This window comes from Aulonocara stuartgranti, assembly GCF_965226115.1.
Source record: "Aulonocara stuartgranti genome assembly, chromosome: 10".
Taxonomy (NCBI): domain Eukaryota; kingdom Metazoa; phylum Chordata; class Actinopteri; order Cichliformes; family Cichlidae; genus Aulonocara; species Aulonocara stuartgranti.
This window is the reverse complement of record NC_138946.1, coordinates 18,685,262-18,757,350: the sequence shown is the minus strand read 5'-3', so window position 1 is coordinate 18,757,350 and position 72,089 is coordinate 18,685,262. Positions and strand designations below refer to the sequence as shown.

Sequence of the window (72,089 nt, the reverse complement as noted above, 5' to 3'; positions counted from 1 at the left end):
TAGGTCAGGTTTTTATATGGGACGAATCCAAAGACCAGGTCAGCGATTCCAGAACCCAGAGTGTTCCAGTGTTCACTGGATGGCGAGCCAACCCAAGATCCTAGGAGACGATATACATGTACACGCACACTCATTTGCACATTGATGGACTACAATCCTCTACTGTACAAGTAGTACGGTAGAACAGACAATCACACACACACTCCTTGTCAGACGAATTCTATGGGCCCCACCGGTACCATTTGGACTTAAAAAAGACTAATTCTTTTACTTGTGCACAATTTTATTTAATTCTATTTTTTTTTTGCTACTTTGGGGGAAATTTTTATACTTGACATTCTGTTAAAACCTGTTGTAATACTGTGTTGTTTACAAATTTCTTTTACAAGGCTTAACATCACTAAAGTACTTTTAAAGCCACATAACTGTGTTTGTCTGGTTTCTCTGCCATTCGTGTACCAGAGCTCTAAGAGTCGTTCTCAGTCTTCTGACACTAGCCCAAATTGCTTATTACTTTGGTAATTATCCATCGGTACTTTATGTAACTCCACGTAAGTGCTACAAAAGTGGCGAGCCAGCCAGGAGCTCTTTGGTGCATGAATATCAGCAGTGAAACCTCCTTAAAGTGTGTATTGTCATTGAAACATCTTTTGCTATTGCCACAAGATGGATTTTGTATTGAGCTCAGGTATCAAAGTCCCCAATGCAGTAATTGTTAGTGGTACACTCAATTCATCGGATGATGAAGGGGTTCTTGACTTTTTGAAGCAGTATGGTACCTTTAGAGCCGTCCCAGTTGTAGATCCAAACTCAGAATTTTTCAAAAACCTGATCGTCGAGTACCGAAGTGGTAACGCCATTGATGCCTTAACTGATCTTTTGCCATACACATATGAAGTTGAAGGGAAGCCCGGTGTAAAATACCATGTAAGAGCTCTCTCCAGCGTTTACACTGCCAAGGTGGGTGGCAGTGCTACTAAGTCCTACTTAGATGAAATAAAGCAGGTGGCAAAACTGAGTGGCAAAAGTTTTGAAGAGGTACTGAAGTCGATGATGACAGAGATCAGTGAAATCATTGGGAGTTCAGAGACCGATGATGAATGTATGCTCTCCTCCATGCAAGTTGATGATCCAGACAGGGAGAACCAGCTTCACCCCTCTCTTGAAACTTCTGAGATTGCACGCCAGCAGTTTTCTGAAGATCCACCCCAGGTAGGATTGATTCAAGGTGGTGCGGAGCCACACCTACCTGTTGATTTCAAAAAGAGCCCATTTAGTGCGGCAAACAGTTTCAACCCACCTGAAATTCAGAAAGTCATTGTGGAACACATCGTGAAGAAAGATGACTTGATTGCACATTCATATTCTCCAATGAGACTCCGGTCATTCTCTGGCAGGATCCCCAGACCCAGCAGTGAGACAGATTATGACACATGGCGTTCACATGTCGAACTTCTCAGGAAAGACCCTGCCATGTCTGAACTTCAAAAATCTAGAAAGATCTTTGAGAGCTTGTTGTCCCCTGCAGCTGACATTGTCAACAGACTGAGCCCAGAAGCTACACCTGAGACTTACCTTCAGTTGTTGGATGCAGCTTTTGGAACAGTGGAAGATGGAGAGGAGCTTTTCGCCCAATTCATGAACACTCTTCAGGATCCTGGTGAAAAGGCCTCTGCGTACCTCTGCCGTCTTCAGGGCGCATTGAACCTTACTCTGAAGAGGGGAGGAGTCTCTGCTGGGGATGCCGATAAACACATTCTCAAGCAGTTTTGTCGTGGATGTTGGGACCACACCTTGCTCTCAGATCTTAATCTTGAAAACAAGAAAAGCCAACCCCCAACATTCTCAGAACTTCTATTAATGCTCCGGACAGAAGAAGATAGACTGGCAGCTAAAGCTACACGGATGAAGAAACACCTTGGCTCAACCCGGCAGCGGGTTGTGGCGCACTGTCAAAAGACTTGCACCTGTAGTGAGCTACAGGCAGTGACTCAATCTGATTCTGACCCGTTGACAGATCTGAGGAAGCAAGTTGCATCCCTACAGAGTCAGCTTACTAATTTGATGGCAAAGAAACAGAAGAAAAGCTCGAAGCCTAAGGACAAGGCCGAGTGTGATTTACGTGAGATGGCTATGGCAACACCTAGCATCAAGGTCACAAGTGCGAAGCCTGCCAACTTGCGGCAGAGCACCCAGCCAAAACCATGGTACTGCTTCAAGTGTGGTCAGGATGGCCACATCTCAGCAAGTTGCAGTAATGACCCAGACCCCACTCTTGTCGCTGATAAGAGGAAGCAATTGAGAGAGAAGCGTCGCATTTGGGAGATGCAAAACACTCCATCTGCTGACCAGGATTTTTAGACGCAGTCTCAGTTGTGGGGCAAACTGGGACTGAAGCAGGTCAACATCGTCCCGCTAAATCTGGAAGTCAAGCTAAACCAAGAGCACAGGCCACTTTGAGGCAATCCCATGTTGGAGAACAACCTTTCAGACTACCTAAGAGGCTCATAGGCACAAAGAGTACAGGTCAAGTCACGATCAAAGGTAAGGTGTGCAGTTGTCTCCTTGACACAGGTTCTCAAGTGACCACTGTCACCAAGTCCTACTATGACCAGTATTTGTCTGAGCAACAGATAGAGCCACTACATGACCTTCTGGAGGTTGAAGGGGCCAATGGGCAGCTTGTACCTTACCTGGGTTATGTTGAGATTGGAATCACCTTTCCTAAAGACTTTCTTGGTGCTGAACTAGAAGTCAAAACGCTAGCTCTAGTAGTCCCAGACACCGGGACATTAACGAAGTCTTGTGTATTGATAGGAACAAACACTCTTGATGTAGTGTATGAAATGTACAGAGAGGCAAACCCAGAGGGCTACCATCCCATTCCTCATGGGTACAGAACCGTACTCAAAGTACTGGAGTTGCGGCAAAAGCAAGGTTCAGATGAAAACGTTGGATTAGTGAGGATGCGTGGCAAGGATGAAGTGAACGTCCCAGCTGGGAAAACAGTCGTTCTTGAGGGGACAGTATCAATCAAGGAATTTTACACTGAGAGATCTGCCCTGTTGGAATATCCTTCAGTATCTTCCCTGCCTGGGGGGCTTTTGGTGCAAACCTGTCTCCTTGACTTGCCAAATAACCAGTTGTGCCAGCTACCTGTAGTAGTTTCCAATGAGTCAGAGCATGACATTACCATCCCAGCAAAGAGTGTGATTGCAGAACTCAGTGCAATACAGACTGTCCTATCTCACAAACAAATTGTGAGTGAGCCATCAGAGTGTGAACCATCCAGGACCTCTAGTGTGACATTTGACTTTGCCGACTCTCCCATCCCTTCTGACTGGAAAGACCGCATTACTCAAAAGCTGAGCAGTATGCCAGAGGTCTTCGCCCAGACTGATCTGGATTTTGGAAGGTCGGACAAGGTCAAACACCACATTAAGCTATCAGATGAGACACCATTCAAACACAGAGCCCGACCGATTCACCCGCACGACATAGAGGCTGTTCGAAAGCATTTGCAAGAGCTTCTCGCAACTGGAGTAATCCGCGAGAGCGAGTCCCCATTCTCTTCGCCAATTGTTGTGGTCAGGAAGAAGAACGGTCAGGTACGTCTGTGTGTTGACTACCGTAAGTTAAACTTACAAACAGTGAAAGATGCATACGCCCTCCCAAGACTGGATGACACCTTCACCGCACTCTCAGGTTCCAAGTGGTTCAGTACACTCGATCTTAAATCCGGCTATTATCAGATCGAAGTTGCAGAGAGTGACAAGCCCAAGACTGCCTTTGTCTGTCCACTAGGTTTCTGGGAGTTCAACCGTATGCCACAGGGAGTGACAAACGCGCCAAGTACTTTTCAGAGGCTTATGGAGAGATGCATGGGAGACATAAATCTGAAGGAAGTTGTTGTTTTCCTGGATGATCTCATAGTTTTCTCGAAAACCCTTGAGGAGCATGAAGCCAGACTCATGAAAGTCCTGGAACGCTTAAAGGAGTATGGCTTAAAGCTGTCCCCCGAGAAGTGCAAGTTCTTCCAGTCCTCAGTTCGGTACTTGGGGCATGTTGTTTCTCAACACGGAGTAGAAACTGACCCAGAAAAGACAGCCACACTTAAAACTTGGCCAGTCCCTCAGAACCTTAAGGAGCTGAGATCCTTCCTTGGGTTCTGTGGATATTACAGACGGTTTGTTAAAGGCTACTCAAGTATTGTGAAACCGCTGAACGATCTAACGTCCGGTTATCCACCACTGAGGAAGCATTGTAAATCAAAAGGGAGGAGTAATCAGTATCATGATCCAAAGGAGCCGTTTTATGGACGGTGGACCCCTGCATGCCAGAAAGCATTTGAGACTATCATTGACAAGCTAACGTCGCCTCCAGTCCTGGCCTTTGCTGACCCAAAGCTGCCTTACATCCTTCATACGGATGCGAGCACTACGGGCCTTGGAGCAGCCTTATACCAGGAGCAGGAGGGACAGCTGCGGGTTATCGCCTATGCGAGTAGAGGTTTGTCAAGTAGTGAGTCCCGCTATCCAGCACATAAGCTCGAGTTTTTGGCTTTAAAGTGGGCTGTAACAGAGAAGCTGAGTGACTACCTCTATGGCAATCAGTTCACCGTTGTCACAGACTCAAACCCTCTGACCTACATCCTCACCTCAGCAAAACTCGATGCAACCAGTTACAGGTGGTTGGCGTCCCTCTCTACCTTCAATTTCAGACTCCAGTATCGTTCTGGAAAACAAAATGGAGATGCCGATGGACTCTCGCGTCGTCCTCATGGCAGGCTACCTGATGACCTTACATCTCAAAAAGAGAGAGACCGGATATGCCAGTTCGCAAAACAACATCTGTCAGATCCAGACAATATTGACTCAGTCGATCAGGACGTTGTTCATGCTATCTGTGAGAGACAGTTTGTTTATCATTCAACCACCTCGGAAGCTTTGGGTGATGATGCAGGTATAACCCTTGTCGAAAGTCTTGCCATTTCTGGAGATGCTATACCTGACAGCTTTGAGCAGGAAGAAACATTGGGAGGCTTACACATCATTCCCCACCTGTCACCGGCAGATCTCAGAGACAGCCAGAGATCTGATCGGTGCATCAGACATGTTATTACCCAGATGGAGAGTGGGGAGAAACCCCCTCCCACATTGAGGAAAGAACTTCCAGACGTAGTCCTGTTGCTGAGAGAGTTGAACAGGTTCGAGCTGTGCAATGACATTCTCTACAGAACACGAAGAGAAGGCGGTAATAAACATTACCAGTTGGTCTTACCTGAAGACCTGCGAGAGTCTGTGTTGACAAGCCTACATGACAATATGGGTCATATGGGAATAGAGCGCACACTCGATCTGGTCAGAGCCAGGTTCTATTGGCCAAGAATGTCCTCAGATGTGGAGAAAAAGATAAAGACCTGCCACAGGTGTGTGCGCAGGAAAACGTTACCTGAGAAGGCTGCACCTTTGGTGAATATCATGACGACAAGACCCCTCGAGCTAGTCTGCATGGATTTCCTATCCATTGAACCAGACAGCAGTAATGTGAAAGATGTTCTTGTCATCACAGATCATTTTACTAAATATGCAGTCGCTATCCCAACATCGAACCAAAAAGCTCGGACTGTCGCAAAGTGTCTGTGGGACCATTTCATAGTACACTATGGCATTCCTGAAAAATTACACAGCGATCAAGGGCCTGATTTTGAGTCTCAGTTGATCAAGGGGCTGTGTGAAGTAGCAGGCATACAGAAGATTCGGACTACGCCGTACCACCCCAGGGGCAACCCGGTGGAGCGTTTTAACCGAACACTCTTAAGTATGCTTGGAACTCTGGAGAACAAAGACAAGTCACATTGGAAGGATTTTGTAAAGCCTTTAGTTCATGCGTACAACTGTACCAAGAACGAGGTAACTGGATTCACACCGTATGAGCTGATGTTTGGGCGTCAGCCACGGTTGCCTGTCGATTTGGCTTTCGGTTTACCTGTGAGAGAACAACAAAACAAGTCACACTCCCAATATGTTAAGGACCTCAAATCCCATCTTGAGGAGAGCTATAGAATAGCTACATGGAGTGCTGCAAAGGTAGCCGAAAGGAACAAAACCAGATTTGACAAACATGTGACCACATCTACCTTGGAAATCGGGGACCGAGTGCTGGTCAGGAACATACGCATTCGAGGAAAACACAAACTCGCCGATAAATGGGAGCAGACCGTCCATGTGGTGGTGAAACGAGCTGGAGACCTCCCTGTCTACACCGTTAAACCAGAGGGCGGGGATGGCCCCATACGCACCCTACACAGAGACCTCTTACTCCCTTGTGGGTTCCTCTCTGCAGCCAAGGAAGTGAAACCTGAACAACCAGAACCCAAGAAAAGGCCCAGAACGCGACGGACCACTCAGAAAGACAATGAAAGAGCAGATCACCCCTCGGACGAGGATGATATTGTTTCAGTCCACTGGTTTGCAGATAGATCAGTGCCAAATGACTCGGCGTACATTGTCAAGCGAGATCTTCTGCTGACCCATAAATCAAGTCTTGGTCAAGATGATGTGACTGCAGATCAAGACAAGTTGGCTGGTAATGCTCCAGCTTGTGCAGACACCATCTCCGATGTTGTTCCAGCCAGTCATGCTGACCATAACCAACCTTATGACAATCAGATTGCGAGTTATGGAGAAGCCTTGTATGGGGAAGACTTACCCGGAAATGACGAACCTGAAAAGGAAAGAGACTTACCCGGAAATGACGAACCTGAAAAGGAAAGAGACTTACCCGGAAATGACGAACCTGAAAAGGAAAGAGACTTACCCGGAAATGACGAACCTGAAAAGGAAAGAGACTTACCTTCTACGGATCGCCCTGACATGAGGGATGAACAAATCCTACTTCTTTCGGACATGTTAGGGAGTGATGAGGAAGGAGAGGACTTGATATTTGACAGGGAAACAGTAAACAAAGAGAGAGATGAACAAACAAGCAAAGAAATTCCTGTTCGAAGATCAGAAAGAAGTCGCCAGCCACCAAAAAGGCTAGACTATGCTGAATTGGGAAATCCCCTTGTCACTGTGGTCAAATCATTATTTCAGGGTTTAACCACAGCTTTCATTGACTCTTTAAATTCTAAAGCTGAATTATTGTTCTTAGATGATGCAGTTCACAGTAGACATGCAAAGGGACTTGCATGAATTCAAGAGGGGAGGGTGTAACCCAGTTCCTAAAATCATCTCAAACAGAAAGAGAAGAAAAATTAAAACATTTAATGTTCATTGTTCTGTTCTTACTGTCCCGGTTAATGAAAGTGAAATGAGATCAAAATAATTATTTAAACATAGAAGGGATGCAGATTATATATGATATGCTCTGGTCAAACAAGGGTTAAGTTTCTCAGAGGGTTGATGAGCTCTGATGAGAGCCTATTGTTTTACTCCACTCCTCACATGTCAGCCAATCGGTGAAGCTCTAGGCAGCTCTTGTCCCTCCTTAGTACCAGCTCCCAAGTTTTCAGTCTCTTGCTTCTACAGCCGAACAGAGCAGACGGACTAAAACTTTTGTTATCGAGCGAAACCGGAGGGTTTACTGAGCTGTGGCTCCATGTAAATGCTGAGCATCCACTCGACGGCGGTAAGCTAAATGTGGCTAATCAGACACGTGATGTGCGGAGTGTGGGTACAGTTGTTCGATGTCTCTGAAACGCTGTTGTTATGCTAGTTAGATCGTTAACTAAGTCATTAACATGTGAAAAGCTGTAAATGGTTAAAGCAGCTAAAAATAACTTTATGAGAGATAATTGTAATCAGACTTTATCCTGCTTCCTGTTTAAATTTTGATGTCAATCAGTTGTTTTACAATACTCAGTATTGAACACTTGGAGGTAATTTTTAGTGTATTTCCACTTGTACTGGTAGGCCTATGGTACAAGCGGGATTAAGCACGTCTATTTTAATACTCCTATTTGTGGACTGAGTCCTTGTGTTTACGTGTTATTGAAATTGATTATTTGCACTTTGTTCAATTTCTGATAAGCATTTGCATATTATTCCATTTCTTAAAAGGGGTAATATACTTATTTATTTGTGATTAGATATATATGTACAGTGAGTTATTTTGATCGATGTAATTAATGTTTACAATGAAAGTGAATTATATGGTGACTATAATTCCTGAATGTTTAAAACCTTGTAGATAATCTTTAATGTTACTGCAGGTTACAAATAATTGAACCTTGATACTGTGAAATTTTGGATATTGATACTTTGACCTTTGAAACTTGATATTTTAATGTTGTACAACATGACTGAACTGATGATGATTGAATTGATGATAGCTGATCTGAATAGTAGTTACTGCACTGTGACACTACTTTAGTTTAATTTGTGAGAGTTATCCTTAAAGGGCACGTGACATATATTTGGCCATTGTTTATAGGTCAGGTTTTTATATGGGACGAATCCAAAGACCAGGTCAGCGATTCCAGAACCCAGAGTGTTCCAGTGTTCACTGGATGGCGAGCCAACCCAAGATCCTAGGAGACGATATACATGTACACGCACACTCATTTGCACATTGATGGACTACAATCCTCTACTGTACAAGTAGTACGGTAGAACAGACAATCACACACACACTCCTTGTCAGACGAATTCTATGGGCCCCACCGGTACCATTTGGACTTAAAAAAGACTAATTCTTTTACTTGTGCACAATTTTATTTAATTCTATTTTTTTTTTGCTACTTTGGGGGAAATTTTTATACTTGACATTCTGTTAAAACCTGTTGTAATACTGTGTTGTTTACAAATTTCTTTTACAAGGCTTAACATCACTAAAGTACTTTTAAAGCCACATAACTGTGTTTGTCTGGTTTCTCTGCCATTCGTGTACCAGAGCTCTAAGAGTCGTTCTCAGTCTTCTGACACTAGCCCAAATTGCTTATTACTTTGGTAATTATCCATCGGTACTTTATGTAACTCCACGTAAGTGCTACACACGCACGCACATGCAGTGAAGAGGCTGTTGAAATGGTCGAGGTGAAAGAGAGACATGATGATTATATTCATATAATATAATATAGGAGCTTTAAAAGGGAAGGACAGTCTTGACTTATGGTTACTGGATTGCTGTTATCATACAGTCTTGGCCTCTGAAGTATTGTTCAAGAGCAGACCTCTTATTCTCATAATTAGGCTAAGAAATTCAAGATAGGTACTCTAAACACACGTACACAAACCTCTGCAATCACACGTGCATCCCCACCTCTTCATGGTCACCCAAATAGAGAGCAATACTGACAGACGCATGTTGCGCAAAGAAACTGAGTCACCCTACTGCCCTGATAAATATTTATTAACCCCTTCTGCCTCACTAGAATTCATTTACACACCTCAAAGAAGGTGATATTTTCTTCTGCTTCTCCATCATGCCTCTTGCAGTTTGTGATGGTACACAGGAGGTAAGCACATTTGTGAATGCTGTTTGTTGCACAAGTAGCGGAGGGGCGGTCTTGAGGGATGCATGCATTTATGTTCGGTATAAATAGGAGCATTTGTAAAATGTGAAATTCACATGGATTTTTGTTCTTCTTGAACTCCAGTGATTTGCAAATGTTTTCATGTTGTGATTCAGCGGCTTGGTAGACCATGAACCACATGTTTGGTCAGGCTCAGTACTTTAATGTTAAAGACCAGACAGAATAATATGATGGGTGCATGTTGATAATTTGCATGCTGTGTTGTCAAACACAGCATGCAAATTGTCAAACACAGCTTTCTGCAGGAGAGATTTATACTTTTGCTGTGAGTTGTACTAATGATCACTGTACTAATGTTTTTATTTGTAGTACGTAAGACAAGACGCGAGATACTCTAAGTGTATGCACAAGTTTTACTTTAAAATTAGGATTGTGGAAAAATACTAAGTCTTTCGGTTCAGCCAGTGGATAAAGTTTTTTTGACCAAAACGGTTAATAACCCATCATCAGTGTCTGAAGTAGCTTTTTAATCAAGCCAGTGATGACTGCGACAGTTCACAACACAAAATCACATGTTTTTCCAGTACTGCATTGACAGCACACATGTCGCAACATTTATTTCTGTCCAGATTTGCATAGATTTTTTTGTCAAGCTCTAGTACTGGTGATAGGAGAGGCATAGGACTATGTAAAATCTTTTCCAGCACATTCTAAAGGTTCTCTGTGGAGTTAAGGTCTGGCCTCTGTGCTGGCCAATCCATGTTTGAAAATGATGTCTCATGCTCCCTGAAACACTCTGATGAATCTTTGGATTGTAATTGAAGAATATGCCCGTGCCATCATGGAAGAAAAGAATGTGCCTTTCATTTAATTCACATATTCAGCTGTCCTTCTTTTCGGGTACATAACACTGCTGAACCAAAGCCTAACCCAGCAACATAACACTAATCCACAGGCTTGTACAGTAGGCACTAAGCATGAAAAATGCATTACTCTATTCAAGTTTCTTCTTACTCTGATGTGCCCAACACTTTGGGACGGGATAAATCTGGACTCATCTGTCCAAATGACATTTTTTATTGGTCCAGAATCCAGTATTTATTATTCTTTGCAAACTGAAGCCTTCTCTTGAGATTCTCCTCCCCAATGATTCTTAAGGCTGTGAGGTGTTTTATGTCAATCCCTTGAGTTGAGTTCATATTGTTTCACTATTAAGCAGTTTTTATGATGTGATTGCAGAAAATATTTAACTGATCTCCGATTACAATCACTCAACATTTCTTTTTTCTGACCACATCACATTTCTTCTGTGAAGATAATGGCACACAACTACACTTTCAGGTTTTAAATATCTGTTGGACAGTTCTTAATCCAGTTTATTAGCTACTGCAATCTGATACTGTTTTGTTTCCTGGGTGCAGCCCAGTAATTGACCCTTCTGAAATGGAGTAGCATCTTTTCCATTAGCTCAAGATATGTCTTTTGACATGCATGTTCAAAACATTTGAAGTGATTCACTGCATAGGGTTAAGTAACCAGTTGTCAACCAAAGTACATTAATCACATTAATCACACAGCTTACAGTAGTAACTGAATCATGTGTTTCCTGACAGTAAGCAGAATGGGAAACTGTAAAAGACACTAAAAGTTGTCAACCTATTAACCAATATCTTCTGAAGTGAAAAAAACACCAGCTAATAGAACATATCAAAGTTAAGAAAGCTAGTAAAGTTTGGGGCTATTTCTAAATAAATGTGTAGTTTCTTAGTTATTTGTATGCTGGAGTGCAAAAAATGTCTGTAAAACCTTAAGTTACCTGTTTTGGGAGAATGTTTGCAGACATTCATCAAACCAACTATGCTTTGACTTCATGGGACAGATATCTCATCAATATAAACATCAGCAGTTATTAAATGTTGGTTGTGTGAACACTGAAAAACCTGCAAAGAATATGCAAAAAGATTAGGCAGCCGTGTTTCCTCAGCTGTCGTCTTTTTTGTTGTCTGTGTGTCAGAGCTGCAGGTCTGTACTTCTGTTTGAGCTACAATACACAAACAGAATAAAGCCTGTGCTTTGGGTAAATTCACACAAAATCCAATTATGCACTGGGGTCCTGCAAGTTCGTGTGGAGGTCTTACCAGGTATTGGTTTGATTCAGTTTACTTGACCACCACTGCACTCTTGCTTTTTCTCTCACTCAGTGGTGTAATTGGACATGAGGACCACATTTGAATGTGTTTTACAGAACACCTGTGGTAAACCTTAAAGTAAGCCAACAGATATTTAGGAGCTTTTACTCTGAGGTGGCCAAGAGGGACTGACTGAATGTTTAGACACTTGTCCAGTCAGAAATGTTAAGTGCTGTGAGCTCCAACTCCAACTTGGAGCTTGAAGCATGTACTGCTTCTTGTGCACTGAACATTCAGTGCATACTGCCCCTTGTGCAGGAGCTCTGAGTCCAGTTTAGTGCCTGGGAAAAAAGTTAAAGTTTGGTGCAGCAGAAAAAGCACCTATAAAAAAAACACCTTTAAACAGACATGCACAGCGATGATTTTAGACTCTGTTGGGGCCCTAGGCAGATATTCACAGGGACCTCTTCAACCAACATTCATCAGCATTATTTTATAAATAACCTGACACCAAGACCAACAACAGTTCTATAAAATGACAGCCATCTTCAAATACTTTTTCACCGCACTGTACACTCAAAAAAATGAAACGTTGACTTTAATTAAAATTATTTTGTCAACAGGTTCCACGAAATTGAATTATGTTAGTTTAAAGCAAAAATCTTTAGTTCATCTAATTTAAAAAAACTACTTAAGATTAACAAGACATATTTAAGACTAACTAAATCAAGTTATGTTGTATGAACAAAGATGATATATTTTCAGGTTAGATAGTTTAGATTAGTTACTTCAACACATTTCTTATTTGTGGCAGTAAAATGTTAAATTTAAGTTAGATTAATTCAAATATTATATTTTCAGCCACCTTGTGCTTTATTAATTAGTTTTACATAAATCTATTTTGTCAACAGGTTCCACACAAATGAATTAAGTACATCCAACTTATTTTTTAAAATTTCTTTTATTGCCAACACATTCAGTGAGCATTTGTGTAAACCCAGTCCAAAATAAAACACAACAGCTCATTAGGGTTAGTAATTAACAGTATGTAGACAGATGCAACATCAAGACTTTAAATTAAATGTCTGTATCTACCAGAAATAGAAGAGAGAAAAAAAAACGCATTGAAGATCACATAACACATTGATAAGATGACACTTGAGTTATGCACATGTGATGCTAGTAAGGTCTGTGAGTGTTTTTTTCTTTTAGTGTCTAAAATGGATAGCAAAGTTGCTATTTGCAATGATTGCTTAGGGTCAGTCCAGTAACACAATGCCAATGAAGTGCTTTCCTTTAACAATGCAAAGTGAAGTGTCCACCTCAACAGCCACAATTTAAAAAAAATTTATGTAACAACAACAACAACAACAATAATAATAATCATAATAATAATAATAATAATAAATAGTCCACTGATATTAGCAATCAAAGAAAATTACATCACCATCCCAAATAAAACTTTAACAAAACATGTCAACATTATGGTCTAACAATAAAACAGCTTGTCAGCGTTCAGTTCTTTTGCAACAGCACAGCAGTAACCATTTAACACTTGCCACTGTCAACATTTATTTTACTAGTGTTTGGGCAAAAAACTTCAGATGTAAACATTTTAACATGGAAACAATTGTTCGTCTTTAAAAGTCTGCAAAATATACATTCATCCTGCATTCCCAACTTGGATGATCTGATATCCTCGTGTTGGTGTTGTTCCCAGACCATCATGAAAATGTTGTCACATTGTTGTGACGTTATTCTTTTGCGCGCCAAGCCATTCGTGCATTTATGAAATTCCAATGTTGCAAGGACAATATCAATTCTGCTTACTGTTTATTAAAGGGTTACGGTTAGGGTTAGGGTCAGTTGATCGGCGGACAGAGGCGGTTTCACGCAGCTTAAGTACAGTTTTTTGTTTTACGCCGGTTTTTCCCAAAGTCGCAAAAGTATGACGTCACAACATTCTGATTGGTCACTTGCAATGTTGATCCTGGAACAACATTTAGTATGATGATCTGGGAACAACACCAACACGAGGATATCAGATCAACCTCCTAACTTACCCTTATTTTTAGTATGTATTGCAATTACCTTTACAATGCACACAATGTAACACAAACTGAATATGAACATATTTCCACCTCATAACAATATGCCTTGAACGCTAATATACACACCACCCTTCAACATTTCTGGTGCAGTATCATCTCTCAATTAAATCCTTTAAATCTCAATACTTTTGATTGTCTCTTACTAGCCCCCCACAACAGTAAAATCTCTCAAATTGTAGTAGTTTACAAACTTTTCAAAATGTTCTAAATTTCTCTTAAATGTAATTTTCCCGTTATCTGTCATTTACAAATTACCATTTTATTCCCATTCAGCCTCCGAAAAACTTCTGTCCATCTGACAGAACATTCATCATCCAAATTAAAGGTTGGCTTATTCATTCAGTGTATTCTTGAGCAACTGTACCTTGGTCAAGAGTATGCTGACATACAGATGAAGGAAGAGCTTCTGAAGTACTTCAAAGAAAGCTTTCAGTCTTGAGGTTAACTGAGATTCAGTGCATATATCCCACCCATTAAGAGTGCACATGCAGAGGCCAGGTCTTCCAGGTCATGCAGGACACACTAGATGGTTATACCCACATCGGCTGGAGGAGTGCTGGCATCAGCTCTTTCGATGGTAAAGATAGCAAGGGTAATTTGTTCCAGCTCCCTCTGAACAGCTGTAGCTTAGACACAAAAACATAGAAAAATGGCATCCAGTTTTAAAAAAAGAAAGAAAAAGGGCCAAAGCTACCCTTTAATGACGTAAACACAATATTAGGAACATGCACCCCAGTGTGCCACTATTTCAGACTACAGATTCAACGATAAATAGAAATAGTTTGGGTATACAAGAAGATTTCCCAAAACATTTAAACAGGTTCCATGCAAATTACAACAACAACAACATGCAACAACATTAGTTATTCAAAATTTGGTTTAATACAGATAAAAAACTAAACTAAAATTACCAACCAATTATTCTTTGAAGAGGATGCTTGGGTCTTCATTCAGGTAAAAAGGTAGTGCCCTGAGGACACACTCCCTCCCCTTTTCAATACTTTCCTTCTGTAGAGAGTGGCAGAGATACAGGAAGAGAAAACAGAAGTACTTTAGGATGACAGAAACTCACATTATACGCAAAATGAATGACATATCCACTGCACAGATAGACATGTACACAAGACCAACTAATCATCACATGGACATGAATAGTTAACCTGTTGGGCAGGGTTTCCACCACATTATATATGTCCATAATGGAGGTAAAGACAAACTAATACATCATCTTTTTTGCATTCAAAACATAACATAAAAACATTCACTTCTGGTTTAACCTAAATCAAGGGATCAGATTTTACATATGTTTAGGTAATTTAAATTTTCCAACGTTTTGAGTACCAAACTTTGTCTTGCTTAATATAAATGTAAGTGCACTGTGCAGCTACCATACACTAGCTGTTTAAATTTGAAAATGATCTTATTAGCCATAATATTTTGCTACCAACAGAATAACGCACCTGTGTGGCTGGGGCCAAAGTTTGTCTAATTTTCTTCCCTGCAACGCCTCCTTTTTTCTTGAAGACTTTTATGAGCTGGTCAGTGTATTGGTCAAGTTGTGTAAAAAGCCTTGGAACATGTGCAGCAGTAGTAATCCTCACATATTCTGCTTCCACCTGAAAATATGTCAACAAACACAACATACTGTACTGTAAATATACATACTATATGTACACATATACAAACTAAAACTAATGTAGTAAGACCTCATTAAAGCTATAATTTTAACACAAACATTTACACAAAATGCTAATGGAGCCATTACAGCTTTTATTGTTATTTATCAAGTTCCAAAAAATATTGATCACAGCTGATCTGAAAAGAATTTCATGCCTCAGGCCCTTGAACTGCAACCATGGTTCAGATGTGGAGAAGAAATAACAGGGGCATGGGATGGGTCACAAAAGAAAACTTAACTTATAAAACAGTTTTGTTTTTAAAAGTATAACAGTTCACATACCACATACAAGCTCAGCAATACCACATACACCACATCAGTATAGGAGGGAGCAGGTAAAGGCAGGATCTGAGATTTATAAAGTAAAACAAGAAATTCATTACTTAATTTCAAGAAGCAAATTATTGTTTGAATTACAACTAAATAAAATACTACTCAGAAGAAAAGCAAGAGATTGACACTGCCATGTGCTAACTTTCTATAGAAGCAATTATCACCAGGTCTGTCGACCTCCATTGTCTGTCCACTCATATGTCTTGAATAATTTTATTAAAAAAATTAAGTGTGTACTTTCACAAACTGTAATTTATAACTACATTGATATGTATAACTCCGCTAGGAAACATGCTGTATTTACAGACCATTTTTACATAATACAGATTACTGATAGAGCAGAACAATGGTGTCACAGTGGCTTTCGCCCTTGACTTTTTGGATTTTAAATGTCACTTTATGCTATCCTTGCTATCCTATTCGATATTTCCGACTCTCGGATTACAGAAAAGGAATCCCAAGAAAGCAAATGGAAAAATAACCCCTTGAAAGAATAACCCCATGAACCCCTGTAGCTAATCCCTTAATAAAACAAAAAACAATAAAAATGTTTCTTACACAGTCCACAAAATAAGCATGTCCAGGACCCAGTAAAACTAATGTAAAACAAGCGCACGCAAACGATATAACATGTCTTGTAAGACAAACGCAAAATATAACCATGCTGGACATATAGATACTACACAACATAGTCAAAGAAAAAAAGTGGTCTTACCTCTCAAAGAAACAGTAGCTTGGCGCCAAAACAGCCTTTTTCAGTTAAATTTGAAGTCTTGCGCATGAGCAGGCACAAGCCGTGAAACCTTCTTGTTCTGCGCGGTTTCATTACAACTGTTTTTGCATTACTGCCACCTTGTGGATATACAAGGTATATCGATCCTAATTGACTTAACTTAAATGTTATGCGATCAAGTAACACATTAGTATTATGTACGTTGAATAATAGACACAATTACGTAGACTTGATTAGAAAAACATATGTTAACTTAACAAAAACATATATTTTAAGTAAAATGAAAATAAATAATTAATATACACTGAACAATCCACCTCATTCATTTTTTTGAGTGTAGCTTCTTATCAGAAGCAGTCAGACAACTAAAAGCCTGACATGAGGAATTTGTATGTGATATTGAATTTGTGAATCATGCAAGAAGTCCTCTTCTTCACAAGGTGACTTCAAAATGCGAACACTAGGTAGTCACCTAGTGTTGACAAAAATGGCATTATCCAGGTCAAACATAGCCTACAGAATGTCTCCTGTTTTTAATTTTGACCTTCATTAGAAAACACAGAAGAAAGAGGAGACAAAATAGCAGAGAGGGAGAGAGAGGGAGGTCACACAGCAAATAGGCCTGAGATCACAGTTGAACCCAGGCTGCTACATGCCACAGGTGGGCCCCTGCTCAACCTGTAAGCTAGCACCAAAAATGTTTTCAAACACTGAAATGTTCCCAAGGTGTTCAACTGTAATGCCCAGGTAGGCCCAAATTGACTGTGACCAATAAGGAAAAGAACCTGGGTGCAATGAGGTGAAAAACAAGACTGTGATGTTATGATGCCATGCAATGCTCACTCATTGCTTTTTACAGTAGTTAGAAAAAAACTGATAAACTGACTCACAATTCAAGAACATAAAAAAGTCATTTGTTTGATTATGTTGGACTAAAGTTATAGGGTTGTCATCAACAGTGGTTGATGTCGCACGTTCCAAAATAATTACTCAATTAATTTTTCAGTAACATAGTGAGATGCTACTATGTAATCATGTTTTACTTGCATTAAGAAGGTTCTGAAGTTATCTTAATAACATATGGATAGAAAGAAAAAAAAACATCAGCTGGACATGCTTTTTCTTAATTAGGAAGGAGGAAAACTAATGATCTATAGCTTTAGGGGAGTGGAGGTACTGTATGGACATTACTTTTATTTGTGTTGCACAGAAAACATGGAAATAAATGCAAATAGATAGAAACATCTGCATTATACTGCTAACACAACTTTTGCATGGTGCAAACATCTGTACAGACACAGAGGTCGACCAGTCTTGCAGCCTCAATAGCTTCAATTTCTACCTGTCCTTGTTTTCACAGTAGAATAACTGGGATGATTCAGGTAAAGTTAATAAATAACAATTAACTTTAAATAAGAAACACACTGTATTACTTTTAGGAAAAGTAATTAGTCATGTGTAATATATTACTTTTTGATCAATGACCCCAGCACTGTTTGACAATATATTCCTCTCTCTTTTAAAAACCTAGAGAAGTGAAAATCATGAAAATTTATAAATTGTAAAAAAGAACAAATACCAAAAAAAAACAAACATACACACTGAAAAATCCAGTCTAGTTTTCCACACATGTGTAATCAGCACATTCAGAAGGTTTCTGTATTGTTTCCTATTCTTTAAACAATCTGAAAAAACATAGATGAGCAACTCCAATCAGCTGATTATTGATTGAATATTATTTTATAGTGGTGACTGTTTGAGAGACTTTGCACAAACAACAGTTGTAGGACAAATCTGTGTTACCTGCAGAACTGTCTTAGTTACTAAGAGGGTGACATTTGTGAAAGAAAAACAAATGATAAAACTTTAAGACTGGAAATAAGAAAACTTGAAGCATTTCAGAGATGGTGTCACCACAACCACAGGGAACTGACCTCATGCTGTGTGCATCTCCTAACTTACCAGTTTTCTTTGTGAAGTATTATTTTCAAGAGTGTTGTCAAGCTAAAGTTATTTGTCTCCTTTTTTCTTTATAAAGAAAAAAAAACTGAGTTATAGTGTATAAAACTAAATCACGTTAAAAATTGTGTAAGTGTGCCAGGAAGAAGGCACAATGTCTGAGACTTTTTCAATAATCCTCTTAGGTCATGTCAGTATATATAACTTAAGGGGCACCTTAATGTTCTTTTCTCTTTTCACTTCCAAGTTTCAGTCTTGTAAAATATCTAGTATCCCTTAAACTATATATATATATATATATATATATACACACACACATCTGGTTTGTAGTCTCACATATAATCTGTGATTGTATGTGATTAGATAGACTTCTATATTTTCCTAATTAAAGTTTTCCCTGTGTACAAACTGTGACATTTTTCAGTATTGGTCAAACTCAAACATACCCATGAATTGTGATTGATCGCAAGTTGAACAAACTACTACATTATTTAAGATAAGATAAGATAAGATAAGATAACCCTTATTAGTCCCACACGTGGGAAATTTGTTTTGTCACAGCAGGAAGTGGACAGTGCAAAAGTTATGAGGCAAAAATTAGAATACAATAAGAATAAATACAGTACACATATTCTGGCTTAGTTCCATTCTCTGTTACACACCAAAATTGTGTGCTTTTTGAGTTTGTTATTGCTCTTGTTTATTTATTTTTACTCATCACTGGTTTCCCACCTAGTTTACCTGTTCTTCCCACCTTTATAATTAGCATTTGGTTTCAAGCAAAAAACCCAAACACATATTCCCAATGTGTGTTTTGAAATGAGATGTAGACAAAGGTAGGTACAAGGTGATAATTGCACCTTTAGCAAAACATCATCAGGTAATTCCCCTTAGAAGATGGTGGATGTTGAAAAAAGAACTGCACCAAGGTGAGCACTGCCTTGGCTTCACATATTATCTGCTGTCAACAGCTGTCGCCACAAGCCAATGACTGGTGAGCCACCAGCCCAACTGCCTCCTCATTTTTCTTTGCATACACACACACGTACGCACACACACACGCGCACACACACACCTGTCACATGTATTCAGTCACTTGCTGAAGGAGTAAACAGGTCAGAGTTGGAACACACAAAGCAATAACACAATAAGAAAATGCAAATGATAACTATCTCACCGAATCGGTGTTCAGAAAAATTTAATAAGAAAACCAGAAACATTTTTTTGGTCTAACGTGACAGACTTTGCTATGTGTGAATGTGTCCTGTGTGGCAGCATTAACTGCAAGAACAGGTGTGACAGATTGTTTCAACACAACAATTGCATGATAAACACCAGCAACTAATCAGTGTCAACTATTTGCAGCCTTTTTCAGCTGAGTACATGCTTAGGCAACTTTTTGAACCATGTGTGTTCAATTACAAGCCAGAATCTTGGTTGTAGAATTTAATATGAACCTGATCTCAATTCACTGAACTCAATCAGAATGAAATTTGAGTGACACATGTGTGACACCAAGGAAAGAAATAATAAATCAGATCAGACGGTTGTTTTTTTTGTTGCTGTTGTTTTTACCTAACCCATTAGGCCCTATCTTTGAGTTCAGGAAAAAAAAACTTACTAAGTTATGTAAAAATTCAAGGGTTTGAGTTACTAACTTGAAATTTTTAGCCCTCCAAGTTGGAGCAATTTTTTTTATGTCAAACAATAGAAATCCTTAAAGTTAACATGAATCCATACTGTATACATCCATGTTTTATCCAGTTGAAGTCCTTGATTTGGAATCAAATATGGTTTCCTGTTTTTAAGTAATCCTTGCATCAATATTTATATCTTCTGACATATTTCTTTCGATTTTGTAAAATGCTTAAGTCATAAAAAGTTTAAAAAAACATTACTCGTGTGCCCTGACAAGGTACAGGAGATTTCTGGAGACAGACTAACTTTACTTCTTCATTATGGTCTGTATAATTTTAGTTTGACCTGAAAGAAACATTAGAAAAAAACAGACAACCCAAAGTGAAAAAGCTTACTATCAACAAACAAGCTATTAAATATTGTAATAAAAAATAACTATGAATTTTGTCATTTTAAGGTAAACTTGATGAACAGATCTGCTCTACTACAACCCAGATTGGCTAAGCCGTAGCCTTTGGATGTTTGAGCTTCAACGTGTATTTTTATGGATGGCACAGCAAACTGTTTTCTGATGCTTTGACATCACAGATTTCCATGACAGTGTTTTGCCTGATTTTAATGCAGTGGCACCTGAGGGTGCCTAAAGATCACAGACATCAAGTATTGACTGTTGGCTTTGTCCCTTGTGTGTTGAGATCTCATAATTGTTTGACAATAGTATGAACAGTATTTGGTGTAATATTCAAAGTCTCCACAATTTTAATGTTGAGGAACACTATTCTGAAATTGTTTTTTGCAGACGTGAGAACCTCTGTCATCTTTACTTTAATCTAATTAATTAAAAATGTTCCTCCAGCTTTTTGAGTGCCACTTACTTTTTCATCTTTTTATAGCGCCCTTTTCAACTTTTTCAAGACATTTTTGTTCATTTAGTCATTTTTTGCTTTTATAAAGTTAAAAAAGAGCAAATATTTTTCTTAAATATGTCAAGTATATTATATATACCTTATATATCTCTCAGTTTAAGCATGTGATAAGTTTAAAAAAAAATATAGATTTAGAAGATTATTTTTTATTTACATTTCATACAGAATCCCAACTCGTTCTGAATTGAGGTGTTGTTGTTGTTTTTCGGGGGGGAAATAACACATAGCTTTTCCACATCTCAGTTCAAACAGAATATGACAAACCACCAAGTCACCAAAGATGCACATTCACAGCTCAAAGTGACTGTTTAGAGCAGTGGCTAAAGGATTTTCCATGGGAACTTTTGTCTTAGGGAGTGTGCAGACACCTGACGGGAAAAGCAAAAGAACATTGTTGAATGTGGAGTGTGAAAGACATCCAACCGAAATGACACAAAGGTGAGGAAGCGTCCTGCAGAGCAAGAAGGTAACAGCCAAGAATGTCAACTCCTGTTTTCACTCCTATTGAAATCAGTGCACTTCACAGAAACTAAAAGAACACAAAGGTGTACATGCTTTCATATTTCTGTGCTTCTGGCATACCTGTGCTTTTTTCACACATAAGCTTTCACATCCGTGTGACTTTTACTGCCCTTGACCCTGTCTTGCTGCATGAATAATATCCCATTAAATCTGCGGTGACAGTTGAACTAAATCATGGCCTGGCTTTAAAAAAGCCATTGACAGGGAAGAAAGCTAAGTCCTTACAATTTTCTGGGAGCAGATGGGGGCTGATGGAGTGTGAAGCACTTAAGAAGCTAAACATGGTACCCTTTTACCTTGTACTACAGTAATTCTAAGTGGTCTGTCTTAGAGACTTTCACACGTATTCCTCCATTCTATCACTGGTTGCTGGATATGTCTGAAAAAGACTATAATGTCTGCAGAATTTAAGCAGGCAAATCCTTAATAATGTCATTCCCTTGGTTGGTCAGTTTAGAGTAAAACTAATAAGGGTGTGAAGCAGGTTACATCATTGACTTGCAGGACCATGGAATTTTGAAATTTTACAGCATGAAACAAATTTGGAGGATGTATTCATCCCTCAACACACACACATAGAAATCACATGTTTAAAAAAACATATGTAAGGCAATGTAGACAATATATATTTTAAATTCACCAATCTTTAGGTCTGAAACTTCATACAAACACACAAAGAGCTCTGTGTTTAAGATTGTAGTTTCATTCTTGTAAATGTAATATTTCAACAACACAAACCATTTACACAGTAGGTATACTACTTACTGAGTAGATTAGATTTTGGAGTATCTAGCTGCATAAATTTGCATTTCCACGAGGAGAAATTGTGTGACATTTGGCAGCTCAAGTACCTCTTGTTTGGAGTAGCTGTTGCATGTTATGCAAGATTTTGAAAAATATTATTCTCAGTTTTGTTGCTATTGTGAGTTGGAAAACTGATATTTAATGCTTTTTAATTGAATTCTTTTTTCAATAGCCAACAAAATTAATAATTAAGAAACTTTAATTGAAAAGCCATGATTAAGACCTTTTCGCAAAGTCTATTTTTGCTAAATGAATTTAATGTAGATCTTATCATAGACTGTCTAACTGCCAGATCGTGTCTGGTCCTATCTTATCAGTGATGGCAAACTTCTGCTCCAAAGGAGGTCAAGTTAATTAATTTGAACTGAAGTTACATTAAAATCAAAATATTTTAAAGCTGAACGTCAAATATTAAACTATACTGGACCTCCTGAGAGTTGGTAAATTCAATCATTTAATGTGTCCTCTGTCTCTCACATTTTTATCCCATATCATTTTTTTTTATCTCAAAGACTGTGACAAATCAGGTATTTAAACAGCTTTAAGACCAATTGATATTTAAATTTTCCTGATGTGATCTTATTTTGGGTTTAACAGGCCCAAAGTCAAAAAACAAAATGCTGATTATTGAAGAGACCATGACCCGACTGTATTAATTATTTCACAAGTCATTAAAATCCCAAGCAACGAGGTCATGTTTCACATGCAGTTTCTGTAAAAGAAATAAATCATGTATTTCAGAAACCCCAGCATGATATTTTTTAAATCTAAAAGCAAATATTCCTCTCATATGGGAATCATTTTGATTGAGGTAAATTAATGATAATGTGGCTTGTAATTGGGGTTAGACAAAGGTTTTGACATGGATGCTCTTGTCACAGCCTTAATATCTTCATGTCATGGGTGATTATTTATAGCTGGTGGTAATTTAGACCTGACCACATATCTCCAGGTTCTATTTCACCACTTTGATTCAGATTATATGTTAACAACCGCCTCTGGTTTTTGTGCTCGTAAACGAGGTTTTATGATGTGAGCATACAGTTATAAGCGTATTCAAAGTCGCTCCTTAGTGGTGACGTTTTTATTGCACTTAGATTTGAGAATTTTTCTGGTTGTGCATGTATCTACATGCCTACATCTATGGTAAGCTTATTTCTTCAGGCTGTTACAATGTGAAAAAAATGTCCCTCTCTATATAGCTTGTGAGCAATGACTGTTCAGTCTTAGGCTAGGATGCAACATTAGTGAAACAAATATTTTGGATATGGTCCCTTCTTTGGCTTTTGTCCTATTGCTACCACTTGCTAGACATCATAGGACACTGTGCCCTGGACACTGGCAAAAAATCATTAAATCAAAAAAATCATAAAATTGTTGTCTTGACATTTTAACAAATTTGAATGTGTCAGTGTTACCTAGCTTAATAGCACCCCCTATGGCAATTGTCAATGACCATGTTTTTGAACTTCACTGCAAATGGTGCATGAAATATGACCTATCCAGACATCTTTCTTCTTTCCTTTGTGACATTCCTTGATATGACTTATGACATAGACTGGGCATTTTGCGTGTGTTTCAGAATGAGAGGAGAGGAAGAAAGAGAGGTTCAGTGAAACTGTGGGAACATGTGAACACGTATGTTATTTCAAGCTTGTTAAGAGCCAGGAACTGTCACCTTAGTCCACCTTATTCTGTGATAGCAAGAGAGAGCGAGAGAAAGTGTGTGTGTGAGCAAGGTTGTGTATTTTAGTCCTACATTGTCAGCACAAGTCTACCCTACCTGCCATTGGGGAGCTGATGCTGTGCTTTTCTTCAGCATTACACCAACATGGTCCCTCATGAATGTGAAATTTATGTATTTCTAACTTTTAAAGAAAGTTCTCTACAGTTAAGCAAGTCAATACAGCTACTCGATGTCACATAAACTATTAAAAATAATGGAATATACATTTTTGTACTGTCAAGCTCATTTAAACCAAATCCTTTTATGCTGCCTCAGGTTACGTTTTCATGCTTTTCTTTTCTTTCTTTCGCTCTTAGTTTGTGTCTGCATGTGCGTATTTGTCACGGCACAGTGGCCCGCGGAAATGAGATGGACTCAAGTGCAGATGCAAAACCGGAGGCTTGAAGTGCGGTGCAACAAAAGAATCTATATTCACAACGCTTGTTAGCAACTGAAAACTCAGACTATTATTAAGAAGAAACATAAACTAGATGTCTGAGGTAGAGGAGACCAGGACTATAACTAAATTAAGACAAAATCACTGTGACGACCGGGTGCAGAGACTGGGCTGGGGAAAACTATGGCTGGCCAGGGTACTGAAACAGAAGAGAGGACAGTCAGAGGGATCCAAAAGAGAGTTGCGAGTTTATCCGAGAACAATTTCATTGAGCAGCCTTACGTGCTTGCAGGTGGAGATTGCTTGGAGGGAGGAGGCATGAGGGAGGCAGGCAGGAGAGACTGACAGTTTGGAAAGGAAGTTACCGGCAGCTTCAACCAGGATCTAGGAGAGGTTATACTGGTGAGGCTTGGTAGGGGGGCTCCAGATGCCCACTAGAAGACAGAGGAATGAGGTAAGCAACTATAACACACTAAGGAAAAGACGTGAGGCCGATAACTGACTAAGGTTAGTAGATAATCTGGCGAGGACTAGTTGTGTGCACTGGTCATAAATACTGCTGGTGTGATTACCATCAGGTGAAGAACAACAAGGACTCCACCCAGAGGAGGGGAGCCAATGCAGTGGAAAAGTACTCAGGCCATGACAGTAATAGGAGAAATTAGAATAGATGTTATATTTTACGCCACAACCACAAAATCGATTTGTTGACACTGAGTATGTTATGTGACTACATAACATATGCCAGACATGCATAAGTGTTTGATCTTTGTCCTCACTTTCTTCTAATTCTTATTTGATAGAGACATTACTCATATACCAGAAAAAAACAGTGTTTGGACACACAATCTTAATCTCTGAATGAGGGTGTTATCAGTATTGTTGCCACTGACCTATTTTACAACTGGCCATGCAGTATGCCTTGGCAAACATTTGTGAAAGAATAGGTGAATTCACTGATTATACTGCAAATTCCACTGTTGCAAATTATTACTGAGTGCTGAGGTACATGAGGTATTAACATCAGCACAAAGGCTGTGCTCTGGGAGCTTCTTGGCATCGGTTTCCATGGCTGGGCAGCTCCTGTAGGTGTAATGTGTAGTTTATTATTCATTTGTGGCAATACATTTTGCCAACCCAGCAACCTTGTCAAGAAATCTTAGCAACATGCCAATCCTTATTCCAAAAGGTATTTTATGGGACATAACTCATTGTCAGGTTTTCTAAATACCTTTTAGATATTGGTCTGTTTAATATTTAAAAACAGATTGAAATATTTTAAATAAAATTAAATCTTCTCTTGTACAAAAGGAAGAATTCACCACAAGTGTATGCCTCTATATTAAGTTCTGAAAGCTCCCTTCATCCCAAATGGGTCTGACAAGAAGCTTTGTGCAGCAGAATGCCAAGCAGAAAACCATATGAAGGTAAATAGCAGAACAGTGCGGGGCAAGTTTTTGCTCCTCTTGCATACAGACTGCCACAGCGTGGGATGGTGCTGAATGAATGCAGAAGCAGTCACTCCCTAACTCTGTGATCACTCTTCTTTCACCTCTACCCCACAGCAGCCTTATATTAAATTCAGCCTCCACCTATTTCCTGAATCCATTATCAGTTTAACTCTATTCATCTTCCACACACCCTGTGGTTGGGGGATGAACCACAGTTCCTGTGACAAACTCTGGTGGGTGCTCTGAAACCTTGGATCTTGCAGCTTAAAGGTTGGCCCCATCTAACCACACCAATCCTCAAATTTGTAATCATTCTGAGCACCTGATGTGAGTGAATGCACCAAGCAAGTGTATATTTATGCAGCTGTGAATTTTATAATTGGATGTTTTGAGTTATGTTATGTGTTTTATGTGTGTGTGTGTGTGTGTGTGTGTGTGTGTGTGTGTGTGTGTGTGTGTGTGTGTGTGTGTGTGTGTGTGTGTGTCACCATCTGTGTTCACTATCACATGGCACATATTGGCAGTAAATAAAGGTGGTTCTGAAGTGCACATGTTGCTGGATTAGGTCAGTTTTTGACATCCTTCCTTCGCAGTATGAAACCTACATTTTAGTCCAAGCACATTTTGAAAAACATGAATGTGAAAAATTGGAATATAACAAGTCTTAATTCATGTTGTACAATTTTAAAATGAAAGTTAGGGGAATAGGAAGGTAGGTAGTTGGGTAATGAAAGATACAAAAATAAGTGCACCACTAAAAATGTGCACACAAAAAAATTTAAAAAACAAAAATGAAGAATGAATTTACAACAGGCTTGCTTCATCTCACAGAAGCTCTTTAGTATTCATGTCCTCAGTCTGTGTTCTTGATAAGGTACATTGCCCTTTAGGGGTCCTGTCCCAGGGGCTTGTTTGAACACACAACTTTAATGGGTTGGAAGGGAAAAAAAACAACGTAATGATATTTAGAATATGAATTTGAATAAGATGGAACAAGCCAATTAAAGATGTGGTGTGTCTCAGTAGGAAAGCGTAAGTGGTTCTGACAGAATTAAAAAGGAAATTAAAAAAGACATTGTGAATAAGTTTTCTTCTTCAGTTTTGATTTAAAGCTCAAAACACTGCCCAACTGTCGCACGCGCGTGTGTGTGTGTGTGTGTGTGTGTGTGTGTGTGTGTGTGGCTACTTTGGCTCCTAATCTGCAGATTGCTGGGTTTGTGAGAGCTACTTTTTGTACGTAGTTTTGACATGTACTGAATAGCAACAGAATTTCAAACACAACTTGATCACAGTAAGTATTAGATAAAAAACTTTGCATTTGTGAGAGAGAAAAGATAAATGGAAACAAACGTGCACGCAGTTCTTGTGTCAACAACAAGCAGATGTGTGGGGTTTTTTTCTGCAGCTACAGCAGATGCACTAAAACACTACAATGATTGGTACTAAAGAGGGAAATATGAACTAAATGGAGTGATGCTGAATGTTTGTGTAAGTGTAATTAAATGCATCAATGCTGCTGAGAGGATACTTTTTCTACTTAATATCCTTTCCTGACAGATAGTGTTTAGAGTCCAAATGAATGTATTTCATTCTAGAATAAAGCCAGTAAAGCCAAACTATTATAATAATCTAAGTTGTCAAACTGATAATTATACTTGTGCATTAAGTGACAAGCTAGTCACCACTCCAGCTTAAAAACGGCTAGCTACTAGTAAAAGTAAAAGGCAGAAAAACATTCTTGTGCTTTTTAGAGCAGCTCAAACAGTAGAAGATAACCAAAGTTAGGCGCATCATTGTGTAGTGAATGACCTTTTCTGTTTCCACAGATGCTGAAAGTAACTGATATTTCGTGTCTTCTATTTGGCATGCTAATCAAACAGTGAAAGTAGCAAAATTCATTAGCCTTTTAGAAAATTGTTACTGTTTTTACACTCTTTGTATGTTTCCTGTATGTAATTCAAATTATGTCGTGTCATTTCTTAACAACGTTGTTATTGTGAAACATTCTAGAAACGTATAGAAAAAACTTTATGTTTTGAGAAAGGATGGCACATAAGGAAATGTGTGATATTCATTCAAGACATTTTTTTATGTGATGCTTGGAAGTGGTCTCAGGTTAATGAGAGCGGAGCAGGTGCAGGTAGATGGATGTGTAGAAAAAACTCTGAGGCTAGTAACAGCGCAGGGATAAATGACAAGGAATGCTTGTAGAGAAAAACACGATGAAGGTAGGAATAACAAGAAGAGGTAGGATATCCACACCTGATCTTGGCTTTTCTCCTTTGCCTGCCCCTCCTGCTCAACCCTAGGCCCATTAAATTCACTTTAACGTTTGCTACATCTGTAATGTGGCATCTCAGCACCCCTTCCACCCTCCCCTGGGACACTGGGATAATCTCTGCTAAGCCTTCAGGAGAGAGGGATTTTATCCCTACATTGACAGATAGCGAGAGACAGAAAGAAGGAGAAGGGAAAAGAGCTGGCTACTGGAGGATAACAACATAGATAATGAGTTAGCTGTCGAAAAAAAAAATCTTTTCCATCCTCTTGTCCTTGTTTCTCAACTTGCCTGTCTGCTTAATCACTGAAGAGCTGCTTTTGCACTCCCTTAATAAAAATTGACTGCACTATATAAAAACTATACAGTAATAATGAATCTCTCTGTGTGATTTTACAAAAAAAAAAAACCCACACACATACTTAATACATGCATATTATTTCATTCTTTTCATGTGTTCACATACATATCCCTTTGGAGGGATGCTGTTGTTATTATTGTATGTTCTTGATGAAATGTTCTTATTAAGGCCTAAGAAGCAATTATACAAGCAAGTATAACCTAAGAAGTCATTTTCTTTTTTTAGAACACATAATCCTAGAACATAATAGGAATACGGCTTAGTTTATGCCACTGTTCTCCTTAAAAATAAATTTGGAAGCAATTGGATGCCGCTCTGTTGGTACAGGATGATGGATGAGAACATCAGATGTGAATCAGACCTTTGAAACCCTGTTTGTGATCATGTTGCAAGACTATAGTTTTATATTTAATATACTATGCTGTTCACCTAATTATTGATAAGAAAACAAATAAATACTGTTCTCAATATCCCTTTAAAGGGATTTATACATTACCTGATGTCAGGAATCTATATTTCATAGTATACTCAGTGCTCAGTCCCCTGTTCTGCCAGCTTTGTTGATAAAAGTGGCAACAACTCTGCGTTGGTCAGTCAGGGTTAGGGTTGCTTGTAAGCCAGACAAGGGGAACTGTTGCATTTTTCATATGGCTTCGTGTAAGGTGAAACATTCATAACTGGTTATCAAATTTAGGGTGGGAGCTCATCTAAGGGTACACTGTGTATGTGCTGAATGTCTATCGCAATTAAGAGCATAGAGAGCACACTGTGTTCTGTTGATCTTATGTGCTGCACAATAATGTTTAACATTTAGTATTTACTGTCATATTCCCATATATCATTGTGATGTTGTTTATTCTATTACTCTTGTTCTCTTCTGCTTGCTTTCTTTTTTCTTTCTCAGCAGGTGATCCAGGTGATTGATATATGCATTTTTTTTCTCTGCCCGTTCTGTTGGTTTTTGTCTTTTGCCCTTCTCCCCCGTCCCTCTTCTCAGCTGTTTCTCTTTCCCTCTTTCTTTCTCCCCTTCTTTCCCCCAGTCAAGTCTGTCCCGTATTCAGTAAGTGAAAATAAAATAAACAATAAAAGGTGAATCAAATGGACCATTACGGCAAGGCTGGGATGGTCAGTTTGGTAAAGTAAATCTGTTGGGCATCTTTCTTTGCCTTTAGACAACAATTCTGATGGCAAAAGAGCCAAACGGGACAGGCCAAAAAAAAAAAAAAAAAAAAAAAGAGAAGGTTTTAAAATCTCAGGGTAAAAAAAAAAGATTTTGTATGTGTAATAATAATAATTGCTTTTTTAAACCAACCTCAGAGGGGTTTTCCTTGTTTATTTTTTAAACTACATTTTAGCAGAACTTAACAGAGTAATTGTAGTACTGAGAAGAATAAATTGAAAGTTTTTGCAATACCTTAGCTTAATATCAATTTTGACATTTTAAACAAGATGTATGTTTATATTAATGCATTTACATTTAAATTAAGCCACTTATAATGAGATTCATAAATATCTTATAGCTGATCTAAATTTTGCACGATCATACTGTCCAGGTAACTTCACCTTGCCTTTTTTAAAACTAGTATTGCAGTTGATGAAAAGATGATAAATTTGTCACCTGTACTTACATCAACTCATTTTTTTAAAGGACAATATAGTCATAACAGTGTGGCATCATGGCTGTCTTCTTCCAGCTGCGGTTTGTGTCACTACAGGAAGTTAAGATATCAAATGTATTAGGTTAAAGAAAACCTTATAACTAATCTAAAAGATGCTTAAAGCCATTTCATGATCACTAACTTTAGATTTCCAGGGTTTACTATATCTGTATTCTTACCTAAAGGCATTTTCTTATACTTTCAACTACTACTAGCTACTATAAAATAAACACCATGCTAGCTGGGACAAATCAGTCTTTAAGTCTGTTTGTCCTGCATGCTGTTGTAAATATTCTGGATTCCACTGAGTAGTCACAAATTTCTGTGGAGGACTCAAATGGAGGATAATTAAAGCTTTTTATTTTTTTTAGAGCATTTCTTGTGGCTGTCTTCAACCCCAAAGTAAACAAAGTTCAAAAGGTATAAAAAGAGTTATCCAAAAAGGTGGAGTACAAAGAGGTACAAGAAACAAGAGGAAACCGTGGGAGCACAACAGTCATTCTGACAAAGGACACAGGGCTGATTAAGGAATGACAAACACATGTACAGTAAGTAATTACACACTGGTGAAGACAATCACAAAAAAGGAAGTAAAACTGTCACAAAGCATGAAAGAAAACCAACCTTCAAAGTAAAACAAAAAATAAAATACAAATATTAAACACAGACACAAAAAGACTCAGTTGACAACAGAGACAGTGGAACAGACAGGAAAAACAGCAGGAACTAGAGCTACTGCTAATAAAAATCAAGCCTTGAATCAAAACAATGGAAGCAAAACTGAAACTCATCCTTACAAAAAAAACATAACATGAAATCAAGAATCACAGGGTCAAAATGAACTGGGATTGTCAATATACTAGAATGAATCAAAGCTGGAATTCAAGGGTTTCACCGAAACACAGAAATCAAAACTACAACTCCAGTGAGACAGTGAAACAGAAACCTAAACTAAAGAATACAAAATCCTAGGACCATACCATGAAAAATATATGAAGAAAGAAAAGGATTTGAGAAAATAGAGAAGAAAATAAAAAATAACAAGAGCACTTAAAGTGCACATTTGTTTGAAAAGCATACTATACCTGGGTCATTGCAAGGGCTACTCAATAGCTGTTTCATATTGACAGGCTCACAAAGACATAACTTGCACTAACACTGAGCAGCGTCATAGGTAACACCCAGGAGGCACCTTCAGTGCTAGCAAGACAGACATACTGGGGGAAAAGCCCTACCACATATGACCAAACACAGACTGACAGGAGAAAGTGGACAATACTACCAGCAACAGTAGGAGTCAGTATGACAGGTGGGCGCGTAAAGAGTCCAATTATAAGAAACTGTTCAGGGAGCAACAGGTAGGGGAACACACACATTTTGCACATCCCCTATCTCTTGCTTTATGGGAATTGTCAGATAAAGATCAGAAAAAGGCCAGACAGAAATAACAGAAAACAGACTTTTGGTCTTTCAGAAATGTGCTGCAAAGTACATGTCTCCACCAGGGACTTTGGTAGGGGAAGATATAGTCCCAAAAAGGGATCTGTTGCTATAGAATACAGAAGACCATATGAGATATGACTGCATCTATTTTACCACTTATAGATGGGTTTTCTGATCTTATCGCTAAACTGGGTTGCCATGGGTGCACATATGTGTGCATATCACTGAGAGGGAAAAGTATTTGTTGTATTTTTAGTTTTTGCATACATTTAATTCAAAACAGTGTTCAGATGTTCAAATGTAGGCTGCATCAAAGTAACAGTAACAGAGTGAACATAAATTATAACAAAGGTATGATAAATTCTAAAAGATGGGTGTGGCCTAGGGGGACTAAGCTGTCAAAACAGAGGGGGTGGAGCAAAGGGGCGCTTTTGATAAAGCTACTGTAAAATTAAACATGGCTCTACATAAGTTTAAAAAAACAGCACTGTAAACTATTACATTAAAAGTAAGCATGTGAATGTATAAAAAAAGTACTTTAGTACTCACTGCAGGAAACCTGCTCCTGTTAGTCCCTTATTATCATATTAATTTTACTCATTTATCATCATTGCTATGTGTTAGGAAACTACTGTAAGCAAACACATCCATTTGAGTTCCTTTTCTTCGCTAATTACTTATATTTGACACCACATATGTCACTCCTATAACCTTAGTGTTTAACCTTGTGTTTTCTTATGTTATGTGGGTTAAAAATGTGAAATGTGAAAAAGCAGATGTGTGTAAACTGTTACTATGACTGAGGAAACAGTCAGATACAGTTTTAAACAATCTTTGATTGGTGCTTACATTTATCATTTCAATTATTTTTATTTCAATTATTAAAATAGGATCCCATCCAAAAAGGCCAAGTCCCAAACCACAACCCAATGTGATGAGTACTATATGTATGCAAACATGAAAACTTGTGAATACACTGTTATCAGTTATAATAAAGTTTTAAAGTTTGGAGCGCCTGATTCTTATTCTTCTTTCACACTTCACTTTTTTTCACAACATGAACAACTGACAAGCCTTGTCTGGCTTACAAGGTTAATTGGTATTCTCTTCTTGGAACAAAACAAAGTCAGTATTGTAAGAATTCTCGCCTATAGGAGATGAAAACTTTATTAGAATTCACGACGACCAGCGTGTGTAAGATAGAATTCCTCCGACCTCATTTGGGAGCAGGGTTTTCCATTAGTCAAGTGTTGTTGCTGCTTGCTTAACCAAGGGGAAAATGGGTTTTTAAAACTGCCACTCGTGAATATGTTCACTGTGTGTGTGCGTATGTGTGTGTATGAGTAAGTATGTGTGATTATCTTCACATTTATGCGCGTACGCACATCTCTGACGTGTCTTGAGAATGATTTTGTGCGGCCAACAGTAGATGTCATGCTGACAGTGGGATTCAGCAGAAGGAGTTAACATTCGTCACATTATCTGCTGGTGTTACTTCTGATTAGAAAATATAAATTACTATAAACGAATCATTCTTAGCCTGGTAACAGACTGAGCCTGTAGTAGTTTACTAGGTTGATTCAACAGGCGATATGCAATATTTTTATTCAAGCCCTCAAATTAAATCCAAAAGTGTGCAGTTTAGTCCCCAATTCTTATGAACATAAACTTGTGTCTGTATGCAAAACGTACGGATCTATAGATCCAGTGGCGTCGTTAGGCCTATTTTAGGGGTGCTGAAGCCTCCCTAAAATATTCTTAAGCCCCCCTAAATAATTTGGTGGGGTTTTTTTTTTTTGTTTTTTTTGTTTTTTTTTTAACTTATTCGATTTTTTTTTTTTTTACAGAACTTGCAGACAAATTCAATATAAAGATGCAGGAATATGAGTTTAAAGAAATAATAATATAAACCTGTCGCTATTCACACAAATATGATCATAACTCGGTTGGTCCCTTTCGCTTTACATTGTTAAGGTAGCGTCAGTGCTTCGTTATCCAATCCCTTCCAGTTGTTCACAGGGGACATCCACATGACTGAAAATCCAGTCCTCGTTTTCACTGCTACTTTACACTCCGCTCGTATACACCTGCAGAAACACTAGCGTGCATGTGGCAAACGGCAAGAAATCATGGATATACGCAAGTTTTTCAAGAAAGTAAGTCTTCATCACTGGCTGGTAGTAACAATTAGTTAGCTCCAGCTAACAGCAGAGAGTCCCATGTAAATAATGAACCAGGTGCTCCCCATTTTGTAAATAAAAACCTGGCTAGCGCACTAAGTTAAATTGTTAGCATAATGTTAATTTCTGTCACTCGTTTTAGCTCTGAAAAATCCAGCTGAGCTCATTCAGGTATGGTTATCATCAGTGGAAATAATAATAATCACTCCATCCCCATTAACCTGTAGGAGTCAGGGCAGAGGAGCACAGAGAGGCAGAGGGGAGAGACGTCTGCTGGAGAGGTGAGTCAAAGGATGGAGTCATTTGTGATGGAGACAGTCTGATTAGAATTTTATGGGACTCAATATGGATATGAAATATGAAACATTTCAGTCACGGTACAACATATAAGACCTGTTTAACTTGAGCTTTTATTTAGGAGAGTCAAGGTTAGAAAGTGGAGAGAGCAAAGAGAGAGAGATATATATAAGTCAAATTAGCCTGACTCACATATTTTTGAGGGTTCTATTTTAATATTACTTCAATTCAAATAATTTAGTAATATTTTTCAGGGCTTTAAATTGCAACCATTTTAGTCACATGCGTGCTCAAAATATAATGTTTGTAACTTCAAAATATTTGGGAGCAACAAATTACTGTGGAGCGGGAGCAGAAGTCATGATATTAGCAATTTACATTACAATTCAGTATGTTTTAATGTATCTTGAAGGGTGAGGCAGAAGGAGTGGCTGAGGGAGAAAAAGGTCAACAGGCAAGTTCAAGTCAGAGAGAGCAAGGAGAGACAGAGGAGCTGCAGCAAATGGATCGAGAGGCAGAGGAAGATCAAGTTATTACAGAGAGAGGAGAGCAAACAGGCCAAGAGAGGGAAAATGATGAAGCAGCTGCAGCAACTCATTCTACTACAGGGTTTGATTTAGGTGACAAAGACACAGGGCCCAGACAGGTGAAGCTGAAGAGCTATCCACATGATACTTTTGGTACACAGAAGCGAGCATTTAACCACAGCTGGTTTGAAAAGCACAACTGGTTAGAATATTCAGTCAACCAGAATGCAGCTTTCTGCTTCCCATGTAGAGTGTTTGGCAAAAACATCAAACATGATAGTTTGGTCAGTAACGGTTGCAAGAACTGGAAGAAAGCTTTAGTCATCTTTGGCAAGCATGAGATGGCACAAACACATAAGGACAGTGTTGTTACATGGAAAAGCTACCAGGGAACTAGCAAACAGGGAAACGTTGCACAGATGATAGCAACTGCAAATGTGAGTGAGATAGTCGAAAGAAGAGAGTATCTCAGACGAATTGTTGCAGTCACCTCTATGTTAGGGAGACAGGGACTCCCTTTTCGTGGTCATGATGAAGGTGAAGACAGCCCAAACAGAGGGGATTTTCTTGCGTGCATGGAGCTTTTGAAGGAGTTTGATCCTTTTCTTCAAAAACATAATCCCCCATCAAATGCACAGTATATCTCACCAACATCCCAGAATGACATGATTGACTGTTGTGCCCAGGAAGTTACTAGTGTCATTGTATCTGAAATGACAAAGTCTAAAGTCTATTCCATCATGGTGGATGAGGCAAGGGATAAAAAGGCAGAGCAGTTAGCTGTTTGTGTCAGGTACGTGTCAGAGGGGGCAGTGAAGGAGCGTTTCCTTGCACTTGCAGAGATAAAATCATTTGATGCCCAGTCCATTGCAAATGAGATTCAGCAGCAGATCCAAAACTATGGTCTTGCAGAGCTTAAGTGTGTAGCACAAACATATGATGGTGCAGCCGTTATGAGTGGCTCCACTGGAGGTGTACAAGCACATTTTAGAAGGCTCCATCCTGAGGCTATCTATGTGCATTGTTATGCTCATCAACTCAACCTGGTTTTGTGCAATACTTGCAAGGCTGTCCCAGAGGCCGTGGAGCTTTTCAGCTTGTTGGAGTGTGTGTATTCTTTCTTCAGCACCTCCCTAGTCAATCATCATAAGTTCATGGAGACTCAGGCAAAGCTTGGATTGACAAAAACTGAGCTTGTGCAACTTTCAAACACTCGCTGGGCATGTCAGTTGCGATCAATCAGTGCAGTTCTTGAGACATTGCCTGCCATTTTGGAGTGCCTATCTGCAATTGGATCCCCCATAGCTGTTGGTCTCAGAGCAAAGCTCTACAAGTTCTCAGCAGTCTATGCACTACTGATGTTTCAGTCGATTCTGTCTGTAACCGAAGGACTCCACAAATTCCTGCAGAAAGAGACTTTAGACCTGGCAGAAGCTTTTATCTGCAAACAAGCTGTGTGTGACACACTTAAGGGCAAACACTCAGATGCATTTGCTACAGAGCTGTATGAGAAAACCAAGGCCCTGTGTAACACCCACAGTATCCCTGAACCAGGTGTCAAGACAAGGCACAAACAGAGGAAAATGGAGGATTTTGTCCTGGAGGCAACTGTGGGTTCACGCACTGAATTGAACAACTCAGACACATTGAAAAGAGAGTTACTTTTCCCTTGTGTGGATCGGATGGTTGGCGAGCTTGATCAAAGATTTTGCAGTGTAGATGCAGGGCTGCTAAAAGGCATCCAGGCATGCAGTCCTAAATCTGAGAACTTCTTGAGTGAACCACACTTGAATGAACTTGCAAAGCACTACAGACTTGACCTGAAAAAAGAGGAGGTTCTGGTGGCCAGAAACTTTCTTACCCGGAAAACAGAGGCTGGATGTCCACCCAAAAATATGTTGTCTGTGTACAACCTCCTTGATTCAGACATGTTTCCCTCTCTGAAGGCAACCATCCAAGTTGCCCTAACAGTGCCTGTCAGCAGCTGCTCGTGCGAACGGTCCTTTAGTGCACTGCGTCGGCTGCACTCCTGGCTGCGTCAAACAATGGGTCAGAAAAGACTTCACAGTCTTGCAGTCATGTCTATTGAAAAAGACACGCTTCAGCATCTGAGTCACAACAGAGTGATTGACCGATTTGCCACTCTTAAAAACAGACGTCATTCTTTGATGCTTCCACCCACCAAGTAACTGGTGATTGCAGCCAGAAAAATGTACTTTTTTATTTTCAGTTTTTTTCTTGTTATTGATGCAGCAAACACATTTCCTCTGTTTTTTTGTTGTACTGTATTATAAAGCAGACTGAAATAAAACAATAGATCTATTGGTGGCCTAGGATGTTTAATCTGTCCAAAAAAGTAGGAAAACAATTTCTCAGTCTTTGTTTTCTGTTTGTGAAATTTTGTGCTCATTCACTACGTTCGTTCATGTCGTGTGCATCTCTTGGGGGCTAAGCCCCCCCTGTCCTTAAAACCTAGTGACACCCCTGTATAGATCTATAGTCACAGTGAGGTTTTTGCTTGTTATACATGCACTATCACTACTGTTACAAACATTTGTAGCAGGTCATTAGTAAGCTAAAAAGTTTGAAAACAAGGAGGAGCTCATTGGATAAGAGAGAATATAACATATTTTTCCCGTCACAGTCAGCGAGATTATTTTTCACTAAGGCGTCAATAACCATTCTCTCGACTAAGTCAGCATGTCATCTTTTCAAGGCAATACTCATCCCCATTACCAGTGACTATCTGACAAATACCTGACAGCCAGTCAAGATGTGTATTCTGGCAAGGGAAAAACACATAATGAGACGCATATGCACACATGCAGCACACTATAGCAGTTGCCAGATATGCATATTAGTCTAGTCTGAAGTAAACTGTAATAAAGGATCACTACAAGAATGAGACAAGCAAATGGCTGTCAAGGGGGGCCAACCCACTAACATGGAATCACACACCCTTCAAGATGAGTATCATTTTGAGCCTCAGTCTCACTGGAACAATTAGAGTGTAAAGGAAGGCTAGGCTCCTGTCAGCACATGTTCAGTGAAGATTAATTAATTCTGCTATAGTCTTTAAGGATTGTAGCAAGCATTAGGAGGGGTGCAAATTGCAAGTTTATCACAACTTTCAAGCAACTTTTGACCAACATGCTCACAGAGAGCAGTTTGACTCAAATATGTTGCTATGACTCAACCACTGATCCATTTAACATATTCTGATGCAAAATGCAAAAGCTTCCATATTGTTTACTATCAGTCAAATAGATTTAATGAAACAATTCACTGTTCAGTGTTGTGATATTTTAAAACGATTTCTATACTTCTTTTGTTGTTGCACTTTTTATGAACTTTAGTTTGATGTGCAACTTTAAAAAGCTGGGATGCTGTGTACATGTAAATAATGACAGAATGCAATGATTTGTAAATCTCATAAACTGATATTTTACAAAAGATTTTCTAGAAAATGACAGTGATTATGTCATGTACTGCAGCTGATTAGAAAAATAATGTTCCTTTAGATTTAAATTCATGTTGGGAAACATTATTCCGAACTTGTTTCACAGTTTCTAGAGTCAGTTTTATTGCAGATTGATGAACCTCTGCCTCTGCCCATCTTTATTTCTAACAAGCTCTATCTCTTTCAGATTTCTATACCCACTCATATTACTATCTGTTACCAGTAAACATAATCATTTGTAAACTGTCCCCACAACTGTTTTTTCTTAGTAGTCCTTCCTTTTTCCTGATGTGCCCAGCTTTTTTGAGATGTCTTCCAGCCTTATAATTCAAATTGAGCTATTATTTTTCATGAAATAGTAAAACACTTTATCAGTTTAAAGATTTGACAATTTGCAGTGTTCTTTTGTGAATAAAATGCATGTTTATGCGATTTGCAAATCATTACATTCTGTTTTTGTCTACAGCTTCCCAACTTTATTGAAATTGGAGATGTTAATTGGCAAAGAAAAAGTATCTTACATTATTTTAAATAAGTGTAGTTTTTGGGGCATATTATTGCTCTTCGTGGCCTGAGAGTTTCATCATTATATCGTGTGCCACCCTGCTTGTCCTTTTCACCACTCCAGAGTTACTTATGTAAGTAAAGAATGACTTCGCAACACCTTAGTTATCCCCAGCACAAATCATCCTCTTTCCCGCAGCAATGTCTTATTTTTTTTAGCCCCATACTCCAGGGAAGAGTATAAGGAGAGCCTCAATGCTTACTGAGACAGATGGAGATTTGTAGTTGAAAGGTGAAGCTACACTCAGGGGATAGCTCATGTGTTCGTAAAATCCTGAGTGGCTCAAAGCTACAGAAAGAAAACACAAAAGAGGGACATGTTAGCGTTTTTCACTTGGTGAGACAGATGAAGGTCTTTGAACCTGAGCTGATTATCTCACTGATGATTATCAGCCAATACCAACCTCACCATGAAATGCTTGCAGCAATTCATGAATTTTCCAACAGATGCATGTTTTTTCAAAAAGCACTTGCACTGTACAGATAAATTGATATTTTATTTGGTTCTGCCAGAAAAATGTACTTTTTAGTATATCCTCATGTGAAAAGTTCACTTGCTGTAGCTTATGTAGTGGAGTTTTTATTTCTTTTCTCTCTTTTTTTTTTCTTTTTTTGCCTTAGGCTTTTAGCAAAGTTTGCCCAACTTTTTTTCTTCTGTCGCTCCCTTTGTATCAGAAATAAAAGCATGCGCGGACTTGAGTTTTCTCAAAGTACCATGGGATTGTATGTGCAAGTCTTTTGTACTTTCCAAGCACCCTCCGCCATCTCCATGTTTCCCCTCCAACACCACCCTCCCCCTGTGTTCAGACCTCGGTACATGTGTGTGCCTCTGCCAGTGTGGAGTATGTGCTTTTCATTAAGTACATCTCTTTCAGTACAGATAATTATTCCTGTCAGTTAGAAGTGCAAACACTCATTAACAGAAAGCAACATAGACACACTCCCAGTATATCCTTTCTCTTTGTGGCAGTATGTTTTATCAGCTTCAGTGCTGTTATTATTATTGTTTTTGTAAAATACATATCACAGTATGTTGCTGCAGTATTTTCAAAACCTGTTTACTTTTTATCCAATTTCCTTTCATTTTAATTTTATCAGAACCACATATGGTTCCCATTTGCTCTGGAATTTCATTATTAGTAATGTCTTTAATGTTATAATGTCTTTTTCCAAATACAATTTGGTATGGCCTGCTCAGCTAAATACAGTCTGGAGTTGAATTTAGTCATAGCACTATCGCACCGACACAATCCTGCTTGTAAGAGATTATTTAAAATCATGTGAAACTCTCCACCATTTGACCTTAGAACTGAAGAAGCTTCTCGGATGAGAGGTGAAACATCTTCAAGCAACTTAAAGAAGTCCAGACGCTTTTCTTTCCAAGCTCCTTTGACTACGATGACCTGGATGACTGAGAACCTTCACAGACATGTGAAACAATGTTTCACAAATAGCAAAAAATACAAATTTGTAATAATATCGATTAATGATGTCATGTTGATGTACTCAGTCACCTGGAATAAAGCATTAAGGTCCAAGACTAACAACTTGTTTGGCCATCACATTTCAGCACCTCAAAAATAATAAAACCTAAAAAAAGAATCTTTTTTTATTGTTTTTTCTCCAGACTTTTGAATCTTTTTTTTCTTTTAGATGGACACTGACATACATCATAACCAAAAGAAGAAGATGTTATAGGATAAATTCATTTTGATAGCTCATTTTCCTCTACATTCCTTTGTCCCTCTACGTGTAAACTTAAGCAAGTGTTGTTGCTGTAGAGGCACACAGATGTGAACAGTGACCAACTTCTTAAACTCAATGATGGACAAGCTTTTACACATGTATAAATGTATGTTCACATACCGGACTGTGAAAAATCAACTCAAATGCATATCCACCCATTTGGGGACAGTTTATAAAGCAGTTATAACTTAATATGCTAAACTTAAATGTATTGGTGTCAGCAATTTATTTCTGCCAAAAAAAAAAAAAAAGAAAAACATATTTGCCTTCTAAGCATATTTTTCTTAAAAGTATTTATTGTAGTTCACAGTAAAAGGCTACCTTAGCCATAACTAATGTGTCTTTCTGCACTTGTGCGTATAGTAAACAGCTCCGCTAATTATAAGAAGCACTGCCGTCTCCAGAATCTAAAAATGATTTCATATAGGTCACACACAGGTACACTATGAATTTATGAACAGCAAAAGCAACAAGCTACTGAAGTAATATTACACATATTTTGCCTTAGAGAGTAAGAATGTAAGGGCACTGTATAAAATAAACTCCAAGAACTTAAGTTACAAGTTACAAAGTTATATACAAAACAAAGTCTAACGCTTGGAGAATGAAACAGAAATTAATGGATTATTGTTTCCAAAGTAAAAGGCAAAGATTTGGTGTTCATAAAGAAGGTCAGGAGCACCAAATTATGGGCTGGATTTTAGGGCAGTGACAAAATAATGGAAACAGAGAAAAGAGGGGAATGGACAAGAGAAGAAACTTGATTTTGGGAGCTTGGCTTGATGAAGTAGGGTGTCAGAAGGTCAAAGGTGGAAAGATGTGCTTTAGAAATGATGGACTGAAATGATGTTGCGACTGAAGCTCGCAACCTGCAGTGCAGTAAATTATAATATGTTATGGGTGATCAAAAAGATCTGGCCATCAATCCTGATCTGATGTTTTTTTTTCAAGATCATCTTCTTGTGAACCTCTAGACTGAAAACTATAAGCTGAAAAATCACCGTTTTGACATCCTGTCCAACTATGCCACCTTATAGAGGTACAAGTGCAAGAGGACATAATGGGACATTCAGGAAGATAGCTAAGTATAGTGTAGCACTGTTGACACTCTTGTAATGGATGGAAGCTAAATCTTGACTAGAAAAACTGGCAATTTTACATCACACAAGGTTTTTAATTTAACTCTGAAATAGCTTTAAGTTAATTAAATTTAATTTAACTAAGTTTTCACAGTTTGACAGTTAATATAAAAGTTGTTTGATCAGCTAAGTTAACATACCATGTAAAAAAAGAAGAGACGTGTTGTTTTTATCAGTTATTGAAAAAAAACCCAAACTATGTTTTAAATAGAAAGAAAGGGACAAATACACATTTTCTGCCCTGTGCTCACACTATACGTTAATTACTATGTGCACATCTGTTTTAATGGGACCTAAAACTAGGGAATAACACAAGTTCTGCTTCAAGGTGGACTTCTTTAATTTTTAATTGATTTGATCAACACCAAAGCTTTACTTTGCTACAGCATTTCTCAGCTCCTCCCTTGAGAACAAAGAAATCCCCTGCTTGAGATGAGAGAAAGAAGGGTGATACATAAAGTGTCTGACTGTCAGATGCACAGACAGCTTCAACGCTGTGTCTGCGTGTGTGTTTGTGTGTATGCATGTTTGTGTGTTTAACACTAAGTGTTGTCAGGTTGATGCCCCGGGCAAGTTATTAAGCAGCAATCCTTGTGCCCCAGGCCACTGTAAGACCTTAACTGTCTCCTGATGCAGCTAGGGGATTGTTTGGTTGTGTTTGTGTAGATCTTTGTACTTGTGAGCAGTGGCAACTGTGTGCCATTTCATTTGTGTGTATGTGTGGTACTCTGAGGAATGCTTCAAAAATACATCTCACCATATGCAAGGGGAAAGAAAGAAGAATGGAGGAAGCAGTGGATGAAAAAAAATGTTTTTGTGGTTATATGAAGTATCCTCTGGAGATAGCCATGTCTTTGCTCTGAGGGCGTGTTTGTCCTTATCAGGTGGGAAAAAGGACTTTTTTTTTCTTGCTTCACTTCACAGTTTAGATTCACGAATCATTTCAGAAAAGTAGAGATATGTCTTTCTATCACAATCTTTCAGCAATGTGCCCATTGCCTGATTGCTGCTGGCACATCAAATCTATTCCGGGGCCCTGAAGGTATGTTAACAAGTTTAACTTAAAGTAACTCAAAATGCGGATGTATGTATGTGTTTGCCTCCATTGAAGGGCAAGGACATTTATGTCTGTGCGTGTGTGTGTGAGTGTGGATGGGTTTTCCACTGGCCTGCAGTTAAAGCTGTGAAATTGTTCAGGTCAGAACTATTTATTGGACTGCTGTAAATGTGTGTGTGTGCCCTCCACACACCGTTTCATAGCTAAATGTTATTGCTTGAGTTGGAGATTACACTCTTTATTTCCCCATTACCAGCTGCTCTCTCACTTTCTCTCTCACTGCCTTTTCCTCCACCTCATATTCATTTCCATCTCTCCATCTACCTTCCCCTTTTACAACGTATAACTCTGCCATTTTAATCCTCTGCTTCTCTTGGGAAGCACCGGAGTCAAAGACGGGCTTAAACATTGGAGTAAACGGCCTGATATTGCATTTTGACACGCCTCATATTATTTCCCCTTCAATTTAACTGCTCGCCGAGAAATGTGGGACTTTCTTTCACCCCGCATCCCCTCTTCTCACCCTTTTTCCATATCTTTCTGTCATAATGTGTTTCAGGTGGGAGGGTATAGCGGCTGGACATATTGCACTATGCCTTCCAATTCACTCAATTTTTATTCATTTATCGACTGTCCTTTGTACAACAAAAATGAGCTGCAGAGGAAAAAAGGAGAAGAAAAGAAGACAGAGCGAGATTAATCATGACAAACTGATGTTGTACTGCATGGCCAGGGTCAAGCAATCTCATTTTCCAAGTTAAACTTTAGCTTGCTCTTCCCTTGGCCCCAGCTTCAAATGAATTTACTAGCTATTGATCATTTAGTTTCCACCAGACTGGGAAGTGCATGGAGTTTCTGCAATTACTGTGGAATTTCAAAGGTCTTCTAAGTCGGGATTTAAAACGTATTTTTCTTTTTGCAGTGTTTTTCTGGGATTTTTAAATGTCTTCTGCTTTACATATAATATGTACTATTAAAGGCAGGATAGGCAATCTGTTTTTGGTGTAAACTGACAAAAATTTCAAACTTAACTTTCACTGTATTGCAGTTCAGCTTATATATAACCCAGTTGTCTGTTAAGAAGGGCTTAAAAAGAGAGGGGAGAGGTGCATGATGAGGGCTGAGTTTTTCTCTCTTTTTTGTGCCTTCTGCAGCTTTAAATATTGGACCGAAACTCCAAACTGGTGCATGATTTAATAGCATAGAAATTCATTTTAAAAATGAATCAGAATTGACCGTTTCAACTGACAACTTCCATAATCAGTCGTTTTTGGGTTTTTTTTATTGTAAATTGAATATGTATTTATAATCCTGCCCAATCTTAACAATTGAACAGGTTTTGTCACTCAGCTTTTATGCTCCTGATTAACACAATATCACGAACGGACACTTGGTCAGGAGCCCTTGGCATCATTTCTTTAATGCACGCGCTACGCTGTAACCACCGTTTTCTGACGCACAGGGTAGCATCTGGCCTGATGAGGAACTATACACAAGACATAAATCCATGTCATGTGGGGTGAAAGTGGCATAAACCACAGGATTTCCATTCCACAGACAGGGTTATGAATGTTTGACAATATTTCACATTGTTAACTACATGTTAGAAGGCAAAACTTCTCCCATCTGCAGTAAGCTTCTCCTTCATTTTCTTCCTCCATGGCGATAAGCTCCGTGACAGTGATGACACCGGCAGAGAACATTTGGCTACGGTTTCAGTGGAGTGAGACAGCCCTTGCCTGACCTCCTACTCCTGTCTCATTAACCACCTAACAGTAAGTAAAGCTGACTGTTTTCTGTGCTAGACTCCATGCATTTATTATGATTATTATTATTAATAAACAAAATATTTTCAACATGTCAACAAGTGGGTATAATCCAGTTGTAAACGCTGGATTCTTCTTATTTATTACAACATAATCTCCTCCATCAGGATCAGTCTTGCTATGCCTGCTGCAGCTTCTGAAGTGAATTTCCAGTTGGCCGCCTCGTAAAAAAATTTCGCTCAGACAACATTATTATGGATCTAAATATTCAATCATATCGCATATATGCAGAGAGTTGCTGTTTCCATGAAGTCTCTTCAACCCAACAGTGTTAGTGTGTAAGCGGGGTGAACACAAGCTATTTCGTGTTTGTTTGTTTATTTATTTAATGACGCCTCGCAGTTATCTCTGAGACAATCATAAATGTATATCATTGATTTCCGGCCAAACAGTCTTAATAAACTGAGAAGATCCTGTACTGTTTATGAGGGCATATATTACCTTGATAAAAACACTACATCACAGATTTATAGGGTACACAAGCAGCCTTATATGGAATATAATATAACAATACTGCATGTAAATCACTCTTTGCTCCATAGCCCCTGCAGCATCTTCTAGCAAAGGGAACCCTAAAATTATGAGTCATAGTGATAATTCAATCTCAGATGTATGACAACTAGCAACTCAGGCGAAAAATATTTGAAGCTTTTATTTTTTAACCACATACGCTCGCCAGACTGCTGTCCTCTTACTGCTGTTCAGTCTACCTGACTCCCTTGACTGTCTGACAGGCAGATGTTTGGACTGTGAGGTGAGGAGGTGACTCCACTGGGAGTCCTCTCCCCAGTAATTGGCTGTCACACACAGCTTCCCAAAGTTGGCAAATCGGATTTGTGGCGTTTGTGAGGATGGGGGGCAAGGCCAGGGATAATATGGCAGGGTGAAGGCTTTAACTGCAGGTGTAAGTGTGTGTGCTTAACCTCTTACTAGCACTCTCTGTCCCCTTCTCACTTATCTACCTCTTCACCTGTCTTACTTTCACTCTGACTCTCTACCCTGCTCCTGATCTGGTACTTCGGTACTGTCTTGCTATGTACACAACGTGTTGTTGGGTTTGTTTTTCTTCCAGTGGTCACTTCATAGCTGCAGACTGGCAGCTTACATATTCCCTCCCTGCATGTTTGGCCATACTTATGCATTTTAATGTAAATAAATTATTGTATGAGACAAACTTTTTAAACACTTTGATTATAAGTATGATAACTGCATTACTGCAAGCAGAGATTTAAGAAAAAAATAAGTCTCAAAAGCAAAACATGCTATAAGGTTACTTTAATGATAACATAGTGGCAGTAATAGACTTTACATGTATCCTGTTACCCAAACTTCAAATGTTTTTATTTAAAATTCAATACCTAAATAACACAATTACATTTTTTTTGACAAAAACAACTCATTTAGCACTTTTTTTGTTGCATGCCACACGTATAACTAAACTATGATAAGTTTCACCCACAATGAACTTTCAGCAATGATATATTGTTGCTATGTGCACAGTACCTCAATTCCCACTGAATCTTTCTTGGAACAGTATTAAGTTGTTTACAGAATTGACCAGTGCTGCTCTGCAACCACAGATTTTGATGTCATTCGTCGCTTCCTGCGTGTTAGTGAGTCAAAAGTTTCGAAATAAACTTTTGTGCTGATGATAAACATTGACGTTTACCCCATCAAAAACAAAGGCTAGTGCATTTTACAGCTATATTCCTACTGGTTGCATCAGGGTGCCTTAGAGATCCCTTGTAGATCCAAAAGAGTTCTGGGACTTTCACAGACAACAAGACGCCAGCTGTCGTTAGATTTGATTGGATTTCATGCAGCTCGGCTCATTCTGTTGTGTTGAATTTTCTCGAAAAAAAAAAAAGCCTGCCTACTTCACCACACCTTGGTGTCCAGACAGGATAACAGAAAAATCTCTTTTTCTCACAGCTCATGTGTCCATACTAGCAGGCTATCTGCTGCTTTAGGGCAGTAGGAATAAGGTTTCATGGCTAAAGACTAAAGATGATTAAAGACTCTGTCAAAGGGATGTGTGACAGAAGTCTAAAATAGTGTGAAATGTGTCTCAGTAGCTTTCACTTCATACACTCATCACATTGTAAGGGCAAGTGTAATAGGATTTTATTTTTAAATCTAAGCCTTATTTTGTTGGCTAGGAAATGTAATGTGATCTCTTTTTCATGGGTGACTTGACTAATACAGAAACACATTAAAGGCACACCTGGCATACTATAGTAAGTAACATACATTTAAAAAATGTGATAAACTCAAGAGGTTAATAAATAATAATCCCTCCTGTATTTAAAAACAAATCTATCACTGTTGGAGAGTAAGACATTCTGTCTCCTAATGCCAGAACAAACACTACTAAAACTCGAGATAGTAAATAATCCATCTGGTGCAGATAGAATGAATTGGCAGCTTTCCCTATCTAGTCTCTGTAGAGGAGTTTCACATATTACACCTTGATAACATCTTGATGGTTTATCTCCTCTTTCCTTGGCAAAGGTGACTCTTTAAGCACTTCTGAGGACCATCTGGGGTTAAGAGTATATTTTGTATTTTAAGACTGATCTACAGTTGTCACAGATTTTATATGATAAAGTACAGGTAGGGTTTCTATTAACTAAAAGTCTTATAAGGTGTGATAATTTAAGCTTAGTATGTTCGTGTTGTTATGTAAAGTCCAGCTACTAGCTTATATAATGTCCATTTTCATGTTTCCATCTATCTCCTGTAATTACATCTGTAGTCGGGCTGATATATTTGCTGCTTTTTAAAATTCTGCCTCATTTAATTTTTGTCCGAGGATGTGCTACATTCTTTACTTAGCACCACAGCAAGAGCTTCTTTGTGTGATCAAGTGAAGAGTCTTTATAAGGCAAGATGAAAGGAAGAAATCTGAACTAGTTTGATAACACCAAAGGAGCCAGCAGTAGACCTGTCAATATGGGAATCCCTCAGCCCCGGGCGATTCTGGAAACATGAATGCACCCATATGCACATTGTAGCACAGTGTTCAAGTGTGAGATAACCTGATGCAACTTAGCCCACTACACTCTTTGCTCTGCCTCAGGTACCCACGTGTTTTCAGAGTGTCCGATTTTACATTTCCCAGAAATTAGTGCGGTGCATTGTGTCACTGAGTATGCAAATCATGTTAACTACTTGCAAGGACACCAAGCAAACCGTGACAGGAGAGTGAGAAGTAGGAATGAGGAACTTGTGACTCAGGGTGCTTTTGTACATGCCTGTAAAGTCTAACATACACTCATGCAAAAAAGAAAGTTTTCCTGCAGTCCTGTGGAAGGCTTACACCCTCACTATTTCCATAGGAATTAAGAGGGTACATTGCTGTGAAAAAGTATTAGCCCCTTCCTCGTTTCTCATTTCTTTGCTTGTTTGTCACACTTTGTAATTCAATTTGATTAATTAATTTTAATTAGGAAAAAAAGTTCTTCAATCGATATGAAAAACATAATTGCTCTCTGGACTGACCATAATAGAAAAGCCCTCCAGTGGGACTGAATTGAAAGAAATTCTGAACATCTTATTCTGTCAGAAAGCTTGTCCCATATTGGGTTGTTGAAAAGAAAAGAATCAAGGTGTCGTTATGGCAAAGTCCAGACCTTAACTATATCCTTAGCCAAAATTCCTCCACAATGATATGAGACACTGATGAAGTCATTTTTATTTAAGTGTTATTGCTGCTAAAGGCGATGAAGGCTGTCTCAATTCAAAGGCTGCTCCAAACGCGGCCAACAAATGCATCCTTCATTTCCCCGAATTTGAAGGATGGGTCGGGTGTGTCCTTCATGGTAAAGTTTATCAAGACATCACATATTTGCAAAAGTGCTCCGACGTTTTCGGCGAGAACAGCGGATTCTCAGCACATCGTTTTCAGACCTCCTGCAGTCTTTCGCTACTCAGGTTAAACATGATAAACATGAACATAAACATGATATAAGTCACTTAGATAACTTAAAAATGTTATTGTTTGTCTTTTTTCAGTGTTTTATTTGTTCCTGAGTAAATTGGTGTGGCTGAGATTAAAGTTATTAGATTAGATTAAATAAAACTTTATTAATCCCTCGGATGGGTTCCTCCGGGGTTTTCACACAGCTGAATAAACGTCAAACAGAAAACTGATTAAACAGAATTTACGCCAGTGTCCTGTTATATTTTAGATAGCAAGGAGCAGACGGCTGAGTTTATTAAACTCCACAGAGACAGCGATAACACAAATCTGAAGGCCAGACCGTCCCATTTCACAGCCTCTCACTTCCAGCCTTCTCGGTCTTCGAAGGACCCGTAGACCACGAAGGATGCGGCCTAGGTTTTAGGACATAGCTCGAGATACATCGACGTAGGACATGGACTATCAAAATAAAACAGGAAATATGACACATATGCACAGACACGGACTTAGAGACACAAGCTTAACACAACGACATAAATGACATGGTAACAGAGGGAACATAGAGACAAGACTGACTAGACAAGGGATCAGGACAGACACAGAGAAAATATGGGGACAGAAACTGAACACAGAACAGGGAACATCAAAATAAAACAGAAGGCATACAACAGGTACAGAGACACGGACTTGATACTGAACATAAGGAAGATGGAATATAGGGACAGGAGTGACATGAGACACGACTGACTGGGGAACAAGAGAATTAAACAGAAGGGGGAAACTAAACCGAAGAACTAAAAATCACAAACCCAGAGGAACTGGAGAGCTAGAATCACAAGACAGCAACCAAAACACTAGTAGTCATAAACTGAGATAAACCGACTCAGGGCCATGACAAATGGAGCAGATGTCAAATGGACTGCAAAACTAAAAGATCGCACAGATAACATGTTCTGCTGAACCCAATTCAATATTTCATAACATTAAGGACAGTTATCGACAGCTACAGCAAAATGTAATGGCTTCTTTCTTTCCACCAACTTTTGTTTGTGCACAATCTTGCCAACAATCAGAGAGACAAACAAAAGACTTTGGTAAAATGCCCATGCCTTGGCTCTACACTTGGCAGATGAACAATAATAAAAAACACAACAAATAAAATGCTGCTTTGTGTGATGTCACAACCCGTTGCACTTAAATCATCCTCTAATACTCTATATATATATTTATACTCTGCTTAGTTTATCACCTACCAAATTTGATTGAATTTCACATGCATTTCATTCACCTGTGTTCTGTTACATCGTCTGTATATCCTTATAAATGACAGTAAATATAAAATAAGTGCTACAAGAATAAGCTGCCATGAACCGCAGCTCTTCAAACTCTTTCAGCAGTCACCTCAGCTCTTACGGAATTGAAAGGTTTCTTAATGGCAGCAGAGGGAGTAAGGAGGAACATAGAAAGCGCACAGGAAAGCATAATAAAAAAGCACCCCCAGAAAGAAACAGAGCAGCAGAGAAGAAGGTAACACAGTGGTAGAGTGAGTAGGAAATGCTGTGGCATTTGACAGGTATGGTGAGAGTGTTTGGTCCCTTGATGTTTCTTGGTATAATTGGATGTGAATGCGCATGTCTTGTATAATGGCTAAGTGAGAACGCACACGTTCGCACACAGGCACATAACAGTCTTAGTCTGAAAACAGAATTAATAAATAAATGAATTGCCTGCGCACAATTTTGATGTGTACATTTGTGCGTAGTGTAGGTTATACTGTACATCGTCTACCCATGTAACTTGGATTTTATACTGTAACGAGGAGTGCTGGAAAACATGCAAACTACCTGCAATGTGGAACTGCAAGTTCACAAGCAGCAAGGCTCTAAGGAACTGTGCTTCTACCAGAGACGGATACAAACTCTTCTTTCTCTATCATCTCTCAGCAAAAGAACATCATCCACGGCACTTGTGAATATAGGCTGTTTGGAGACCTGTTCTCAACCCCAGGAGAAAATTAAATTCTACGGTATGCTATACAGCATGCTGTTGCAGAGAAAAACAAGATAAGCGTTGGATTTCAGTTTGACGTGAACAATATTTATAGCTGGTCCAGTTTTGATGAAAAATTCTTCCTAATTCTTCCTCCTCTTTTTCGGATTTGCCCATTCGTGAATTCATCTCAAGTGAAAGGAAACTGAAAAGACAGAAAAAAAGAAGTTTAACATTATGTAAATCCACATGGAACATAAGTGAAGATCTTTCAGTAATAAAGCGGCTGATAAAAAAAAAAATCAGTGTTCAGTCTGTCTGCTAGTAATGAGCTACAATGAAAAACATTACGTGTAACTAGATTCTGATCCATGGTGCAAGATGACTTCCCTGAGCGGCTGTGATTTGAGTATCCACCGATCAGTCAGGTGTGAACTGAACTCCACTCCACTTTGCTTGTCTTGCTATAAATATCTCTGTGTGAATGAATATCAGATCGTGACATGTCACATATATGTGTTACATGATTATGGACAACACCTGCTAGCTGCTGTAAAAATGACTGTTGTAATTATTGACAATGATAATGAATGATTGAATTAATTTGTAAGAAATAATGATAATTAAAACTGTCAGGTTTTGGCAAAAAAAAGGAAAAACAAAGAGTGTAAACAATTTGGTTAGGATTTAAAAAATAGTTATAGTTTATATTAAAATATAATGGTTTCCATGGTTTTTCAGAGCATCGTTAGGTTCCTATCTAAAGAGTCTCAAGACCATAGGTGCTGCACCATGCTGAAATAAAAAAATATTAGTTTTAAAGTTGTAGTCACACGAAAGAAAAATCCGGACAATTCACACAGGGCGAGATTGCTGTGTAAGGAAGCCTAAACTACATCAGTCTATGCCGGGAAATATTACACAATTCCATAACAACCTTTCTTAGTGTAGCCTTGTTACACTGGTAGTAATTTCTGGTCTCATACACGCTTGTACGTGTTTGGCTATGCAATGCCTAGTTGCACGAATTATATAAGTAATTATTTCATTTATTCACCAGTTATTAACACTTATAAATCTATGTGCAAAATATATGTTATTATTCACCACATCTTGTGAAAGCTAATTTTAGTTACAAAACATCCACTGTCCCAAACAACTTTTGTAAAGTTAGGGAAAAAGTTATTTTTATGTTTAAATCTAACCAAATGTGACAACACAGAACATCATATAAGTAAAGAAACTGACTTGAGTTGACCATCTTACTATCCTGACATTTAGTGGCTAATTCATTCATGTATTGAATTTTGAAAACCAATATATTCAGTTTATACTGGTTTTTATAGGCGAACCTTCTCTCCGTAGTGATTGACTGCAGCCAGCACATGCTGAAGGCGTTCGTGAAAACAATGTCTTCATCGCTCATCAGATTAGTCCCACTGGATTTTCAGCATTGTACCAGAGGGGAAAATCACCCTGTTGCATCACCCAAAGTAGCAAAATCAGCTAACTACTCTCCTCTTGGTCAAGTATTAAGCCTGTCTGCAAAGAAGTCGTGTGAAAATCTCAACAATGCACGATTCCAAATGGTTTCCCATCACCTCCTCTGCTTTTGGCTTGCACGCTTCGATTTGTCTTATGCTGTTGTCAAAAGAATGAAAGTAAAAAGAAGGAGGAAACTCCATTTGTCTGCCCAGCCAGTTTTCATTTGATGGCTTTTCTATTCCAGATTGCATCAGGAGTCTCAGAGGATAAGGCCTCCATCAATATCGCTATAACAGTAACAGGGCCATTTGTTCTTCTTCAAGTGTCTTACACTTCGGGTATATTAAAAGTACACGGGTCGTGATTAGACTTAATTGAGAAAATAAGACATATTTTTACTGTATAATATGCCTGCTTTTCAACAGTCCTCCACAGTCCTGATGGTACCTTGAATAAAAACAGTGAGTTACACTGAAAGTCTCCCTTGTGCCAATATTTTGTGAATTTTAGTTTTTACTGTGACATATATCTTCATCTCTATACACATTAACTTTGAAAATGGCCTAATAGAAGCTCTAACTAAATTGTACAGTCATTTACCAATGAGCCAGATCTGTAGAAGTGATTACTTAAGTTTTAAAATAATTATTAATTAAATAAATTGAAACTAAAATGGAAAGGGTAATTCTAGCTTTGTTGTTTATATCCCCCAATTAAAAATTTGTCACAGCACTGAATAACAGGAGAGAGTTCTTTTTGTTTGTTTTCCTTTTAATAATTCTTAGTGTTTTATTTTATTGTGTTGTATACTTTTAGTTGTGTACTTTAAGCAATTAGTCTGCAACAGCTGTAGAAGAGAATTACACTGTGAAATATGTAACAAATAATAGCTGCCATACATCACTGGGAATCTAAAGGTGAAAACTTAATAATGGATATTTTTAATCTTGTATCCTGTTTTCAACAATCGTAGTTTTTCTTTTTTCTTTGGAGCAAAAAGACACCTGGTTTCACTGTTTCTCGGCCACTGATAACCCTGTTATCTGTGCTTCCCTGCTATGCCAGGGGCCCATTCTCTTTAATACTTTGCCCGGCCTATTAAACAGACAGCACCCTCAGAGTTAGCCAGGAACTCAGAGAGCCATGCTGAGGGGACATGGTGACTGTCACTTCAAATCATCAAGTGAATAGAAAAATGCAATTTCTTTTATAATGGAAGCCTTCAGTAAGAAATGATGAATGATTCTCATGCTTCTTTAAAAATTCTTCAGCAGGTTCCAGCTGGGGCAAATTCAGTGAGCTAATATTCAAAGGCACCAGGCAAGACTGCGAATTTCTGGCATTTGCAGCTAGAAACAATTTAAATTTTTTGATTAAAGTAAGTAAACGTTGGTGACTGTAAGTCCCTGTAATGTTTCATCAATGCATGATCAGAAAAATGTAGACGAATGAAAACACACTTCACTGCTCTGGTGAATTCCCCCTTTTTTATTTATGTATTTAACCTTTTTCAAACCTATGGTGATGCTACAATAAACAGCGAAACCTGTCAAGTACATGTAAGTACTTTTCTGCTGTAAAATCTTTTCGCTCAGTTTTTTTTTTCCATCAAAACATTTTACTTCTTGCACATCACAAGTGAATCTGTATTTCTGCTTTGATGGTTTTGACAGAAGTATTTCTCTGATCTTTTGTCCTGATCTCAGAGGATAATAATGTCAGTGCTGACCAGAGTGGGTGATCTGAATCTCTCTCGTCACTCTGATTGCTGAGACAAATAGAAGATTTGGGGGGATGCCTGTGTTATTGCTTCTAAAACATTACTCCCCCCAAAAAATGACTGAATTATTGGCTTAGGCTTAGATCTTCTGTAAAAGCCGCCTGAGTTGCTTTGTCTCCCTCTCCACGTTGACCAGACAGAAAAGCTGCTCTGTTTCCCTAACAAAGCCAAATATGTTAACAAGGCAGCAGACTCCAACTCTCTGGGACCACCTCCAAACTGTTCTTGGCACCAATTCAATGTTTGACTGCATATGTACTGTACAGATGTTAGACCTCTGACTATAAAAATAACTCAGCTATATTACCTTGTAATCGGAAGGTTGCCAGTTCGAGCCCCGGCTTGGACAGTCTCAGTCGTTGTGTCCTTGGGCAAGACACTTCACCCGTTGCCTACTGGTGGTGGTCAGAGGGCCCGGTGGCGCCAGTGTCCGGCAGCCTCGCCTCTGTCAGTGCGCCCCAGGGTGGCTGTGGCTACAATGTAGCTTGCCATCACCAGTGTGTGAATGTGTGTGTGAATGGGTGGATGACTGGATATGTAAAGCGCTTTGGGGTCCTTAGGGACTAGTAAAGCACTATATAAATACAGGCCATTTACCATTTACCTATACTGTTAACTATCATAACAAGGTATTCTCCACTTCAACTATCTTCTCTCCACACAGACATATCCCAGTGTTTCACTCAAAGGCAACTGTGTGGGCATAGACAGACAGACTTGACTCACCATGTCTGACAAAAATTGCAGAATAATTAGACATAAAGATTATTTCTGGATTTGTCCTGGAAAATTGACACAGAATTGTTTCACTACAGGTCATATGTATTTTTCAGGTGCTAATCATCATTATCATTTTGATAATAGTGGTTGGTTTTGTTAAAAATGAAACTACATTATTTGTTTGCTTAGGAATTTAATATTCTCAAAGGCAAAGCTTTTGACGCTTTATGTGAAAAGCAAACATATGGAAGACATCAAAGGCTCCGAAACAAGATTTAAGCAGATAGATAGATAGATAGATAGATAGATAGATAGATAGATAGATAGATAGATAGATAGATAGATAGATAGATAGATAGATAGATAGATAGATAGATAGATAGATAGATACATACTGTGGATGGTTACTTTCTTTCATTTCCCCTTCTTAAGTTATTTTGAGGTTTCTTTCACTAACTTCAACTTTTTCCCCTCAAGCTCCTCTTTTTTTATCCTCCAGCAAACCTCACTGTCTCCCTTGCGCCTAATTTGCTCCACACTGTAACCTAACTTCACCCCTGCTTTACATTCTTTTTCCTCTAGCTACATAATACATTCTTGTCTCGCTGTTTTCTCTCCTGTCTGACTGATGATGTTGTTCAAATGATGCAAGATTGCTGCAGGTGTGCAACACACTGTCTTTAGGGGGCTGATCAACTTTGTTGTTGTTCGGCTTAGTAGGCCTACAACAGTTTCGTTTTCCATCTCTGCACTTCTGTTTATGTCTGCCTCTCTGCAAATGCTGAGTCATAAGTTCAGAATGTTTAAGAGCCTCTCCTACCCCCACTCTCCAAAGATTTCTATCTTTTTTTTTTACTATCTTCTTTCCACATCCAACTTTCTTAAACTGTAAGCACATTCATCTAACTTATCTTTCCTGAAAACTTCATGAGGCCCACATTGGCGTAGCCTCTCCTAAGGCAAAGATTGCCACCTACAAGAACTTCACCATCAATGTCTCTCCACGCATTAAGCATGTGGGTGAGCTGTCTCTGCATATATTGAATGTAGGTGGAAAGCACAGATTATTCTTAAGGCATCTGTTCTGCATTGAAGAGAATAAAATTACGAATGGCACAAAAGGCACAGGCTCGCCGTGCCACATTTGCTTCTTACACTTAGAGAATAAGTAAACAGTTTGGGGGATTATTATCATACATGGAGGCAACAGACCTGCTGGTCAGCTGCTGCCTTTCTGTGAGGAATTTTCGTTTCCTCCTTGTGCCTGTGTGGGTTTGTTTTTAGGTGCTTGGATTTAATACACAGCGCAAAGCCATGCATGCCAGGCTAATTCTAAATTGGCCATTGGTGTGGATGTGAATGTTAATGATGGTCTGCTTCTTTATGTTAACCCTGACATGGATTTTACTCAAGCAACCCTTACTGGATACCCAGAGAACAAAATAATAATGATACACAAATTCAACAGCGAACAACAGATAATTGTTTTTATGTCGTTGTGAAAACATCATGAGGGGTCACTGGCAGTAGATCTAGCAATGTTCTTTAATTGATTTTTCCTGTAAACCGATCCACAAAGGAAAACTGCATCCTGCAAAAACAAAGCTCCTGAGAGCTGTGCAAGCAATTACAACACTAAAACTGCTGACACCATATCTATACATCTCTGGGCAGGTAGGTATGAGATTCAAATGCACTGAAGAAAAAACACTGTATGTACAATGGCTTACACTGGCTTCTTTTCCCTTAAGGCCTGTCTCTACTAAAGGTTTCAAATTGAGGTGATTTTACAAGTTTTCAGACAGAAGAGAAGTTGGATGCATTAGAATATATGTGAATTCGTAGGGTTTTTTTTCTAGTTTTTCTGTTATGCATTGTGCAAAAGTCATTTATTTTTGTGAAAACAGTCAATCACAGATGACTGAAAATGGCAGTCATAACAGTGTACTAACAAAAGTAACAAAATAATGACAGCAGCATTGAACAATAAATATAGGTAGGCTGGATTATTGATTAAGAAATTTTAAGAATACTTTGTGTTCATTTAAATCTAATTTATAATGTAAAATTTGAATTTTACATTATAAATTGCTATTCTATTAGAAAGTTAAAAAATATTGCAATTTATGACTATCACAAAACTATTAAAAATATGATTGAAGTTGTAATCTACTTGAAGTAAAAAGTAATGCATTTTCATGTTATCATATCTGATGTCAGACATACATAAACTATATCTGGCAATAAATAACAACATTTGCTTATTTTAATTACGAGGCTGGAAAGCAAGCTGAACGGCACTGCAGTGTGCACGCTAACTCCAGCTTATCCAAACCAGTGACTGTCAGATAGAGTTCAACAGCATGTAGAAATATCTAGGATAGAAATGTAGAAATATTTGCCATTCAGTCCTAGTGTAAATGAATGCAAAGGTGCAGCAAAAGGGGGATGACATATTAGAAAACGCTGCATAGATTAGTGTTCATACAGTCAAACCCATCATTATGTATCTATAACACCTGAGCTAGAGTTAAGTTGTTAGATTATCTTAAAGATATTTCAAAAGGTAAATCTGAATTTTGGAATCTTCAAACTCAAACATGTGCATTTATAAAGTATAAAGAGCTACAGACTGGTGTATCCTAAAAATCCAGGTGCCTCAAGCGTTTTTTACAACACATGAAATCAACTCCAACTTTTTGCTCTCTGGGCTGCTGCACTCTGGCCTCCCTGTGTTCCCTGCAAGATCAAAAAGGCATTGCCCTGTTTTCACATTGAATGCAGGCAATCTTTAGGTTCGGGGAACAGGATAAAAGCTGCTGGGGGATTTTTGATCAGATACAGCATCAGAAACGAGAACTGATGAAGTCAAACTGAACATGAAACATTGCAGAACAGCTGCGAAGTGACATGGATTTGAACTAGGAGTTGTGTAGAGTGCAATCAAGTCTCTGGTAAGGTTAGCTAGAGGACACCTTTTACAAAAATTCGCCTGAAGAGACAGGAGAGACCGGAGGATAATCAGTGAGGTTACAAAAGTTTGTGGGAGAGTTGGGGAGGATCGTGGTTGTGGATAAGGGCAAGGGCTGTCATCAACTTTCTCTTCAACCCAGCTGACAAAATACTCTGTGGAATAGAATAATAGCTTCCTGATGGTAGAAGTAGAGAACTGGGCATCAGTGTCCACAACTTCAAAGGCTTTCTGGACTATGGACTTTTTTCAAATGTTAATCCTATACAAAAAGTCTATGCATAAGGTCTGCAATGGGAAATAACATGTTATATTAGCCTAGGCTTTAAAGAAATATTGAAAATCTATATCCTTTGTGTACTCACCTTCAAAGGTTCTATACATTTTTTTAAGCTACACTTTTTGTACTTTTTATACTAATAATATAATATGCACATATATAGTAATAATATAGTAATAATGCATGCATCACACTCACAATCTCTACTCTTCGATACTCTTCAAATCATTTGAAAATGTTTTAAGATATGAAAGGTAACATTATGAAAGGGATGCATTACTTCTACCAAATAAAAGAAAAGTAACCGATGATGAAAACATTAATTCCTGATAACCTAAGAGACAGGCTGAAAGTTGAACATTAAGCCTGTCAAGGCACCTTTGGTAAGTCTTCATTACAAAGAATAGCTGATCTTGTGTGGCTGACGAAAGTATCAACCTGTTCAAAAGATTCCTGAGATATCCTCCTAGCAATTACAGTAGCAGCTGCCATAAAGATCCCTTAAAGTGTCAAGTCTATAAAAGCAGTCCACAAAGGAAAACTGTGGTATTAAATGTTAAAATAAACACTGCCATCATCATCTGATCCAAGCGCCAAAACATGTGGTGTGACAGATTAAGCTGAATTAATGTGACTGGGTGAATTTGTGTGTGTATTCCGAGAAAAGCCTTTGGTAGTTTGATTTACTCTATTGACATTTAGCATTTATATATTCTTATCTCAGGATGCACTAGTAACTTCACGATATAAGGGAGATATCTGTGGTTTTTCTGTGGCAACCTGGTGCATTTTGAACTCAGTTTTTTAAAACATGGTGCTCAGAAGTTCATGAACTATCCTGAGGGGGCTCTGAGAGTAACTGTGGTGACTCAGGAGTGTGTGTGTGTGTGTGTGTGTGTGTGTGTGTGTGTGTGTGTGTGTGTAGCGGGGCTGATAGCGGACTAGACTGACACTGGGGGCTGATAGCCAGACTATAACCACTGACTCTGTACCTGACATACACACATGCGCACACAAAGAAGGGGCTGAAAGAAGGACAAAGCCTAAGGCTCTCAGCAGGGAATCCATCCTTCGAAAGATGGAATTTCAAAGTGAAGGCACCTTGTTCTCTCTATCTTTCTCTCCCTTATCACCTCTTTCTTCATCCCTCTCTTAGTACTTCAAGGTAAAAAGCAAAACAAGAATTTGCAGTTCAGCAATTAGGAAAAAATTTTATCTTCCAATACACATGCATATATCGAATGCATTTAATAAGCATATAGTAACATGTTGTTTGCATGTACTCTATCTGGGAACAATAGCGTTCTGCTAATGGCAATTGTTGACTGCAACGGCATAATCTAGATAGAACAGATAGTTGCTGTTGCCATAGCAGGCCAAAAATTGTACAAGCAAGAAAAAAAACTAAAAGAAAGAACCAGCTGGGTACACAGATGACAGATATGAATAGGGCCATGTAAGAAACTGGAAACACTGGTCTCCTGCGCATTAACGTTTAATGGAAACAGACTTGGTATACACACAAAAACACACATTTATGCAAGAGTATCCTTATGAAAACCTTCGACAATAACGCTGGCAGCGCTCTAATTGCCAATTAACTCAGGGTCACTGCTGTTATCTCTGAATCATGCCAGCCTCTCTGCTTTGCCCCCTAGTCTTCTTCAAGGAAAAAAAAGAGGAACTCTACTCCTTCTCCTCATGTGCAAACTCAAACTAAAGCTGTGTTTAATTTGTTGTAGTTCTTTTGAAATGCTGTGCCATAGCAAGGGACAAAACAACAATAACAAAATGATTATCGTTTAGTGTCACCACTAAGAACTGTCTGGGCTCCTGCTCACCCTGTCTGCTCTGAATTCTGTTCTGCTGCCACTAAATCACCTTAACCCTCTCCCAAGAACATGCATTGCAGCCCATTATGAATACACACACACACACACAAAAATAAGCACACGCAAAAACAGTAAGCCACTAAATCACAGACAACAAAAGTGACAGGATAGCTAATCTAACTGTAAACACATTTTCAGTTAATCGCGAAACAGAAAAAGCCCTTAGAAAGCGCATAATAGTAATTGGAAAGGGAGAAAAAAATCACCTCTGGAGAGACAGAGAGCTTGCGGTGAGAAAATGGATGTTCATGTTGATTCAAAATATCATAAACTCACATTTCGAAGCACAAATATACACCTACACGAATGCACAAGGCTTCAAATTTAGTGGTCTCTACTCTTATCAACAAACCAGTTATCCAGTAGCTTGAGTTTTTAGAAACACATATGCATAGGACCGTGCAGCAGGTTGAGGCCAGTCCATTTATTTTTATTTAACCATTAGCACAAAGATGATGATTTAAAATCCATCTCCCTCGGTGAAAAGGAAAAAAATAAACATATACCAAAGGCAGAAATATTCTGAAGCAAAAGTAATTATGATTAAACTTTTTGATTAGAGGTGATTTGTAGCATAGGTGTTATTGCTGGTGTACAAAAACGGCATTATATAAAAGTTATAAACTACTGAGTGAAAGATTTGTATTTGATTCCCAAGTATAAATGACAGCACTGAGTGGAGAAACCCTTGTTGGCATGCACAGTGGTAAGATGTTTCTTGTAGTTGGTGATCAAGTTTGGACAGCTCTCAGGAGGGATTTCGGCCCACTTCTCTTTACAGAAACTCTAAATCTTTTTGCTTTCTTGGCTGCTATTTGGCAACTTGTGCTGCTCTCTCCACATATTTTTCATAGAAATAAGGTCTTGAGACGCTAATTGACCTTAATATAACTCCTTGTTTTACCCTCTCATTTATTGCCTTTTAATATTTTTTGGGTCATTGTCATGCTGCACAACCAGTCTACAACCCATCTGGCGAAAGATTGGCTCCTAAATGCAATGAAGTCATCCTGTACCCTGCACTGTGACAGAAAAATAGCAAATCTGCAATCATGTCCCTGACGTCTTTTGAAAGCTCTTTAGTCTTGGCCATAGTTCAAGTCCAGAGGTTGGAATGGAAGAAACTGATTCTGTGTACAAGTGTGCTTTATACACAGAACAAGATCAGGAGTATCTGTAATTGATTGATGGATTAAGTAGCTGATTGTAATCTGTGTGCAGATTGGGGGGTGTTATATAAGTGTATGTGTGAGGTTTTTCTCTAAGAAGCCATTATCCAAGCATGCAAAATATCTTTTGGCTTAGACCTAAAAAGGAACATGTTGTACAGTAACTTTCTTTTAAGTATGCAAGTATGCAGTTTAGTATTTAATAGAAGTTCTTTAAACACCTCTAGTCTTGATGGGGGGCTGGTTTGGGGGAGGAATAGCTCACATGGGAGTAAGTAAAGTAGGGAAGGTTGTGGATTGGAGGGCAGCACGGTGGCACGGTGGTTAGCACTGTTGCCGCACAGCAAGAAGGTCCTGAGTTCAATTCCAACATCAGGCCGGGGTCTTTCTGTGTGGAGTTTGCATGTTCTCCCCGTGTTTGCGTGGGTTCTCTCCGGGTACTCCGGCTTCCTCCCACCGTCCAAAGACATGCAGCTTGTGGGGATAGGTTAATTGATTAATCCAAATTGTCACTAGGTGTGAATGTGAGTGTGAATGGTTGTCTGTCCCTGTGTGTTAGCCCTGCGACAGACTGGCGACCTGTCCAGGGTGTACCCTGCCCTATGACAGCTGGGATAGGCTCCAGCGCCCCCCGCGACCCTGAAAAGGATAAGCGAATGGATGGATGGATGGATGGATGGATGGATGGTTGTGGATTGGACCAGACAGGAAAAATCGAGGTATTAAGGGCAGTTATATCATGAAATGGCTTTTATGGAGAGGTAATGAGCAAATAGCTCTGTCTATATCAATTCTTCTCAACCTGTTTCTTTTTAAATGCATAAACACATGGTCTTTCCCTCTGATCAATGTCATTTGTGAGAGATAGAAAAGGTTAAAAGGATCAGCCGTTTTATTGCCACCCCCTTTTTTCCATTAGATAGACTGTATTCACTGTTATCCTGACTGGACAAATCATAGTAAATATCAAACCTGTAATAACAAGGTTTATAAACTTTCACATTGTGTTAAAATTATATTTGCAGATCACTGAAACTGCCTCCATTATTCCCTGCTATTAACCTTCCTGATCTTCAGATCTCGACTGAATCAAAACAAAGGTTATATATATTTGCTGAAACATCTACTCATATTTTCTGCTCATGTGGATAGCCTCTGGCCAAGGCAGGCAGACAGAAAGCAAAACTCCTGTGAAGGCTAGGAAGTTTGCTGGTGGTAAGGGTTAAAACCCACCAAGAGCTACAGAGAAGGCTCAGGAATAGATTTGACTCTCCAGAAACTATGCATGAGATGTTACTGAGGACAAACACTCTGTAGGTGGCATCGTAGTGTAACGCTGTCACTTCACAGTATGACGCTTCTTTGGCTGGTCTCTCTGTGTAGCTTTTGAGACCTCTACCTGTGTGGATTTTTTTGTAGGTATTCTTTCTTCCTCCCATGCTCCAAAGCTTGTGCCAGCACAGGTCATAAAGGGAACTAGACCTATTTGAGCAACCATTCTCTTTTTTGGGGGGGAGGTTGCATCCTAAAACGTTACCATGTTCCCCAGGAACCATGTTCTTTGTTGGTAGCCTATTGACAAGCTAACAAAGAGATACAGGAACAGGCTTAAAGTAAACTGTGCTAGAAGTTGTAACAAGCTGTGAGCTAGTTGACTGTGAACCAAAGTGTTCAGGATTGTGCAGTAAAAATCAAGCAAACTAATAGCTGGTTGATTAGGTGGAACAAGTCTTGTGACTAGTGGGCTGGACAACTAGATCGATTTTAACCATGTTCTTCACTGCGAGGAGGCACGGAGAGGCTAGGAGGTTATGAGCTCTGTGGAAAAAATAAAATAAAAAGACAGCAACAACCATCCAAGCAGTGAACCACAATCTTAATATATTTCTTTCTTCTACAATAGTTGCCATCAGTGTGTCGATTGTTCTTTGAATTAAAATTCAAAAAAGTTTCAGCTTCAATACATGCAAGACTGATGGAAAGAAGAATACAGGTGGTGTGAACATTGCCTGGCAGGACACACAGCTAGAGATCATTTTAGTTTAGATTAGTCTGTAATAGATGTAATAAATGTCAAATTAGAGAGCAGTGCGGATAAGAAAAAGCTCAGCATCCATGAAAAGTGCCTCGTGGTGTCTGTGAGCTCTGCACACAAACTGTGTGTCTTCTGCTATTAAGACATTGCTATTTAAGGTATTTTCTAAAACAATTCTATTTTTTGGTGAGCTGAGTGGTGAAGATTACCTGTTCAATACCAGAAGGAGACAGAAATCCCTTGAGGTTGCGTCAGGAAGGACATCTGGTGGAAAAATCTGCCAAATCAAACATGCGGAGCTACCTGCTGTGGCAACCTCTTGTGAATAAGGGAGCAGCTGAAAGTAGCTTTAGTTAGCTGAGTGTTTCACAAAGACAAATTTCAGACTTGTTCTGTGTTGCAAGTGATACAAAGATGTTACTCAGTCTAATTGTTACAGAAATGTAACTAGGGTTCTCATTCTCACAATGATACCAAGCTTAAGTAATATATTTAAACATGATAGTATGTCGATGTATCAGTTGATACATTCATCATAGTATTTTGCTCTACAGCACTCAGTTTCATCATTTTTATTTCATTTTTTTTCTGCTGGAGACTTTCTTTGATAACACTTGTTTCTGTTTTTAATGGGGGGGGGGGGGGGGGGGTGCACAATGTGGACAGTGTCTGGCATGTTTAGGTATAGCTTTGGCTTTTTATGAGGAGTGACATAAGACATGAGTCTAATATCTGACCTGCTATTCTCGAAGGTCAGCATGTTAAGAAGATCCTACACACAAAGAGCTCCACAAATTTTTTAAACTCTTTTATGGTGCTCTTGTGCATGAGAGACATTTTTCTTTATATAAGGGACATGCACAGATCTGATGTGGTACGTTTTCCCTTTTTTCTTTCATTTAATTAATTCACAGCGGTACATGGTGACGCATTGGCAGACTGGTGGGGGATACTCCAGAGAAATTCTAACCGGCTACGAAAGAACTCTTCATCACACATTTAATAAATGATTTGCACATTTTTGTCATGAGAGCACACTGTTTTCATATTTCCATTTTTAACACACTAGAAGAGCACAATCAGGATTTTAGTCTCGAAGTCAAATGTGTTTATCTAGCTGTGAAAACTAAACTTACTAAAGGGTCTATTTAGTAACTGTTAAAGATATTCAAATTTTAGAATTTGTAATGAAAATATATTAATGTTGATGTTTATGTTCCAATTTTTGTGAACATTTTTGTTGTTCTTTCTTACAGTATTCTCTTTTGAAGAAGGCAGGCAGTTAAGTGGATCTGTGTATGAATTAATATACTCAGAAAATGGCAAATCTTTAACCATTGTTTATAATTCCACTCCTGCCATTTGTTGAGGTATTGCAGACGCGTGCTCGCAAACATGACAACAACGTATCTGACATTTTGGATGCATGACAATTATCTTGGCAATACAGAGTGAAAAGAATATGAGACCAGTCTACCACCATCTCACAACCACCAGGTGCGAGATGGTGCGAATGTGCATTTCTTGACTGGTTCAGTTGCTTTGCAGATTGCTGTAGTTTGCATGAAAGATGCCAGCTTGTCAGCTACTCTCCAAGCATTTGTGAAACTGTGAAAAATACAACACAAACTGTTGCAACAAGTCGGCATCTTCCAGGTAAACTACAGGTGACCAAAGCAATCACAAAGAGTTTTTTGGTGCAGCACCATCGTTACAGGTGATTGCAACTAGCAACATGATGTCACGATACCTTGCCGGTATGACTTGGCAAGGGTCAAATGATGTTACATACATGCTAATCTGAAAATGCTTTCTTCATTATCTGAATCATTTCTCTGGAGGCCTACCTTGCTAATGAGTCAAAGAGGCTATTAAAAGTGTCATTACACTAAATTCTAGCTTCTCTGCATTACATATATTGGCCAGAGTGATCAGTAGGAGACAATGCGTCTGCTGACAAGATAAATCACAAGCAATTTGCTCATCTTTACTTGCTTCGTCCCACTTTGTTTCAGTACATGTGTGCGCATGTGTATAAAAACATACAGATTGTAAATGAGCAAGTGAAAACAGAGCCAGGAGTTACCTGCCTTGCAGGTTGGTTTCCCATCAATTTTCCTTCAAAGAGAGCAGATTTATCCACAGCGCATAAATGAAGAACACCTGATGACCTTTAAGCTTCACAGGCATTATTCTTTGTTAACAGGACACAGGCATGTCTGTTATTATGACCAGTGTTGGTCAAGTTACTTGAAAAAAGTAATCAGTAACTAATTACTGATTACTTCCCCAAAAAAGTAATCCCGTTACTTTACTGATTACTTACTTTCAAAGCGATAGATCTTTCAGCCCAATTCTACTTTTTCTGCATAATCCATCATACAAAATGTAATCAATGAATCCGCGAGTTTCTCTGTGAATTTCCCATTACGTCATAGCGCACTCGGAGCTTGTTTAGGGGGGGGGGGTTGGTGTAAAAAGAAGTTTTCTTCCCACGCACAACGGACACTAATGTTTTTGTCACTTTTTATGGAATCAAACTCAAAGTAAGGTCAGTACTTCCACGCTTTAAACGCTGCACGCTCATACTCTCTCCGCACTCGATATATAATCCATTGTTGACCTGCACACAGCTGTTGTCACGAACCACTCGCTTACGTCACTGTCATGAGACATTCTCACAAAAAATCACGGTTTTAGTAACGCAGTTTTAACTTTTTTGTGTGGTTTGATTATTTTTTGTAGACATAAAATCTTTTTTCTATTTCTGTTTCACTTCCACCTTGTTCCTAATGCCATTAAATGATTTCATTTCTTTTTAACTTGGCTTGTGTGCTTTTTACTATGAAAAAACAGTTGTTGGTAAGAGATGTTTGAAGACTTATGTTAAAAATATATATATATATATAATATTAGATATATATTTTTAAAAAATAACTTTCTCCCTGTCTAATGTGCCCACTACAGATATGTGTCTTTCTTTCCTTGGCCTCAATTGTTTTTCCCATATTCATGCATGAAGTTGTACAAAAACAAGTCTTTCGTTTCAAAATTGCATTTCACAAATTACACAAACACTGTCATTAAAGAGAACACATATGTTTGCACACACACCCCCACATACACCCACATCGGGACCTCTGTTTTTCCTCTCCCATTGCTTAATTCAGTCGTTTTGGCTCTATTGAAGATCTAAAGAGATTGACTGAGCCACCTAGCCTTAAAGCGATCACTGTGCTGTTGGATGTGGTTCTCAGTCACGCCTCCAGTAACACTGCTGATGGACTAAATCAATTAGATGGGCCAGATGCTTATTTCTTCCACCTTGGATCCAAAGGAGCACAGTAGGGATTCCATCTCTTCTTCTTCCAAGGTGAGGCAAACACACACAAAGACTCATAAGCACTGACTTACAAATCCGACATAACAAGAGCTCTACCGAGTATTCTGAGGCAGTTTTCTTTTCTTTTTTTGTTTTCTTTATTCCATCTGCACCGTCCAGTTGAATTTGAAAGCTAAACCCTGGAATTGTTTATTAGCTAACAAGCTACAAACCAGCAAAAGCAAAGAAACACCACATACCAAAACCAAGCATGGCTCCATGAAGATGCGATGCTCACTCATTTAGATATGCAAATGCCAATGCAAAAATGGTCTCTGAAACCGGCAGACCACAACAACAGGCTGTGAATAATGGAGATGTGTTCAAAGCCCTGTCAATATTTGTTCATACATTTAATTTGCTATTCCTGTTCGGCTTTATTAATTGCTGCATTCAGTGTGCGTGGAGGCTTTGTTATTGTTGTTGTCCTTTGGCTGTTTGTCTGGACCAATTACGGTTGATCCTCCCGGGAGTAGACTGGACTCTTCAGATGTCTGCTATAATCTATTGATTCCTTTCATCTCTGGTTGCTGTTGCTGGTGTGCGTGTGTAGCTGTGTGCGCACATGCGCTTATGTGCGTATGAGGGCATGTTTGTCAAAGACAGATGGGGGTGGGTGCTTGTGTCTATGTGTTGGAAATGAGTCGATCTCATTTACACTGGTCTCACCCGACAAGGGAGGGAGGGCGCCTTGTTCATGCATTTGTTGCCTCTCTGTTTCCTTCCTCTTCCTTTCGCTCTCTGTTTTCTCACATATGCTCGTAGAATTCTGTCATCACCATCCTCTGCCCCTCTCGTCGCTGTGGCTTACTTCGCCTGCTATCGTTACATTGTAACCCTCAATCTTTGTATGCAGATCTTTACCTATCAAAGCATTTGCCATTCATTTTTATTTGTGGTTATTTTCTATTATTCTGTCTATTTTTGTTTTGCAATCAGTGACCCTGAATATCTGATTGTCTCACTCACTCTTCCTCTATAGTCAGCCGCCTTAATTTCTTACTGACTCTTAGATATTGTTAACAGAAAAGACAACTTTCCAAAAGAGTGGACAGTAAAAAGGAGAATATCTTATTTAAGGGTAATTCTTCAAATCAGTACTGGGCATTTATATCATTCATTTCTCTGACTATATTGGTGCTAACTAAGAAGAAGCTGGATAAATCATTCAAACAACAACAGAGAAGCTCCAGTGGAAATTAATCCACTGGAAATATGAATTAGCTTCAAAGCTCATCAAGCCTTCACTGCAGTAGCTTCGCTTTGTTGACACAATGAAGGTCAGCGGCACAACACGATGAACTGCTGTAGGGGAAATATCTGGGAAATGTTTGGACTTATGTGAGTCTTAAAATATTAGGATTAATTCTCAATTTCACATATTTTTTTCTGACTCAGTAGTTAAAGTAGACTTGCTTTTCTCACTTGTTACAGCTGTAGCATGTAACATTTGAGCATGTAACATTGTGTTTGCCTGGTTAAAGATGAAAGACGTTCAGAACAAGTAAAAGAAGTTACACTACTTCATAAAGTTAATTGATGCACAACCATATTGCTATGTCACTATCAATAACATATAAAGCAAACCCTACTTGTGCAGGTTGCAACCAAACTGTCAAAACCTATAGTTTTTGCTTTTTTTCTATGTGACGAATTCTACATCTATGTTTAACCATTATGTAAATATTCTTGTGCGCACCTATCTTGCTAACATAAAAGATATTCACATACTTTAATCTCTTAATCATTCTGCAGCTGATTCTTAGGAAGGATTACAACAACGTTCTCCAGCCTCAAACAGTATAATGATACAACCAATCATAACCATTTCCCCACCTCTTCTTACCAATTGTGATTCCACCTACACATAATCTTTCTTTTCTTTGTAAGAGACTTACAGGGTCATAGAGATGATACATAAACATAAAAATATGGTGTTAATCACATGACACAGTGTCACTGTGTTTTATATTGGGATAGCTATTAGCAACTGTGCTGATTAGTCACCTTATATTTACACAGATGCACAGTTTGTGCTCTTTGTTTGCGCGCGTGTGAGTGGGTGTAGGTGCGTGCTTGCGCGTCTGCCTGTCAATCTCCTTCTTGTCTCCATCAGTTTGAGTGATTTGATGTGAGCGGACGGGTTTTGTCGCTACAGCAGATGATATGACTTTAAGTGATAAGCTCCCAGAGTGGAAAATCAAGCGCTGTCTGGTCTCTTTACCATGGTCATGATCCCATCACCTCACACTCATTATACAATTTAGAACAGCTATTTCGATCAATCACCATCCATTGTAGCATCACTGTAGCAACCTTGAGTCTTGTAAAGCCTTGGCGCTTTCTAAATGCAGTAACCACCTAGTAACACAGTGATTCTGCCTTTCTACACTCTTTCTACTTTTCTCTCCATCCCCATAGCTAGTTTTGTTTCTCAGGCAAAGGTGGTTTGAGCAGTAGGTATTTGTGCGCATGATTGTTTGCTATTGTTTGGACAGTCTGCATAGGCTTGGAACCTTCATGTTCAAATAAAAGACTTTCTTTGTGTCAAACACAATTAGAAATAAAAGGTAACACAATGCAGGGCTGGTGTTTCATCAAATTTTCATGAGTTTTCATTTTGACTACAGCCTTCTGACTTTAATTTCCCTCCGAAAATGTCCTTGTTTCGTGAAGAAGTGATAAATTTCAAGGGAGCTGCCTCCTTAGATTTTGACTTCTGACATTGTATGTTGAAATAAGGTTTTGCTATTATTGTTAGATACAAAGCTGCATTAGCAGTAATTGCATAGTGTTGCCTAAAAAAACTGCGTGTACAAATGTTTTCTTTCATTACATTTTGAAGGCAAACATAAAGAGAGAGGGAATCAAACACCTCGGGGCAGAACTTGCTTCTTCAGCATTAATAGTAAAACAGCTTTGTGGCAAAGCAAAACACCATTTTTAGACTGTAATTAGAGATACTTTAATCACTTCTGCCTGTTCACACCATTTGTTTTTCTATGTGTGTGTGTGTGATATTCTTTTCCCCCTTATGAAAAGCAGCAGATAAGTTGTATCCTGCCTTACAGGCACCGACATCTGTATATGCATGAAACTGTGCTTTGTGCACGCTATTTCTAAACAGCATCCTCATATGTACTTTTACTTTGCTGGAAAATTAGGATTGTAAGTGATTTAGTGTCAGCCTGGGAGAAAAGAAAGAGAGTGTAAGAGAAAAATAAACACAAAATTGAGGAAATGAAGAAGCAAGGTATATGACCACAGGGCTGCCCTCAATAAATGGAGATTGGGTCTTATTTCAAGCTAAGCCAGTATTGAAATAAAAATAAAAGTGAGGAAAGGAGTTTTCATAAATCAGGTAATATGATATTGATGTGATTTAGTGAGCGCTTGTTCCACAGTTTTTCTGTAGCTTGTGCAGTACTTCATTTAATGGTGACCAAAATTTTGCTAATGAGAAGTAAAAAGGGGATGAGGAGCAAGTGAGCAAAAAAGGGGAGATATTATAAAAGCTACAGTAGATGCTGACACATGAATACCCCCAGAGAGTTCCTTGAGTGTCCTACTTAACAAGGTCAGGTTCACTACTGATTACATTCCCCTCATGGATCCTCCCTTGGTGATACGCAGGGGTAGCAAAGCACCACTTGGACAAAGTCAGTTACTGAGTCAGTTTCTCCCGAGTGTCAACTTTGGCAGTTACTTAAAGCCCCTCAGGTAAAAAATTTGAGACAAGTTGTGAAGTACAAGCAGCAATTTGGTAACCATATGACCGTCATCCCATGTACACCTCCTGAGAGTTTAGATTAATTCATGAGTTTGGGTTTCCTCCTCATTAGCCAGCACCTCAACCAGCCTATTACCAACCTATGGCAAAAAGATACCACCAGGTTTCAGGCTGTCTAAAGGAATAAACCTTGATTATGTATAGCTCAGTAGTGGGTGGAGAATGACATTAACTCTGCATTACCTCTCCATATCCACAAATATATTCTGCATATTTTACATTTCATACATTTAATAAGGGTGCTCACAGTTTTCTGCCGCTTGTTGGGATTAGATTTGGACAGCATCATCTCAGGTAATAAAGTGAAAAGATGTAGAAATGAAAGGCTGGGTTCTTAAAAGCTTTTAACTACTCTAGTTAGGCTTTTGTTTTTTTGTTTTGTTTTTTTGTTTTTTTTTCTAAATGACATCAGAAACAGCAGTATGCGACATTACGTGATGGCAGAGCTTCAGTTCATCCTTTGTCATTTTTTTTTTTTTTTTTTAATAAATAGGACAGGGGGAATGAATGAGAGAGAGAGGGGGAGAGAAAGAAAGAAAACCAAAGGGGAGAAGAGACGGTGAGAAGGGGGGGGAAGAGAGAGAAAAAAAAAAAACTCCTGGGTCACCTGTATGGAGAAAAAAACAAACAAACAAACAAACAAAAACAAACAGAGGAGACAGCAAACAACAAAGAGCAACATAATAATAGAGAAAACAAAGCACCATCACAATAAACTAGCTAGTCATAGATATCAGTATTTACTAAGTAATAAACGATATTGTGCAGCACGCAAGATAGACAGCGCACAGTGTGCTTTGAGGCAGCAGCCAAGAAAGCTTTAGTCCGCGTCTGTGAATACCCATGTGTGCATACCTGTGTGGATCAGCATGCTTGCATTCCAAAGGTTTCTCCATGTAATGATCTGCTAGGGAGTGTGGGGGGGCCACAGCCCCGTCCTCCAGGGTGTGAAGCAGGTATGGAGGAGATCAAAACTCCAGACATCCAGAGGCCCCCAGAACACAAGAGACCATGGAAGACCAACAGAGGGGCAGCCGCGCCACTGTCCCAGTAAGAGCTGAGGAGAGTCCCAGATGAGGGCTCGCCCAGCAGCCGCGGAGCAGAAGTCAGGGGGAGTTGCAGTGACGCGCCCGTGAGCTCCGCCGGCCCCCAGCTGCGCCTGAGTGACCGAGCCCTAGGCCGAGAGGCCGGGGGCACCCCACCTCCAAAGGGGCCCGAGCGAGCCCCAGGCCCCAGGCCCCGACAAGCGGCCGCCAAGGAGTGAGCCGGTGTGCACCCGGACGCCCACCCCCAGACACAAAGAACCACCAACACACCGACACCTGAGGGAGTCCGCCACCGGCAGGGGAAGTGGTGGTGGGTGGAGATAGGCCTCCAAACCTTGGAGGGCCTGAGGTGTCCCCAGAGAGGTGGCGTCTGATACCCAACCTGACATATAGACACAGACATACAGGCACACACAGACACAAACATCCATTCCCACCCTCATGCTCTCATATGCACTCACTCCACACTCAACCAACGTGGAGACAGACATAAAGAGACGCTGTACACACAATCACACTCCCCAAGCGTACTCTACAAACCGGGTCTAGGTACCCTTGCCCCTGGAGGGGGGAATTGCACCCAGACCCAGGTGGTGTTACCCTTTTCCCTGCGGTGGGGAGAGGCAGACCACCCCGACTCCGCAGCAGCAGGGAGGCCCCACACCCCAGACCGCAGTCGGACGGCCAACTCCTCCTACTAGCCCTCCCGCTCCAGCAGGCCGCAGAGAATGGGGGTGGGAGAAGACTCCAAACCTCCCTCCACCCGCTCATTGTAGTGTTGATGCATATGTGTTCTAAGGTGCAATTACAGTTTTTCTCAGTTGCTTTGGTGCATTTCTCACAACAGAATTGATCTCTGCACCACTACTAAGGCTCTTCTCAAAACAATTAGTGCAAACTGCAAAACATGGTGGATAACTTGCAAAAGTGAGTCACTTCATCAAAAAGAAAAGTCAGTTGTTCAAAATAAGTAGTCAATGCTTCAAAAGCAAGTCCCTTAATCAAAACAGATAATACATTCATCAAAAGCAAGTACTTATATCAATCAAAGTGTCAGGGCTGTCACAATTACAAGTCATTACACCAGCACCTTTGGTCACAAAATCAAATGGTTTGAACATGTTCTCATTGTGACGGATGTCTTTGTAGGTGCTTCCCAATGACATGTCAAGTCTGGACAGCATGCATGGCATGTTGAAAACCATAA

The 72,089-nt window shown here is 39.0% G+C and overlaps 1 protein-coding gene and 1 long non-coding RNA gene across 4 annotated transcripts; one reads left to right on the top strand and one right to left on the bottom strand.

Annotated features, from left to right (window-relative positions):
• Positions 1 to 13,259: 13,259 nt before the first annotated feature.
• LOC309715157 lies at positions 13,260 to 16,786 on the bottom strand. Of its 3 annotated transcripts, none has more exons than XR_014279155.1 (5): positions 16,445 to 16,786; positions 15,679 to 15,744; positions 15,179 to 15,334; positions 14,634 to 14,726; positions 13,260 to 14,344 (listed from the first exon to the last, which is right to left on the bottom strand). It is a non-coding gene; the product is annotated as an uncharacterized lncRNA (long non-coding RNA). The 3 variants fall into 3 exon arrangements; XR_014279157.1 differs by lacking the exon at positions 16,445 to 16,786 and adding an exon at positions 16,288 to 16,438; XR_014279156.1 differs by lacking the exon at positions 16,445 to 16,786 and having other exon boundaries at positions 15,679 to 16,438.
• Positions 16,787 to 33,462: 16,676 nt separating this feature from the next.
• LOC309715843 (zinc finger MYM-type protein 1-like) lies at positions 33,463 to 36,818 on the top strand (the record flags this gene model as incomplete). The annotated part of the gene is made up of 3 exons (XM_082549281.1): positions 33,463 to 33,781; positions 34,033 to 34,086; positions 34,515 to 36,818. Exons 1-3 carry the CDS (start codon positions 33,755 to 33,757, stop codon positions 36,816 to 36,818), a joined length of 2,385 nt encoding a protein of 794 aa, XP_082405407.1. The 5' UTR covers positions 33,463 to 33,754.
• Between the last annotated feature and the right edge of the window lie 35,271 nt (positions 36,819 to 72,089).